The 71654-nt window shown below is 43.5% G+C and overlaps 5 protein-coding genes across 5 annotated transcripts; 3 read left to right on the top strand and 2 right to left on the bottom strand.

Moving 5' to 3' along the window:
- The first annotated feature begins 8113 nt into the window (after window positions 1–8113).
- On the top strand, window positions 8114–9058 carry LOC131488876 (olfactory receptor 10W1). Its single transcript, XM_058690723.1, has one exon. The coding sequence runs from the start codon at window positions 8114–8116 to the stop codon at window positions 9056–9058; it is 945 nt and encodes a 314-aa protein (XP_058546706.1).
- Window positions 9059–25880: 16822 nt separating this feature from the next.
- On the top strand, window positions 25881–26874 carry LOC131488875 (olfactory receptor 10Q1). Its single transcript, XM_058690722.1, has one exon. The coding sequence runs from the start codon at window positions 25915–25917 to the stop codon at window positions 26872–26874; it is 960 nt and encodes a 319-aa protein (XP_058546705.1). The 5' UTR covers window positions 25881–25914.
- Window positions 26875–39075: 12201 nt separating this feature from the next.
- LOC131486682 (olfactory receptor 1S1-like) lies at window positions 39076–40195 on the top strand. The gene has a single exon (XM_058686572.1). The coding sequence runs from the start codon at window positions 39158–39160 to the stop codon at window positions 40193–40195; it is 1038 nt and encodes a 345-aa protein (XP_058542555.1). The 5' UTR covers window positions 39076–39157.
- An 8354-nt stretch (window positions 40196–48549) lies between these two features.
- LOC131488874 (olfactory receptor 9Q2-like) lies at window positions 48550–49843 on the bottom strand. Its single transcript, XM_058690721.1, has one exon. It carries the CDS (start codon window positions 49841–49843, stop codon window positions 48899–48901), a length of 945 nt encoding a protein of 314 aa, XP_058546704.1. The 3' UTR covers window positions 48550–48898.
- Window positions 49844–60532: 10689 nt separating this feature from the next.
- LOC131488873 (olfactory receptor 9Q1-like) lies at window positions 60533–61483 on the bottom strand. The gene has a single exon (XM_058690719.1). It carries the CDS (start codon window positions 61451–61453, stop codon window positions 60533–60535), a length of 921 nt encoding a protein of 306 aa, XP_058546702.1. The 5' UTR covers window positions 61454–61483.
- Between the last annotated feature and the right edge of the window lie 10171 nt (window positions 61484–71654).

The raw sequence follows: 71654 nt of genomic DNA, 5'->3' as shown, positions 1-71654 counted from the left end.
CAAAGCAGGACTCGTATTTCAACTTATTTTGGTGTAGCCCCCCTACTGGCCCAAGTTTCAACCAAACAATCAAATCTTTTAAGAGCCCTAACACCCCAAGCTGCAAAGTCAATTGAGAATCTATGCTTTGCAGACCCATGTTGATAAATCCAGCCTGATCCAACTTTGTGCTCCTCCCATCATTAACCCATACATTTAATATCCATTTCTACACACATTCCCCAGATTTTTGTTTGTTATAAATTAGAAAAAATCATGTATTTCTTTTACAGTGTAATGCACCTCTTCATATGACAGACTTTGTAGGGGCGCCTGGGTGGCTCAGTCGGTTAAGTGTCCAACTTCGGCTCAGGTCATGATCTTGTGGTTTGTGAGATCAAGCCCTGCGTCGGGCTCTGTGCTGATAGCTCAGAGCCCAGAGCCTGATTCAGTTCTGTGTCTCCTTCTCTCTCTGCCCCTCCCCCACTTGTGCTCTGTTTCTCTCTGTCTATCAAAAATAAATAAGTGTAAAAAAAATTTTTTTAAATGATAGACTTTGTACCCCATCTTTCAGGGCCTGCTGGGACTTGGGCCTAGTTATAGGTCAAGAAGCAAAGAGGGGTGATGGGAGTCCATCCTATGGAGAACGAGCAGTGTCTCACAAGGCAAATCCCTCAGGGGAGGCCATTATAGGTAAGGCAGGATTAATCTCCTCAGTGGGAGTGGTATGCCTTGTTCTACTGCCAAAGAAGACTCATCAGAATTTAGGGGTTCTATGCCCCCAGAATCATCAGAAATTATCCTGTATATCCTCATTCCAATTTTCAGGATCCCATTCCTTCCCAGCTAATGTCTTCAAACGTCAGGAGGAAACCCTGAGAGGCTAAGAATCCAATTTACATTGTAAATCAGCCACTCACAGAATGAGATTCTGGGTTTGTTTTTCAGCAACCTCAGCTCACAACTACAGAATACACTGGTGTCTTTCAGGCAGGCATGGAAGTTTTCAGGTCATTTATGAAATAGTAGAGCTGAGACTTTGAGTCACCGGGCTCAACCTTTTCTTTCCCACTTACTCTAGTGCATTTAGAAGCAAACAGCCAATCTCATTATAGTCATCACGTGGACAAAAATATCTGAAGGTATCATATGCATGGTCACCCAAAACCTGGCTTCCATAAGTACTGACTTAGCTGTATCCAGTGGTGATATTTTGCGTATCTCTGTCGCTGTGTCACACTGTAGACTCAGTGTTCCCTTTACAACTTGAAGTGGAGTCTTTAGTGCCTTCAACTCTTATCAGATCAGTGAGCCAATTCCACAAACCCCAGAACCAATTCTGAAAACTCATCCTTAATATTCTGTTCCTCTAGAACCACTCTTGGGATAAAAAACTGTATTAATCAGGGTTCTCCAGGAAGCAGAACCAATAGGTTGCGTGGAGGGGTGGGAGGGAGGAAAAGCTTGTTTTATGGAATTGGCTCATGCACTTGTGGGTCTAGTGAGTTCAAACTCTGCAGGGTAGGCCAGCAGGCTGAAGACCAAGGGAAGAGTTGATGTCTCAGCTTGAATGTGAAGGCAGTCTAGAGGCAGAATTCCCTCTTATTCAGGGCACCTCAGTCTTCTTTCCTCTTAAGGCTTTCAACTGATTAGATGTGGCTCATCCACATAACAGATAATAGTCTGCTTTACTCAAATCCTACTCATTAAATTGTTAATCTCACCTAAAAATATCTTCACAAGCAACATCTAGACTGGTGATTGACCAAATATTTAGGGACTTTAGCCTAGCCAAGATAATACATTAAAATGACCACAACAGCCTAGGAAATGACGAAGAAAGGCTCTGATGCAACTTCTAATCTCAGTGGTATTATTTACATTTCTATATTAGAAAAATGTGAGGAAATCCTTTGAACAACATTTTATTCACTAGAAACTCATCATACAAAGTGTTACTTCAAAATATGCAGTCATTTAGCTCTTAGAAATATATTCAATCTCAAAAAATTCTCACTCTGATTAGTTTTCATCTTTAGAAAAAGATTAAATCCTTGGCCTAAGGAGTTATTGAAAGCAGTGTGCTGATCGTTAAAAATAGATACTTATTCTCTACTCACTTCTCTTGGGATCCTGAAGAGCCACCTGGTTTTAATGTTCAATAGTCAGCGGACATTATTAGATGAAATCAGAAGAACCAAGTTAGTCCCGTTTTTGCCACTGACTTTTTGGACGCTATACAAATCAGGCCACTTCTCCACGTCTCATTTTCCCAATGAAGGTCTCTGAATGATAGGATTTCCAATATGCATATGCCTGGATATGCTTAAATTTCAATATTTTTTTAATTTTAGGCATGTTGCGTTTTTTTTTCTTCCAGCTTTGAGTTCTTTACTACCTTCAACTGTATTTCCCTGTGTTTGAATTTTTTTTTAATCCCATATTTCATGGATTGCTTCTTCGCATCATTCATGTTTCAGGTCAAACATCACCTCCTTAAAGAAGAGGCTTCTGATCATCCTCATCCAGTCACTCTCTAGCTCTTCAACCTGTTAGATTTGCGTCATGGGACTCATCACTATCTGATATCTAACTGACCTATTTACCATGTGTATTGTCTGTTTCACTAGCGACAGCATAAGCCCATGACAGCAGGAAGCTTGTTTGTCTTATCCATCTTGGTGCCCAGACTTAGACCAGTGATGGGCAGATCATATTACATAAATATTTGTTTAATTAGTCAACCAATGATGAACCAAACTTTAAATGAGTGAACCCTAAGTCTGTGTTATTATTGGGTATCAAAAAGAACATATCAAAAGTATGTTCCACTGTGAAAGAACTAGGAGATCAATGGAGATGAGGGAGAGAAAGGCAATAAGGGGAAAGATATTAAAAATTAGCAAGTTTAATATGGCAAAGTAATATCTGAGCAGGGACATGATCAAACCTACAAGCCTGTATGGTACACTGAGTGAAAACGTATGGTTTCTTCAAATTCTGGAAGACCACAGTAAGGGAATCATTTAAGAAGTGACAGAGGAGGGGTGCCTAGGTGGCTCAGTTAGTTAAGTGTCCGACTTCGGCTCAGGTCATGATCTCGCTGTCTGTGAGTTCGAGCCCCGCATCAAGCTCTGTGCCGACAGCTCAGAGCCTGGAGCCTACCTCAGACTCTGTGTCTCCCTCTCTCTCTGTCCCTCCCTTGTTCATGCTCTGTCTCTCTCTCTCACAAAAATAAACAAACATTTAAAAAAGATATAATTAATAAGTGACAGAGGAAAGTTAAATGTCTGTCTAGCATTTCCCCTCAATTCATTCCTTTATATATAACCAAGGTTACCAGGTCCCCCTTTTTCATAGAAAATATAATTTTTTTAACGTTTATTCATTTTTGAGAGAGACAGAGAGACAGAGTGTGAGTGGGGGTTGGAAAGAGAGAGGGAGGCATAGAATCTGAAGCAGGCTCCAGGAGCTGAGCTGTCAGCACAGAGCCCCATGTGGGGCTCGAACCCTTGAACCATGAGGTCATGACCTGAGCTGAAGTCAGATGCTTAACCGACTGAGCCACCCAGACACCCCTAAAATACAAAATATGGTCTCAGTTCCCCAGGGCAATAATAACTTGGGACTTGGGCTGACCCAGCTATGACAATCTGGTGGCAGTCAACTACTTGAAACAGGAAGCACAAATGACCTTGATTAGGGACTGTCTTATCTCTCAGGAAATTATATGGGACGCTGAGAGTGTTGATAAAGGATTTAATATTGGTCTTCACTTTGACAAGCTCACTGCAGATCTTCCATTGATGGGAGCTCCCAAGTACAGGGACAGTTTTGGCTTTGGCTCATTATCTGGTCACAGGAGAGATCAATAGTCATCAAACCACCTGCTGGGAGAGACAGAATTTATGGACTAAGGCCCTAGAGAGCAGAGCAATTTATTCCTTCCGCAAATTTCCTTGGGAAGGTTACTAAAGCTTCCATCCCACGGGGCCAACTTTCTGGCCTCATGGTCCTCTCTGTCTCCACCAGAGCAAACAGCCCTCACCTGCTCTCTTCCATCTCTTACGACTAGACCTGAGGAGACCGGCTTGGTACACCCCTCCTCCTTCTCATGATAAAGGTAAGAAGTCTTTTTCTGTCTCCTTCTAGATTTACAACATACCAGGTACCCACTGACACCAGGCTAGAAAAGCAAGTAATGGCTCTACAAGTAGAGACTCCAGGATTTTAGAGCTCATTCAGCCCACGGCTTATCGTGTTCCTCTAAATTCACTTGGAAGGCCTATTCTTCTGATTAAAATGGTAATAACTAATCTTAGCCTAAAAAATATTGAAGGGATGGCTAATGTAAGTTTGGAGAAGGTTTAAAGAATTAATAAAAGTCCTTTTCTTGTAAGGTACTTCATTTAATCCTCTGCTATGAAGCAGGTATTATTAATATCCTTTTAACAGATCCAAAGAAAGGAGAGAAGAATTAACATTTATTATGCAACTTAATAGGTTTCACACATCAAACCAAGGGTTCTAAATACTTTATCCCATTTAATTCCATCACAACTCCATTAGGTGAGTATTGTTATTTATGTTTTCGGAACATGAGGAGACAGACATTAATGTGAGTTGATCTGCCCCAGTGACATCGCTATTAATAATAGCTTGAGATTCTGCCTGGGGTATGGTATCACCAAATCTGCTAACCCCCTTGTTTTGCACAATGCTAACTCCACAATTTGAGAGCCACTGCCGTCTGGACATCTTGTATTTCCAGAATGCACATGGGCAAGGTTTCTCAGACACTCTTGCCACATGGGGCTGGCCTGGCTGGAGAGGTAAGAAAGAAGATGTAGATATGATGTGGGCTGTGACTTGCAGCCACCGAGATAGGTGTGGATTCACGAACAGATGCCAGCCTGGGCAGATTTCTGGGCATGATGCTGGAGTGCTGTCTCTACTCTTGCCTCTGTCCCATGCCACATGTTTAGTAACAACTTGGAAAAACAAGTTGATGACATGTGGTTACAATAAGTTTCACTCTCTTTGAACATTAAATCTACTTTTTCATCTGTCCGGAATATGGACCCCATTACTCTGCCTGTCATTCTTCTCCTGATTAATTCTATTTTTCAGATTTAAGCTTGAATATTACTCCTCTAGGAAGCCTTTCTGAATCCCCTAATCACAAACTATGTCAGAGACACATGTTGTTTAATCTTATGACACACTTCTTTACAGCATTGAATCAGACTTTTATGTACATAAATTTTTATGGCATACATATAAAATATATTTAATATATTTATATTATATTATTATATATTATATTAATTATATTAATATAACATATATTTATAGTTATATAATTATAATATAATATAATTAATTAATTACATTAATTAATATCTATTAAATACATAATATATTTAATATAAATATAAGTATAAACATGATGAACATGTTTTGCTTCTCTGAAAATGAAAAAATAATGTTTAGGGTTTTAGCATCCATGGAGCTACCTCAGTCCATGTCTGAGAAGACTATCAAAATAATGAAACACAAACAACTTGATGAATCTAATTTTGGTTAGTCTGAAGCAATAGACTGCCAATGGACAGATACTGATACCCAGATCTCTTTATACTTGACCATCCTTGTGATCTGTCCCATGCAGTATACTTCTAAGTAAGTTATTTAAAATTATAACATTTCCAGGGAGCCTGGGTGGCTCCATCGGTTGAGCGTCTGACTCTTGATTTCGGCTCAGGTCATGATCCCAGGGTCATGGGATTGAGCCCTGTGTCAGGCTCCAGGCTGAGTGTGAAGACTGCTTAAGATTCTCTCTCTCTCTCTCTCTCTCTCTCTCTCTCTCTCTCTCTCTCTCCCTCTGCCCCTCCTCCGCTCATGCTTTCTCTCTCTCAAACACAAAACAGAACGCAACAACAACAAAAATGAAAGCATTTCCAGAGCTGAAACTGAGACATAACAAAACTATGTCGTTGAAGGAATACCAAAAGGAAAATGGGAGAAAATTTAGGGCTGCATGATAAAAGCTCTTAGTTCCAGAAGTGTTTCATGAAACAATGGCCCCATGCCATAGAACAGAATGGAATGTAGAGGTTACTGAGGCAGGTTTCAGCCATTACAAGAAAAGAATTTTAGGGAATTATGCTATCCAACAACAAAGCAACCAAGTTAGGAAGTAATGACATTCCCCAGGCTTTGAAGTGGACCCGATGTTCAGGTATTGTATGGAAAATTCAAGCATCTGACAGAGGACTGAACTAGGTAATTTCTGAAGTCCTCTCCAGCACTAAAAATTAATGACCTATAGATAACTCTTTTATAAATATTTTATTATAGATCTTGGAGAGCACTATTAAAATGACAGAAGTGTGGCTATCATAAAATTCTCTAAAGTCATCATTATCACACAGGTTCCAAAGCCCTCTATCAAATATAAGTGGGAAACTAGCCCTAGATGTGTTTGTTATAGCCTTCTACTTGTTATGTTCCCTAGTGACAGGGTATTTTCCACAGTGCAGCCCTAATGTTGGTTACCAAGTTGTTTTCCGTGTGGGCTCTTAAATGGATGATTTGATCATGAAATCACCTTAAAAGTGAAAGAGAAAGTTAAAACAAAAGTATAAATGACATACTTTTCATAGTATATTTATCCGTACAACACGTATTTATCAAGTGCCTATAATTTGTACATTAGGCTTGGGGATATGGGAGATGAAAATGTAAATAAGGGCAGATGTCTGCCCTTGAACTTGTGGATAATAATGATGGTTATCTGTTATCGAGCTGCTCTTGTGATGAACTATGCATTGTGGTAGATACTTTACATAATGAACTCTTTTAATCCAAACAAAAACCCTCAGAACTAAGTATAATTATTATCCCAATTTGTCAAGTAAAGAAACTAAGACTCAGAGAAATTTTATATCGCCCAGCATCACAGAGCCAGGACGTGAGATTTTTCAAACCACATCATTTAATTCAAAACTGATTTCACACAGATGCACTGCCCCTACTACTCATATTTTAATAAAATATTGAATAGGACAGGTAATATTAGAAATCATTCAGAGCATGACTGAAGTTCAGAAGAAGAAAAGAGAATTGATAGGAACTGGACACTACTCATCAGCTGTTGGAAAAACAACAGAGTCATTCGTGCCCCAGGTGCTCTGAACATCTGTGACAGTCTAGTCACATTTCTCCCTATGCTTGTGACACAGAGCTGGGTCTATGTGGACAATTTGTACTAGTGTGGTGCTTCTGGCTTATGATTTTTCTTCAAAGCTCATCATAAATAATTAATGTTGAAAATGGGAAGGTTGAGGAGCACCTGGGTGGCTTAGTCTGTTGAGCATCCGACTCTTGATTTCGACTCAGGTCAAGATCTCACGGTTCGTGGAATGGAGCCCCATATTGGTCTTTGTGCTGATGGCACGGAGTCTGCTTGGGAGGAGCCCTATGACAAATTTCCATTTCCTTCAATTCCTGCACTTCTCTTGATTGGGTATGAATTGAGAAACCAGGAGCGGGAGGCTCATCCCTGACCCTGTCCATCTCAGACCTGTGTGAGCTCTCCATGAGCATTGTTTACTTTCTTCAATTTCCATCTTATGATTGGATTTTCAGTGTTACATCCATATATTCCCGAGTCAATCCCTCAGGAGGCACTGGGTGTAAATAAATATGTGAATGAATGAGTGAATGAATGAATAGCTTCCCGCCCTCATCTTAATGACTGAACCCTGCTTTCAAGAATTCCTTGACACTTTCTTATGAATTTACTGAAAGAATTAATTTGCATTCCCCTTCTCCTATAAATTGTTGAGAATGCCACAAACTTCCTCTGCCTCTTTTTCTTAAAAAAAAAAAAAAATCTTATACAATTCAAGCCAACTCTTGGCACTTAGAAATTAAGTTATAGAGCTGTAGATATTTATGTGAAAAGACTTGGTAAAAGAAGAGGGAAAGAGAGAATTAGTCTCAATTCGAAGTTTCTAACATCAGACCTGATCAGATTAGAACATGGCTCAGAGTGTGGACTAAATATATCACTGGTCTTATTTTCCCTCCTGCTTTGTAACTCTCGGCAGAGATCCTCTCCCTTAGCTCAATGACCTGGGGAAATCACTCAATGTTGATGGAATTTGTATTCCTGGCCTATCCGTCTCCCCCAGAGCTCCAGGTCTTGTTCTTCCTTGGAGTCAGCCTGGTTTATATCTTGATCATCGGTGGGAATGTCTTCATTGTGGTGGCCATCCATACGGAAGCACGCCTGCACACAGCCATGTACTACTTCCTGGGCAGCCTCTCGGGAATAGAACTATGCTACACTGCTGTGGTGGTGCCCCACATCCTGACCAACGTCCTCCAGTCAGAGAAGACCATCACCCTCCTGGGCTGTGCCACTCAGATGATCTTCTTCATTGGGCTTGGTAGCGCTGACTGCTTCCTCTTGGCTGCCATGGCCTATGACCGGTATGTTGCTATTTGCTCCCCCTTGCAGTATCCCCTCACTGTGACTTTAACTCTCTGTGTCCATTTGGTCGTGGCCTCTGTGGTCATTGGCTTGTTCCTGTCCATACAACTGGTGGCCTTCATCTTCCCACTGCCATTCTGCCAGGCGCGGACTATCGAGCACTTCTTTTGTGATGTGCCACCGGTGATGCGTCTTGTTTGCACCAACAGCCACATCCATGAGCGGGCAGTGCTGGTGGCGGCCACATTGGCCATTGCCATGCCTTTCTTCTTCATCGCCACCTCCTACGCCTTCATTGTGGCTGCTGTGCTCAAGATCCACTCGGCAGCTGGCCGCCGCCGGGCCTTCTCCACCTGCTCCTCCCACCTCTCCGTGGTCCTGCTGCAGTATGGCTGTTGTGCCTTCATGTACCTGCGCCCCAACTCCAGCTACTACCCCAAGCAAGACCAGTTCATTTCACTGGTGTACACATTGGGAACCCCACTGCTCAACCCACTTATCTACACCCTGAGGAACCGTGAAATGAAGGGGACCCTAGGGAGAGTTCTTGCCAGGAATTGCCTCTCCCAGAGCAACTAGGGGAGGGTACAACCTTCAGGCAAGGATTTGGTTCCAGCTCATGCCAATCTCCGTGCAACTGGAATTTATCCTAGTTAATAAGTCATCTTTAAAAAATGATATAAATTATCTAATCTATTAAGCTATGTGTGCCAGAGACCTCTAAAATTTGTCTACTATTTTACTCACTAATTCTCTTCTAGAAAGGAAATTAACAAATGTGCATAACAACAGAAAGTGACAAGTATAATACTGCCTCTCGGTTATCGGCTGGAAAGAGAGGGCTCATTCAATAGATTTTCACTGAAAAAATAATAATAATAAAAAGATTACATATCGAAGTAAAGGAACCAATAAGAGTGGCAACACACACCAGTCTAGCAATAGAAGGAAGCCACGATCGCCCCTGGACCTCACAGACATAAGGTGGTACGGTATTATCAGAGACCAGTAAGAGCTAGGTTCATTGAGAGAAAACACTTGGTAGAAACTGTACCTTCAGGGCTTTAGCAGGGGAAAGGCAACAACTGACAGGACTCCAGCCATGCAAGGAGAGAGCAGGGAGATAAATAGCCCCGCCTCTCTCTGCTTGCACCTCCCAACCCAACCCTTGCCCTGTCTCCCATTGGCCAAACCCAACTGGAAGCAAGAGGGCAGTGTAGACTGAATGATTCGGTTCTCAGAAACTAGACTTGTAGAGCACGACAGGGCAGAAAAGGATCCTGAGAGTTAGGGACAAACAGAGAACAATCAGAAAAGGATTGTTTATTATATAGTATTTTATGGAGAAATGAAAATATGTTAATGACCCAATTTCCCCTTAATAAAGTATTGGCTAGACAATTATTGTATGAAAGAATATTGTTTATACCCTCTACCTCACAATGCACGTCCTCCAAATAAGCTTTATTTTCTGGGAAAAGTAACAGTAGCTTCCATGCTCATTTGCCTTAGTGAATTCCTGTTTTCCTTCCAGTTATATTCTGATAATACTTTGTTATCTTTTCACCTGTCTGGAGCTTTTAAGAAGACGATTTTTGTGTCTTTTTAAATATTCTCGATATCCCCTAGAATTTTAGGTAGTAATTAACTTCTTAGTAACACGTTCATTTATCAGTGGCATTCTACAGTCAATAATCCCTAATTTGTTATATAATTAAAGAAGTGGTTATCTGAAAGTTTACCGAGAGGCAATGAAGAAGATTTGTGGCACAGCACAGGCCCCGGAGCCACGATACCTGGGTTTGCCTCTTTCTACATGTGTGACAAGGAAAGAATCACTTAAGCCCTCTGTGCTTTGATGTTATTTTTAATCGAATGGAGACTACAATAAACGTAGCCGAAAGAATCATTTAAGGATTAAATGAATTCCGGCAGGTTTTACAATAAGCCCTATAAGCATGATATCAACCATTGTTGTATTATTATTGCTCCTATCATTATCTTCGTTATTTGGGGGCCCCAGAAGGAAAATAAAGGAAGAGAATTGGAGGGGCTACTTTCCCAAGTGATGTTATGAGAGTTTCTTCCAGCATCTTCTCCACACTTCCTTGGGGTGTTCTGCTAACTCATTAAATAGATTCAAGCTTGAGGGGATCAGCAGCAACAATGAAAGGGTAAATTTACCTGAGAGAATTCCTTCTTTTTGATATTCAGCCATTTAAGATATGTAGAGGTGAAAGAAGTGTGTTTAGTTTATAATATTTGTTAGTAGTAATGAGTGTAATGATTTTAAAGGAAACCTTTCCCATTCTACCTAAACCTACCGAAATGATTAACAGAACATATATGTTTTAGTTGGCGTGGGCTGCTGTAACAAAACACCACAGGCTGAGTGGCTTAAACAGCCGAAATTTATCCCTCAAAGTTCTGGAAGCTGTAAGTCCAAGATCAATCAATGTCTCAGCGTTTAGTGAGGACACCCTTCCTGGTTTCCTGTCTTCTCCTTGTCACCTCATATTGTGGAAAGAGAGAGAATTCTAGTGTCTTTCTCTCTATTTTTAAATGTTCTATTTACTTTTGAGAAAGAGAGACAGAGAGAGGCAGAGAGTGAGTGGGGGGGAGGGCAGAGAGAGAGGGAGACAGAATCCGAAGCAGACTCCACCTCTGAGCTGTCAGCACAGAGCCCGACGCGGGGCTCGAACCCGCAAGCTGTGAGATCATGACCAGAGCTGAAGTCGGATGCTTAACCGACTGAGCCACCCACACGCCCCTAAGTAAATAAACTTAAAAAAAAAGAAAGAAGAAAGAAACTTAAAGCTATAAACTTCTTGTGGATATGCTGTCAAGTCCTAGTCCTTTTCTGCTTCATGGATGATGATGGTGATGATGATGAGGACGATGATGATGATAGCTGACCCCTTCATGATCACTTACATGGTTTTATGCATTTATCCTTTCCAAAACTTTAGAAGAGGCATATCATTATTATCCCCAATTCATAGATAAGGAAACGGATGCACAGAAAGGTTAAATTACTATACAAGGTTTTAAAAAAAAAATGGTGAGAAGCATAACCAGAGATCAAACCCAGGAAACAGAGCATCTGAGTCCACCCACTTAATCAATATGCTCTATTACTCTTTCCAGAACGAAGTGCCCAATGCCTGGTGAGCCAAACAGCAAGGAGGCTGTTTTACTTTAGACACAGGGTGAAGCAGAAAGCAACAGATGGTGGTATGGTAGGAGATAAGATATGAAAGGAGATAAGAAATTACACAAAGTCAGAATTGTGAAGCAATGTATAGACCATAGTAAGAGCTTCGATTTCACCCTAAGTAAGGTACAAGGCCACAGGAGAGATTTGAGTGGAGTGGGAGCATTATCAGGCTTACATTTTAAGTAAATCACTCTGCTTGTGGAGTAGAAAATACGCTATTTGAGAGAAAACGGGGGACCAGAGTCTTGTTAGGCATCTGTTGTAACAATCTAGGCAAGGAATCACATTTCTGATGTCTTTGGAAGGTAAAGCCAATAGAATTTTGTACAGATGGGTTGTGGGGTGTGAGTGAAAGAGGGGAGTCAAGGAAGACTTCAATTTTTTTTTTTTTTTTGACTTCTAAAAGTGGAATGAGATGCCATCTACTAAAACTGAGACTCCTAGGAGAAAGTAAAATTTAGTGAGGAAAATCAAGAATTGTGTTTTGGGTATGTGGCACTTAAAATATATTTTGGATGTTGAAAAGGTTCTATTCAAAGCCTGCTCCCCAGTCAAACTTCCAGACAAAGCTCACAGGCATCTGTACTTGGCCCCAACTCTTTGTTTTTCTGCGTTATGGTGCTCCCGGTCTCAGAAAATAGACCACAACTACAAAACATATTCTTTTCTAGCTGGACCACAACCCACATCGCAGACGAGCCCCATACGGAGTTCCCCCAAGGAACGGGTCACCTCTTGCTCTACCTGGCCAATAGTGGATCCCTCCACTCACTTTGCCACATGGGCACAGCTGCAACCCTCTTACATCCTTAAAACCCCTTAAAAGGCCTAGCCTAGGGGTGCCTGGGTGGCTCAGTCGGTTGACATCCAACGCTTAATTTTGGCTCTGGTCATGATCCAGAGTTGTGGGATCAAGCCCCATGTCAGCCACCACACTGAGCAGGGATTCTCTCTCTCTCTCTCTCTCTCTCTCTTACCCTCTGCCCCTTTCCCCTGCTCATGCTCTCTCTCTCTCTCTCCCAAATTAAGAAAATTAAAAAAAAAACGTTTAGGGGCTCCTGGGTGGCTCAGTCAGTTAAGCGTCCGACTTCAGCTCAGGTCATGATCTCACCGCTTGTGAGTTCGAGCCCCACGTCGGGCTCTGTGCTGATAGCTCGGAGCCTGGAGCCTGCTTTGGATTCTCTGTCTCCCTCTCTCTCTGCCCCTCCCCTGCTCACATTCTGTCTCTCTCTCTCTCTCTCTCAAAAAATAAATAAACATTAAAAAAATTTTTTAGAAAACATTTAAAGGCCCAGCCTAACAGAAACTCGGGGTCGACATTCCTCTTGATGTCTGGCCCCTCTCCTCCCTTGCAGAGTGAATAAACTCTCTTCTGCTCATTGCTCTACTCTTGGTGCAATTCTTCACCACCTGCATCGCCAGCCACCCCCTCAGATACCCAGATCAGAAGAAATGTGGTTGTTGCAATCATAAATTCACAATGATGGACATGTGGATGGTACTTCATTAAAGCCTCCCTGTCCTTATATTCATCCTCCTCATTGTCCTTGGCTGGACTCTCTTTATTGTCCTGACATTCAAATGTTGGTGCTCAGTCCTTGGCCTTCTTTCTGATTTCCCTCCCCTCCTAAAGTAATCTCAATTGGTACCATGGTTTTTAACGTATTCATGTATTTACATATATTTAAAATTAGTACAGTTGCCTGGCATAGAGAAAACATTCAGAAAATATTAGCAGTGTTATGAGCCATTACCCCTGCATCGGAACCACGGACGCTGCAAGGTTCCTGCTGCTAAGCTTGGACCAGTTTGTCGTTGCAGTTACTGTGGAGTGTGCTTGAGTATGTAGTATTGAACTTGCGGCGGATTCTACCAAACTCCGGGAGCTGGGAGTTTATCAAGGAGTGCCCATAAAAGGAAAATCAGTCTATCAAGATCATGTATATTTTATTTATCATAATTGAGTTAATTAGATGCCATCGTTGGCAAATGTAAAGCATGAACTTTTCAAAGTTGATTTCTGTAAAGCTTTTCCTGATGTTTTCAAAATACTCTTGCTGCCCTTTAAAAAAATGTCTTGTGATTCTAAAAACTAAAAACAAAAAAAAAATTATTGTGGTAAGAACACAACATGAGATTTATCCTCTTAACAAATGTGAAGTGTATCATACATCATAATTACCTTCTAAATCATATAAAAATATCCGTGTAAATTAACCGTAGGGGCAATCAGAAAGTTTATAGGATGACTAAAGGAATCAAATGGTCTATATTAGCTATACATTTATGTGAAGTAGTAAAAAATAAAAATTAAAACACCCTAAATGTCCAGTATTAGGGAATAGTTTAATAAATTGTGGAACATCAATACTATTAAGTAGTCACAAAAAGTATAAGTATGAACATGACCTTTAAAAGGAAAAATGTTGGGACGCCTGGGTGGCTTAGTCAGTTCAGTGTCCGACTTCGGCTCAGGTCATGATCTCACAGTTCATGGGTTGGAGCCCCGCCTCCGGCTCTGTGCTGACAGCTCAGGGCCTGGCACCTGCTTCGGAGTCTGTGTCTCCCTCTCTCTGTGCCCCTCCCCAGCTCGCGCTCGGTTTCTTTCTCTCAAAAATAAAAGGAAATGTTACAAAAAATTTCTAAAAAGAGAAACGTTTATAACCTACAGTTATGTGGAAACTATGGCAAGGATGTAAAAGATGTTTCTAGGAATGAGGTCATCTGAACAAATAAATGTATCTGTGTGGGACAGAAAGGAAAATGGGTCTGAGTACAGCCCCCATATGCACTTACCCACCCATTCAGTCATAAGAACCAGCACAGATTTACTTGGCCATTGCCACGAATATAAAAGGCAAGCTGTCTTCACTCACATAGATTTTAGATATCTTGGACCTTTATGGAAAAATCTGATTTGCTTATTTTGGCTTCAGAGAAGACCTTTCCACGTGAAGTTGCCTCTGCCCTAAGCTTTTTTTTCCCTCCCTGTGGCTGGCACATCATTTCATAGATCTGTTCATTGCCTCGCAGAAGCCTTCCTGGAACGCAGAACAGCCCTCTGCACCCGTCTTGCCTAGAACATCACTCTCTTCTGTTCTCTTTCCCATTACCCTTATCCCATTCTCCTTCTTCTCTATAGCACCCACCCTTCTGGCATGTTATTAAATGTGAGTATTCTTGGGGCGCCTGGGTGGCTCAGTCTGCTAAGCCTCCGACATCAGCTCAGGTCATAATCTCACGGTTCGTGGGTTTGAGCCTCGTGTCAAGCTCTGTGCTGACAGCTCAGAGCCTGGAGCCTGTTTCAGATTCTGTGTCTCCCACCCTCTCTGCCTCTCCCCTGCTCACGCTCTGTTTCTCTCTAAAATAAACATTAAGAAAAATTTAGCGTGCGTATTTTTTTAATGTTTATTTATTTTTGAGAGAGAGACAGAGCATCAGCAGGGGAGGGCAGAGAGAGAGGGAGACACAGAATCCAAAGCAGGCTCCATCCAGGCTCTGAGCTGCCAGCACAGAGCCCGACATGGAGCTGGAACCCACCAACCATGAGATCGTGACCTGAGCCGAAGTCGGACGCTCAAGCAACTGAGCCACCTGGGCGCCCCAAATGTGCATATTCTTATTTATTGCTTGTGATCTGTTTTCCCCTCTCCAAGAACACAATCTCTGTGAGGACAAAATAGTTGTCTATTTTGTACACTGAAGTATCCCGAGAGTTGGAAGAAGGGCCTACCTCAGAGCAGGAGTTCAATAAATATTTGTTACATATTGACTAAAAATGTATTGTTTTTTTTCAGAATTCCACATCATTTATGTAATTTTTTTTCAATATATGAAGTTTATTGTCAAATTGGTTTCCATACAACACCCAGTGCTCATCCTGACAGGAGCCCTCCTCAATGCCCATCACCCACTTTCCCCTCCCTCCCAACCCCCCCATCAACCCTCAGTTTGTTCTCAGTTTTTAAGAGTCTCTTATGCTTTGGCTTTCTCCCACTCTAACCTCTTTTTTTTTTCCTTCCCCTCCCCCATGGGTATCTATTAATTTTCTCAGGATCCACCTAAGAGTTAAACCATATGGTATCTGTCTTTCTCTGTATGGCTTATTTCACTTAGCATCACACTCTCCAGTTCCATCCACGTTGCTACAAAGGGCCGTATTTCATTCTTTCTCATTGCCACGTAGTATTCCATTGTATCTATAAACCACAACTTCTTTATCAATTCATCAGTTGATGGACATTTAGGCTCTTTCCATAATTTGGCTATTGTTGAGAGTGCTGCTATAAACATTGGGGTACAAGTGCCCCTATGCATCAGTACTCCTGTATCCCTTGGGTAAATTCCTAGCAGTGCTATTGCTGGGTCATAGGGTAGGTCTATTTTTAATTTTTTGAGGAACCTCCACACTGTTTTCCAGAGCGGCTGCACCAATTTGCATTCCCACCAACAGTGCAAGAGGGTTCCCGTTTCTCCACATCCTCTCCAGCATCTATAGTCTCCTGATTTGTTCATTTTGGCCACTCTGACTGGCATGAGGTGATATCTGAGTGTGGTTTTGATAATGGACATGAGACAAGGAGGCCCAACGTGGCTAAAAATAAATGGCAGGAATGATGAGAAGGTATGTGATTTTAAGTCCATGAAGTCTGGAGGGAGGTGGGAAGGGAGAAACAAATAAGAAAAACATGGCAAGGCAGAGTTGGAAACGTAACTATAATTACAAAACAAAACAAAACACCACCTTTTAATGACTAAGAAAGTATCAGCAGAGAAAAAAGTTAATCAAGAAACAAAAACAAGTAAGATAAGAGGAAATGAGGCCATAGACCAGAAGGAATGATTATGGAAAAATCCTTCATAAATTTTCTACTTCTCAAGAAAAAGGCACCCACCATTCATAGAAGTTTAGAGCCGAAAGGATCCATGATGTCTATTAATCAATGACCTTGCACCCCAGATGAGGAGCCCATGTTAGAGCTTCAGTATTTGCCAAAGATGAAGGAGCCCCGTGGCAGAGCTGTAACTATACTCTAGATCCCCAGATGCCTAGGCTAGTGCTGAATTAGTGCATCGCACATACGCCATGAGTTCAGGCTGAAATGAACGTGGGCATTCAACAATGCTCATTGGGAAACTGTCTGGAACACAATGTCAGAAAGTTCCCTGGCGGGTACAGGAAAGGAATGAGGAGACCCTCATGGAATTCTCGGATAGTAAATGTCTACAGTGGCCACACAGAAGAGTTGCCCATTGGCAACTGGCTGAATTCGTCAACTCAGAAAATAATTTTCCTCAAATACTTTTCTCTAGCTGGGTTCAGCTTGAGGGGAAACCATTGGGGAAATTCCTCCTCTTTGGGGACTCATTAATTTTAAAGACCTTTTACAAAGGACACTAAATGATCTGACTAGATCAGACAAGACTGGACTCTGAGTGGCTGTACCAGAATTTATTTTCTATGGTTAAGGAAGAGACTAGCCTTCTAATTCCAAACTTGAATTAGGATTATTCGACAGGATCATCCTTCCAAAGGATATCTCTCTTACCCTACTTCACCTTGACCATAAATTTCTAAGAGGTGTCTCTTCTTCTGAATATTAGCATGTAGAGGAAACTTCTCTGTTTTTATCTGGATATTATAGGTATCACATACCATCTACTTCTCCTCTCCAGGATATATTGCACAATGCAAAGTTCATGGATCCCCATTGCATTTTATCCTGTAAGAGTCAGTGAACTCTGAGAGACAGCATCTCAGAAAAAAAAAAAAAGGAAAAGGGAAAAAAAAGGTAACCTTCTCTTTAGTGAATTACCTTAGAAGGCTGATGGAATGAAGCAAATTTCAAAATGGTAAGAGAGCATCTCAAGAGACTTAATTCCTTTGATTGATTTGACTTAGATTTTATTTTTAAAAATAATAATAGAGACACAAATTCCTATAATGTTTACTATTGGGGAAAAATACTCATGTATATCAATATTAAATTGTGGAAAACCAATGAATTATCAGAGTGTGTGTTACTATCCACTTTCACAGATACAGAAAAGGAAACTCTGATAAATGATTGAATTGCTCAGTTTCATATACCTGATAAGTATAAAGCCAGAATGAAACACGTCTTTTGCCTTTTCTTTCACTATTTCCTCCTTGGGACCATCCTAAAGAGTATAGCATGAAACTCACTTTTTTCCAGTAACGTTATTAAATCATAAACAATTTAATGGTGCTATGTGAAAACCAAAGTATTCCGTGGTGAAAAATAGTTGGAAAATTTTCAGGTAAAATTAAGCTATTTGCTTTACAATAGGACCTCAGAGAACTTTATTGTACTACTATGCATCGTGAACCTTGAGGAAGAGTGTGAATGTTTTCAATGTCATCAAACTCATTCCTGAAGCACCGCCAACAGCTCATGTTCTAAGGAACACAGTCTCAAAACTGGTTCCTCAGAAGATGTTTAAAATCTCTTCTCAGGTGCTTTGTTTCCTTATAAGGCTGGATTTGTCAATTAAGTAGTAATTTTCTTAGATCCCTCTACATAGCTGAGCCCAAGACTTGAGTCCAGAACAGACAATAAATGTTCGCGTGATTTATTTATGGGTAAGGTACCATGCATGACCTTAGAGTTGAGATGAAGAGGTTTTCTGGGAGTTCACAGAGGGAATACCTACCTCTGGAGTTGGGGGAAAATGAGAATCAGGGAAAGTTTTCTGGGGAAGAACTGAACTGAGCTCTGAAAGAGGAGTAGGATGTATCGAAGGGAAATAGTTTGGGGGGCAGGAGATGTATTAAAGAGTTCTCAAAGTATTTGGCAAAAGATGTGGCCTCCCTTACCTGTGTCCACAGTAGGAGTCTGAGTCTGGGCATGTTTTTTAGCAACACTACCAGAGTCATACCAAGTATCCTGTTTTGCCTAGATGTTTGCAATCTCTAGGTGAGTTAAGCAGCCTTTGATAAAGGTGAAAAGTGAGATATTGATATACATAGACTCTACTCTCTGCTAACTAATACATCCAATGTGGCTTCTGGCCTCAGGTTTGCCCGTAACCAGCCACATGCCTTTGGACAAGGCTTCATCTTGGTGGACCTCAGTTTTTGCATGTAGGATACGAGAGGATAGAACTGATGTCTCTTGAGTCCCCTTACAGTTCCCAGATATAAGGATTCAACTTTCTGGTTTTTTTTTTAATGTTTATTTATTTTTGAGAGAGAGAGAGAGAGATTGTGTGAGCAGGGGAGGGACAGAGAGAGAGGGAGACACAGAATCCAAAGCAGGCTCCAGGTTCTGAACTCTCAGCACAGAGCCCGACGTGGGGCTCGAACTCACAAACCGTGAGATCATGACCTGAGCCAAAGTCGGACGCTTAACTGACTGAACCAACCAGGTGCCCCTGCATATTTTCTAAAAGAGCACACGTTTGACCGATGGCAGGACCTGGCCGTGGTTTCATGGTTCCCTGACATTTTCAAAAGTGTTTCTGTGTTACATGCATACTGTTTATGCATTGCCAGGATGCAATACAGTACAAACTCCAATACTGCTTTGTTGGCTATTGAGGAATAATCATCACCTGAGTTTCCCAACATTCTCAAACTTACTGGCTCAACACGTACATCAGTGCTTCCCACTACTCATCCACTGAATCTATCTCACCCGATCCCTGCTTTATGCCCTGTAGCAGACAAACAAACTAAATAACCACTGGATTGAAGAAGTCCCAGCCAAGGTGGGGCTGGAGGAGGAATTGCAGGCTAACTGGGCTGTAGAAGGAGCCACCGGACATTGGCTTTTAAAGGAAGTTTAAAGGGCACGAGATTTAACCACAAAATAATCTGATTTACTTCGAATCAAATCAATGGCCATAGGGATACACTGATGAATAAGAGAGACATTCTTGCCCTTAAATATCACTTAAATGTAGCCCTGACTGAAATGTTTATCAGACGGGCACTACCAGAGTTGAGTGTTTTAAGCATGAACTCCCCAGGGAAGGAATACAAGTCGCTGGAAATCAAGTGAATTCACAGGTAGTGATGATAACAGGGTTGGGAGGTTCTTTGAGAACAGCAGAGTGAAAAACCTTTGAAAATGAACCCTGAAGAGGAAAGCCCTATTTTGTAAACACATACTCTGTTGCGTCTGGTTTTTCAATAGGCTATGTAGACCCACCTTGGATATGTGTGCGAGTTGCTCCTTGAAATCACCTTGTAGTGACTTGTCCTGGCAGACATCAGGTTCCAATACTACATGTCTTACTTTATCCCCAGATTATGTCTTGTACCAAATCTTGCATTTTCTCATGAGGTACAGCGCTGCACATTCAATGCCCATGTCTTAATCCGATAGAATCATTTTGAAATGTTTTCTTGAATCCAGATCTCTTATGTGGTTTTCACCACACATAATTATAATTATTTTACTGAAATCTCACTTCCACTTTGTTTTACTCTTCCTGATTTTCTGTTACTATTATTATTCAAGGTTTATGAGACCAACTGTACAACCTGGAAGGATTCGGCTGTAGAGGAAGCTCTTCCATTCTGAAAGAGACAAGAATGAAGGGTAAATATCCAAAGGAAACTCACCACCGTGAGAAAAGAGAGGGGAGGGCAGTTGGACGCTTGTTATGCCCCAGACACATTATTTTTTGAAATATTTAATCTTCATAAATTCCCTATTAGGCACCAGATTCACTTCCTCCATCATACATTAGAGAACCAAGGCTTACCAAGTAACATAATTAATGTGAAAATTAAATTAGCAAATATAAGGGGACTAGATTTCAAAACCAGATCTCATTGACTACAAAAATCCATGTGACTGACACTCTACCAGCCCTCCTTCCCAACACCATGTTGAAACACCAATGCACAGAGGAAAAATTTTAATTTGCTATATGATTGCCAAATTGTGTATGTTCATTATAAAATTTGTAAAGACAGAGAAGCGTAAGTCATAAAGAAAATGATTCTCAATCCCACTCACCCATCAATATCTATTATTAACATTTTTAAAAATGTTCTTTCAATTTATGAGCAGATATAATTGTTTTTTAAATGGAATCATGATGTAATGCCTTTTTATAATCTGCTTCTTCATGAGCCTTCTAGATCTTATTAAACATTTTTCTGCAACATCGCTTTTTTTTCAGGAATAGAATTTAGTGATTCATCACTTACATATAACACCCAGTGCTCATCCCAACGAATGCCCTCCTTAATGCCCATACCCGTTTAACCCATCCCCCCACCAACCTCCCCTGCAGCAGCCCTCCGTTTGTTCTCTGTATTTAAGAGTCTCTTATGGTTTGTCTCCCTCTCTGTTTTTATATTATTTTTGATTCCCTTCCTTTATGTTCATGTGTTTTGTATCTTAATTCTCACATATGAGTGAAATCATATATTGCAAATGGCAAGATTTCATTGTTTTTTATTGCTGAGTAATATTCCATTATATATATATATATATATATATATATATATATATATATACACCTCATCTTCTTTATCCATTTATCCGTCGATGGACATTTGGGCTCTTTCCATACTTTGGCTCTTGTCAATAGTCTGCAATATCATTTTTAAATGATTACATGTTCTCTCATATGGATTAACCATTTTCTTATTACTGATATTTTGGTTGACACAGTTTTTCATCGTTATATTAAAAACTGTAATAATTTTATGCACAGACTCATAAATAGTCTATAAGAATAAATTTTTAAAAAGAATATCACTGAAGCAAAATGTATGCATTTACTCAAGTCTCCTATTACGTATCTCCAGATTATACTTCAGAAATTTTTCTAGCGCTTTCTACTTCCACTAACAATGGTCAGGGATGTGTCTCTCCTTGAAACTTTAACAACAGCAGGGATTATCTTTTTTTCCACTACTGTCAGTTTATAAGCAGAAAATAGTATCTGATCTTGTTTCATTGTATATTTATTTGAGTATTAATGACCTTGGATTTGCATATATTTGTTTGCGTTTGCATATTTCTTTTTTGAATTGCCTGTTCAGATCCTCTATTTGTTTTTCTATTGATGGGTTTATTTTTGGTGAATTATATAAAATTTCACCTTCTATTTAGTTTGCTTATTTTATTTTTGACCCACAGATCTTTTAAATTTTTATTCTGTCAAAATATCAATCTTTTTATGCGTGCAGCACATTTGCTTGCAAATCATCTGTACTCTTTGGACTGAAAAACGTTCATCTTCACTATCTTGTAGTTTTCTTCCTCTTTTTAAAATATTTGAATCTTAAGTCCATCAGAAATAAATGTTGATACATAATGTGTTAGGGAGTTCTTTTTTTTAAATGATTAGCCCATTGTCCTGAGTCCATATCAGGAAACTGTTGGTCCTCTCGAATTGATTTGAAATAGTGACAATAGTTCGTATCCATTGAATGTATACTCTGTGCCTGGACTGTTCGAAGTACTTTTATAAAATAATTCCTTTGACAAAGTCTGACAACAACCTATGAAGTAGATACATGTATTTTCAGATCCATTTTACAGATAATAAAACTGATGCACATAATAGACAGAAGCAATATAACACAGTGATTAAGACAAGAGACTCTGGAGCCAACTTACGTTTAAATTCCCATTCTGGCACGTGCTAGCTGTGGTGACAGCTTTGGGCAAGTTACTTAACCTCTCTGGGCCCCAGTTTTCTCATCCATACAACAGGTACAAGAGCCCCTTTTTAGAGGACCATTGTGAAATAAGCCAAGGAATGTAAACTGCATAAATCAATGCCTGACCAAATGAATGCTATCGAACGGTCGGCTACTGTTAATGATTCTTTCTGTTCTAACGTGCTGGATCTCTGGTGCTCTACGAACGCCATTTTGATTTATGACATAACATAGGATCTATTTTATAACATATGATCATTTGTGATATATTTTAACGTCTTGTGATGCAAATTTTGTTCTGTGATGGCACTCATTTTTTTTTAACTCTCTTGTCTTTCCACCTGTTTATTCTTCTAGGGATTTTGGTAGGAATTTCATAGAAATTACACATTCCTTCAGAGCCAGTTAACACTAAAATATTGGGTTTTCCATCCAGCCATGTAACAATTTTCTTCAAATAGTTCCTACTTGTTACTCCTTGGGTTTATTCCCTGGTGTCTTATTTATTATTCACTCATTCCTTTTGGTGGTTGTTTGAGGGAAGGGCACTTTCTTTTTAAAATTTTTTAAGTTTATTAATTTATTTTTGAGAGAGAGAGAAGGAGAGAGAGGGAGCAGGGGAGGAGCAGAGAGAGAGAGAGAGAGAGAGAGAGAATTCCAAGCAGGCTCTGTGCTGGAATTCAGCACAGAGCCCGACACAGGACTCAAACTCATGAAACATGAGATCGTGACCTGAGCCGAAACCAAGAGTCCAATGCTTAACCGACTGAGCCACCCAGGCGCCCTGGGAAAGGCGCTTTCTAACTAACATTTATTAAAAAACAAAACAAACAAACAAAACCCAGAGAGCCCTAAGATCCAAAGCGTGAAGTACGTACTTACCATAATCATTTACTTTAACTTAAAATATTCAAAGGGGAACTTATTCATCAACCTTTGGATCTAAAGCCGAGGGCTTTGAGTTTGTATCACCTGAAATCAAAGCCTTGATTCTCAGGATATGTTAATTCCAGTTTTAACTTTTGTAACGATGGAGTGAACATTTAGACCTACGGCAGATATGAATATGAACTTACTGAAAATTGTATCATTTTCACTCCCAGTCTTTCATTGTTCTGGCACACACCTTATCCCACAAAAATTTTTAGCAACCTGTAATTATCAGGTGTTTCTTAAGCAGTCAATTGTTAATTTTCATAATTTATAGCCACGTAACATCTTATCAGGTTTTGTCATACGTAATAAAATCACATAATTACAAAATGACTAGCCAGTGGACTATTGGGTTGGTCCTAATTTTTCGATTGGTTCTGGTGTGTTTTCAGTTCGTGAAATCCTCTATCTCCTTTTTTCTGTTCCCTTGCATTGGCTCGGTCACAAAATGTCATGCTAAACCAAAGCAATGCCCGCCTTTCTAGGTCTCTGTGTGTACACTGGGTGGATGTGCCTATCATGTAAATATGAGACTCTGTCTTTAATGGAACATCAACTTCATTTAAACTTATTTGCAGAAATTAAACATTTACTTTTCTTATTTAAGCCATTTCATCTTATATGCTTGTTCACATTTTCCTTTGTTTCAGCCTTTTGTTCTCTGCACTATATGTACTCTTTTAATCGGGTCATTTGGGATGGATATGTTGTGACTTATTCTACATATGATCATTATAGAAATATACGTTTGAATAGGTATTTCTGTGATTAGTCACATCCAAATGAAATATCTTTTGAATCCTTCCTTATACAGATTGAGGATATTATTTCATTGTTATTTTATTTCTCCCATCACTCCCTATCAGTTTCCCAATGAATATAATTCATGGTTTTAAATGTGAGGAATTATTGGGACACCTAGGTGGCTCAGTTGGTTAAGCGTCCAACTTCGACTCAGCTCATGATCTTGCGGTGAGTTCGAGCCCCACATCGGGCTCTGTGCTGACAGCTTGGAGCTTGAAGCCTGCTTTGCGTTGTGTCTCCCTCTCTCTCTGCCCCTTCCCTGCTTGCACTCTCTCTCTTTCTCAAAAATAAATAAACATAAAATTTGTTTAATGTGAGGAACTATTTTAATGTTTGCATTTTATATTATGTATGTTTTCAAGCCCTATTCAGGGAATGTTTTTTCTTTGAATAATATTTGTATTAGCCATTTAGTGTTAAATATATATATTTACTATTTGATTTTTCAAATCGAGTTTTTCCATTACAACTTCCCCAGTCCTGGATTATGTATCCTGATTAATCACCCAGCAGCACAGAGTTTTTGTTGAGAAATTATTTCAATGGTATTTAGAACGACATACTTCCTAAGCCCTTGTAAATCTGAGAGAGTCTGTCTGTTGCTTTTGAACATAAATCACTAAAGCCTGGGTACAGAATTCTTTGACACCAGTTGGTTTTTCTTAAACCTGTAGATATGACTTTATTGTCTCTTGGGTTTTTATATTAAAAATAAAGTTGTAGTAGCCGAAGGTGCTTAATTTATATGTACTTTTCCCTTCCTAGATGCTTTTAACGTTCTTTTCTTACTCGCCTGCGTGTTCTAATGTCTATTTCAATTCTGCTATTGCATCTTTAGTTTCCTTATTGCCTTTTCTTATCTCTATCAGTTGTACCTTCATTTTTCCTTACTCCCTACGGTCCCCTTCTAGGTGAATCTGTCCTAGCCCTAAAGTTTAGGTTCATGCCTGGAAATTTAGAAAAAATATTTAAACGAGAGGAAATATATAAAAAGTGTATCTCAAAAAGGACTGGAATAAAAGGTGTTTGCCCAGTTTTATCTGAGCCAAAATAATTGGATGAAAAGTGAACTCAAGAATAAATTACAGTACAGCCGTAAAATGGAATACTCTAAAACAACAGAAATGATAACAAATGTTACATGGAACAGCAGAAATAACTTTGCAGACACAATGTTGAAGCCCGTCACAAGACAGTACACGCTTTATCATCACACGTAGGCATTGAAACGTAAACTGATCTGTAGTGACCAAAGTTGAAAGGGCGGTTTACCTTCGTAAGGTAGAAAGTCAGGAGACAGGAGAGATGGGTGTAAGTTTCTGAAATTGTTCAATTTGTCCATCTTGATAGTGGCTATACTAGTGTATTTACAATGCAAAAAATTCAAGCCCTACACTTAGGATTTGTGAATGCCTCTGGATGTTACATTTCACTAAGAATGTTTACCAAAAAAACCACATCCGTTTGTCTAGTTGAAAAAACATCTACAACCGCACAACTGTTCGATGAAATGCAAGCAAAGATTTAGCCCTTGTCAAATTAGATGTAAAATACCAGCATAAAAAAAAAAAAAAGACATTTCACCAAAGAATATCTGTAAGTCTTTGGCACAAGGAACTCTACAGATTACTATCTATCCCATTTTTGAAGATTCCTTGGGAAAACATATACCGTAGCCTCTAGTGTGAATTCATCCCAAGCACTGAAATTGGAAACTGGATACTAAGTGCCAAATCAGAAATCAAATTTAAAATGCCTGCTTTTCTTCCCGCAATAAAACAACTCAGCAAAGGAAGATCCGGCCCTTTCTGTCGCTCTCTTGCAGGGGACATGTTCGCCAGGAGCCCCGTCCTCAACCAATCCGGCCCCACCGAGTTCGTGTTCCGCGCCTTCACCACCGTCCCCGAATTGCAGGCCCTCCTCTTCCTCCTCTTCCTCCTGCTCTACTCGATGATCCTTTGTGGCAACGCGGCCATCGTCTGGGCGGTGCGCACACACAGCTCGCTGCACACCCCCATGTACTTCTTCCTGTGCAACCTGTCTTTCCTGGAAATCTGCTACACCTCTGTTGTGGTGCCTCTGATGCTTGCCAACCTTTGGGGCGCCCGGAAACCCATTCCGCTGGCTGGCTGTGGGGCCCAAATGTTCTTTTTCGTCGCCCTTGGCAGCGCTGACTGCTTCCTCTTGGCAATCATGGCATACGATCGCTACGTGGCCATCTGCCACCCGCTGCGCTACACCCTCATCGTGACCCAGAAGCTGTGCGTCCGGATGGTGCTGTGCGCCCTGGGCCTGGCCCTCCTCCTCTCCCTGCAGCTCACCTGCTTGATCTTCACCTTGCCCTTCTGCGGGCACCGCCGGGAAATCAACCACTTCCTGTGCGACGTGCCTCCCGTCCTGCGGCTGGCCTGCGCCGACATCCGCGTGCACCAGGCCGTGCTCTACGTGGTGGGCATCCTCGTGCTGACCGTCCCCTTCCTGCTTATCTGTGTGTCCTATGTGTTCATCGCCTCCGCCATCCTGCGCATCCGCTCCGCCGAGGGCCGCCGCCGGGCCTTCTCCACCTGCTCGTCGCACCTCACCGTGGTCCTGCTGCAGTATGGCTGTTGCAGCCTGGTCTACCTGCGTCCCCGCTCCAGCACCTCAGAGGACGAGGACCGCCAAATCGCCTTGGTCTACACCTTCGTCACCCCCTTACTCAACCCGCTGATTTACACCCTTAGGAACAAGGATGTCAAAGGTGCCCTGAGGAATGCCATCGCCAGTAAAGCAGCCTCGGACACCCGTTGAGGCTTAAGGGGCCTGGGGGTGGGTGTCTGTCAGTGGCCGTGATAATGGACTCTGAACAACGAATATGAAATTCTCATACTTACCTCCCCCACACTTTGCAGTTGACGTTTCTTTTTGCCATGTTGGCCCCATGTCCACAGTCTGTACTCATTTTCTTGAAGTGCTTGAATAAGATGAAAAATGTGGACAAAAACCTCAATGCAGGAGCGCTAGTCTGCGGGCCCTACTTTAAAGGTTCAGAGCTCAGTCGGGGCAAATGCTTCGTCAGGACCTCCCCCCCCCCCCCCGCCGCCCCCCCCCCCCATGCATGCTGGGACTAAAGCATCACAGACGCCCTGCCTCCTGAGAAGGCGATGATACTGAGGTATCCTGTGAACGACGCCTTCAGTTAGATGTGTTCCTACAGACATAGATCTTACTAAGAGAAATACACTGTACTGTTGTTTTAGATACGAACGTGTGGCAAACAGAAGCTTATCTAATGCATCAATTTCCTTCCTTCCATACATCCCAATGGGTTGCCTTCATCGTCCTTCATTGTGCCAGGAAGCGGGCAGGAATTGGCATCCATCGACTCAGCAGGACGCCAGCGCTGCGGGTACAAGCCCTCCGTGCCCTTGTTGGCTTTCCTGCAGCTTTACTCTCCTTCCTCGCCTCTTCCGGTGCCTTCTTAACGGCTACTGGTCGAAGACCCGCTCAGCAGGTGGCGCCACTGGTCCTCCCACCGCGGCACGTCCTGCAGCCCCATGGTGGTTCCATCCTCCTGCACCTGCTCCCTGACCACAGGCAAACCCTGTAGAATTCGCTCCTCCGTGCTTTGCACAGCTGGCTTCATGCTGCCCAGGCTTCCTGAGGAACAATGAAGTAAAGAGGGATCCAAGGACAGTTCTTAACAGAAATTACCTACTCCAGAACAGTTGGGGGTGGACACGACCTGTCAGGGAAGGGACTGGATGTTGCCCATTAGGCTGACTTCAGCTAGTGACCCCAAGAAGTAAGTGTCAGCCAGGGGATACTAAAACTCACCTAAGGACTTGGTACAATGTTTCTAAATGCCATAGGGCTAAGTTTACCGAAGGCCTGAAAATGCTTCTTTTTACTAATTCAGTAATTCTCGTTCTAAAATCATAATGTCAAATAATTAAGGCTAACATAACTGGAACTAGAAGCCTGTTCCTTTCCTTTATAAAACGAAAAGGCATTAAAATCTCACTTCCAGTGTTGGACACATGAATATAACATACTTACAATGCATTTCAACCAATATTAAACAACAAGGGGCAATGTTTCTCATCAGAACACTAAGTGGTAAGAGCTAGAAACAAACCTGTATGTATAACGGGAGCCCAGTTTGGTAAACACACATGTGCAGAATAACAAATACACGCACACCAAAAAGTTAGTCGTTCTTATCTGGGCTTTGTAGAATTATGGGTAATCGTTTCTTCTTTATTCATTCATGCATGTTTCCAACTTTTGTAAAGTGAGACTGTGTTACTCTTGTAAGCAGATAAATGACAGTTTCTGTAAACTCCTATCACAGCACAATCCACCTTTCTTATTCTTCCTAAACTGGCGTATTTTTTTGTCTCAGTTACTTCTTCTCTTCAAAATGACTGCTTTCCACGCTTTTAATTGTTTTCACGCTGATGTCACATGGGGGTAAGGAGAAGGACTACAAAGTGTTAATTATTCTGGAAACAGTCATGGATTTCACAATGTATGAGAAATGCCTTTGCTTCCAGCTAAATGCTGGAGGGAAGGAACAGAACTCTGGTTGGCAAGCTGCTTATCAACCTATGCAGGCCAAGCCACATCAGGACAGAATGAATCAATTACATGTGCACACTGTGCGAGACATTGTCGAGAATGCAAACATCAGGAAAGTTTCCAACTGTGTTTCCATGCCTCCTCTTGTTTTTATTTAAGGTCACAAATCATATAGAAAATTAACTTGGGGGGTGGCGCCTGGGTGGCTCAGTCGGTTAAGCATCCGACTTCCGCTCATTTCACGATCTCACAGTTTGGGAGTTTCAGTCCCCCGTCGGGCTCTGTGCTGACAGCTGGGAGCCTGGAGCCTGCTTCGGATTCTATTTCTCCTTCTCTCTCTGCCCCTCCTCGACTTGTGCTCTGTCTCTGTGTCTGTCTCTCAAAAATAAATAAATGAAAAAAAAAATTGTTTTAGAGAAAAAAAAAGAAAATTAACTTGGGACCCAAAAAGAAGGTGAACTGTTACTCTATCCAGATGAAGCTTCCACAGCAATGATCAATCCTTTCAGCTGGATTACTGGGCTCCCCTAGTTACCTTCCTGGGCATATTTTAGCTGAATGGAAGCTCCTCCTTTTTGTCTTTTTTTCTTTTTTAAAAATTAAACATGACACTACATGCAGTACAAAATGGAAATCACTTCCATTCACTGAAATGACACTGCCTGCAAGTAACTTTGTCAGAAACATCGTTATGTCTTCTTAAACACTTTATCACTGATATGTTTGTCACACTGCATTTCTCCAAGTCCTTTCTCCTGGTTCAACTGGTGCATGAAAGGAAGGGTTAGCCACAGTGGTGAGGGTATCGTTTCCATGTGCAAATTCCTTCCCAGCACTTCTCAAAAATAATTATTTATTTTTAAACCCAAATTCTGAGAAAAGGTATTTTGAGAAATTAGGGAAATTGGAAAAGGCATCGTAACTCTCCCGCAAGAATTAAAGCATAATAAGCAACACAGAGAGGCTACTGGTTTAGAGAATCCACGAATGCCCAGGGGAAAAGAAAGAGCAGGAAACATGACACACAGGGTCAGAGGTTAAGTTTACATGTTTGGGACCAGGAAAAGACCAGAACAAGAAGCACTGGGCGAGAAACCGTCACGATGGGTCAGTCAATCTTGCCGGTAGCTGTTTCCGTGTGTGAGTTCGTGGCCCTGTCTGCTGCTAACTTTGAGTCATCCTTGCAAATAAAATAGTCATAAGTTTATATGCCTGGGGAATTTTATACAAATCCTATGAGTGATGTTCTAAGAAATAACACGGTTTGGAAGCAAATAAGTCCTCAGATTGGCAGTTTTGACATGCGATCCTGCACAGAACTGTTGATACTAGTGGGAGATTGGAATGTGTCTTTCCTCAAATGCCACCTGGTAAGGCTCACGGGCTTTTTCCAGCATTTGCGTATTTGCTGGTATTCACTTGGTATATAGTAATATACCTACTGTTTCTAACCATTGAACAAATTTTAGATGCCTACCATAATGAGTAAAGAGGATAAAGAATGGTGAGAAAGGTTTTTACATGGCTTAATTTTGTAAGTTCCTGAAAATTCCCAAGAATTCCATTTTCTCCTTTCCACAGGTTGAAGACCAAGGAAACCATATAAGGAGTGTGTACTTGTGCCCGTCTGTTTTATCCAATCACGACTAACGAGTGTAGACGGAGAGATGGCTAGATAAGAGAAGGCCGGAGTAAGAGAGATTATGTACCAACACATCCTGGGCAGACGGTTCACTTTGTGGATATTAGATGGGTCAGAAACAACCGGCAACAGCACATCATCAAACGTCACAACAGGTATTTTCACAATGACGACCACATTCCCTTTCCTCCCTCCCTCTCCCTCTCCCAGTACCTACTTCGAAAACCACATTGTAAAATTATGGATTCTAGGGAAAATAATAAGAAGCTTGAAATAGGATAGTGATTATTGCTTGAACCTCTCTTTGCCCAACAGCTCTGACTTAAGACTTGTCTTAGTTGCTCCTTTTTGGTTTCTACCCAGCTCTCATGAGAAGGAAACAAGTATGACGCTCATACATGGGGGGAAAGAGGTTACTCAACAGAGATGGGCCACAGTGTTTTGTAACCATCCCCTGAGATCACAGCCCACATACTTGGTGATCTTTGTAAAATTGTTTTAGAAAGGCACCTCGATGCCATAATACAACAACCCTTTCAACAAATATTAATCATGGGTGTTCATTTACTCATTTTTAAACAAATGTGTAGAAAGAATCTACTATTTGCCAAAGTCTCTGACTCTATGGGTCTAATGTTCCCGAGAGGGAAAGAGATAATATATCCATATGCCGGTGCTATGAAAATAAGGAGGAGAGTGGTGATGGGGGCCAAGGATTTGGGATACACAAGAATGTTGAGGGATGGTGACTTGGGGGATGAAAAGAGGACTGTATTATGTACCTGACACTGTGCTATATGCTGGAATTCATAGACAAAACACAAGATACCTGCTTTCAAGGAGTCTACAGACTATTGGGAACATAACCACACAATTATTAGTGTCTTACACATGGTGTAAGATGTGCCTGTGTCCTCCTCAACATAAGTTTTGGTGCTTCTTATGTGTATTCTCACAGAAGGGTTTATATTTTTTCCATGGCCAAGTTGCTCTTAGAAACTCTGGCTCCAAAATGTCTAAGACTCCCTCCCACCCATACATACGAGTCCAGAAGCCTTCAGCAAATCCCTGTGGCTGTACATAAGTGCCCACTGGCTTGTTCTATCCTGGGTCTTCTTATTTCTAAGATACCGCCACATATCTGGTCTCATCTCTCTTGTCGAGTGTGGACCAACTTCCTGTTAGACCAAGACATCTTAGAGGTCGATATCTTCCCTTTCGATGTTACCATATGTAGAAACATCCTTGGCTTCACGCTGCCTCCCAGCTTCTGCTTCCAGAATCCCCGCAAAGCTTTAACATCTCCACCTCTGCTTCTCTGGCAGAAATGACAAGGCAAGAAAAGATTTTTCCAGGAACTCCGATGCCGTCATATATTCAAATTCCCCTTGAAGCACAAAAAGGAAAATGTAGTGGCCTTATTTTGGTTTTATTATATTTTAATTGAAGTGTAAGCAGCATACAATAAAATGCATAGATTTCCAATGGCTTGGTTTCATGTATTTGGGCAACTGTACTCAATAATAAGATATTTTCATCACCCCAGAAATGTCTCTTGTGCCACCTTTCCAGTCAATTCCCCTCCCTGCCGAGTCAACCACTGTTCTGACTTCTATCACTGCAGATTAGCTGTGCCCATTCAGAAATTCCATATGAATGGAACCCACACAGTTTGTATTCTTTTTGTGTCTGGCTTCCCTCGCTTAACATGATGTTTCTGAGATTCAAACAGGTGGTTATGAATTTCAGCAATTTGTTCTTTTTTACATCTGAGTAGTATCCCAGTGTATGAATATACCACAATTTGTTAATCCAATTTCTTTATCCATTGTGAGCTTGATTCTAACGTCTCATTTTTGTTTCTGGGTGTCTTATGCTTGACATGTGAAATGGGCACTTGTCATCAGATGGTTTCTCTGGCCCCCATGCTCCAGTTCTCTGAACTCCCATGCCCCACTAGCCAGAGCTTAACACACCTATGTCTCAACCAGGCTTTTCTGGAGATATTTTGTTATCTGAGCCCTTGGTGATTTTATCAGTGTTTATCTCAAACCAGCTAAGAAAAAAAGGCTGGGATTATGGAGCTTTTAAATTATACTGGACTGGAAACCACTTCATGCAGTTCTCTTTTTGGTTCTGCCCAAACTAATCAACTGATGTCAACAAGGCACCCATCCTCCTAGGGATCAATTTACTCATTTGTACAATGAGCGATGTTTTAGTTGACCTTCGTGGTGCCCTCCAGCTCCAGATTCCATGACTTTGTTCGTGGAATGACTCCACACCATGTAATTTATGAGCGACTAGAAATGATTGATAAGGAATTGGTAAATGCAAAAGCAGCACCTTTCCCTGACATTAGAAGCGCTCCAAGATCAGGCCCCAAGGTACAACTTTTCAACTTTATTTCTTACTTCTTCTTAGGAACCTCAACCTTAACGACACCGGTCTCTTTACTGAACCCAGAACATGCCATGCATGGTCCCACCATGTGGCCTCTGCTCAGACCATTGCCCTGCTCCACAATCCCTCCCTGTGTCTCCCCACCCATGTACACCCTACCCATGTTAAAAGAATGACTCTGGTTCACGTCTTCCATGAGATATTTACTTACTAGCCCAGTGCACAGATAAGTCTCCGTCTCCTGGATTCCTGCAGCATTTTCTCTACCATGCTTGATGGCTGACGGCAATCACTGTACTTGTCTCCACCTGCCATTGGAAACTTCAAGTTCTTGCTTCTTTGTTCACATCTTGTATCTGCAAGTTAACCGTGAACGTCTAAGAGGGTAGAGCCTGAGTGTTAACCCGCATGACTTCCCCCTAATACCTAAGCCAGAACAGGATATGGAGTAAAGTCTAAGTAATGTTTTGTTAATAAACTTTGAACAGATAAAACGTAGTCAGAAGCTTAGGAGATTTTCCCAAGTCCTTCTCTTTCGATAGGGCTAACCCTCAGGTTCTACCTCCAAAATTTCACAACATGGGAGAGAAAGGGGGTTTCCATTTCCTGAAACCTTGCCCCAGGATAATTTCGAACACTGGAGGGAAGATTATAATGAGCAATCACGACAACCAGAACCCAAAAGGTTAGGACAACTGTGTATCCTTACCCCTCGGGGAAGCAGAAAACAATCCAGATCAGCCAAAGTGCTATCCCAGAGTCAGAGAGTCTGATGACAAATGAAGGAGGGGGATGAGGAACTTAGTCAGAGCCTCAGGGCCAGCTAGAAATGGGGGGACTAGGACTTGTTTTGCTAATACTCTTGCTGTAGTTTTCCAAGAGACCGAGACTGGCCATCCCCTTGATGACATCTCCACAGGGACAACATCGCCCCCACGTGGGCAAAAACCAGGACTTGGAGGTAAAAAAAATCTTAGATATTCTAATGGTTTTCTCTTCAAAGCTCACCTTTATCTGACAAAATCTTATTCCATAGTATTTAATGTCATGGGAGCTGGAGAGAATTGAAGATAAAAGATATAAAGGGTCCTTAAGAGGAGAGGGTACCTGGGCAATAATGAATACAAGGTTGAGAAATACTGCGCTGGGCTAAAGGGGCTTATCCTTCCCTTCTCAGAGCGTTTTCATTCCCTTGGAAAAACGGAAGCCCCACAGTGTGGTATGAAGTGTACAGATGAAAGAGGCCTGAGTACATCTGAGTGGCACCGAGGTGGGTTGGATTGGACGCTAACCCTTCAAAGGACACTGCTCGCCTCCCAAACTCTGCCCTTTTTCCTAGGTCTCTCAGCCAGCAGACATCCACGTGAACCTGATTGCCAAACCTGCCCACACAAAGTCCCCCTCCTCTTCCAGACTCAGATTGATAGCCATGTTTCTGAACGTGGTTCCTGACTTCCTGTGTGGCCACGGTTAAAAAAAAAAACCAACTACAGACCAAGGTGGAGTCACTTCCTCCGGTATAGTAAACCAAGACTTAACTGCGGTTTCAGCCTCTGCAAGAGTGGGCTTTTAAGCCAATCCATCTGGGATGTTCTGGTCAGCACCAGTAAGGTAATCTGTCAGATGGGCTCTCTCTCCCCCATAGGAAGATAAGGTCATTTGCATGATGAGCCCCCCCCCCCCCCGGCCCAGCCCTTCCTCCTAAAGGAAGATGACCTTGCCTGAAACAATCCTTTTCTTTCATTAATAACGTCCTTGTGGGGCGCCTGGGTGGCTCAGTCGGTCAGGTGGCCGACTTCGGCTCAGGTCACGATCTCGCGGTCCGTGGGTTCGAGCCCCGCGTCGGGCTCTGGGCTGATGGCTCAGAGCCTGGAGCCTGCTTCCGATTCTGTGTCTCCCTCTCTCTCTGCCCCTCCCCTGTTCATGCTGTGTCTCTCTCTGTCTCAAGAATAAATAAAACGTTAAAAAAAATAATAATAACGTCCTTGTCCTACCCTCCTTCTTATAAAAACCTTTCATTTTGTAAAGCTCCTTAGAACCCCATTCTGCTTGCTAGTGGTATGGTGCCTGATTCATGAATCATTTAACAAAGCCAATTAGTTCTTCATATTTACTTGGTTAAATTTTTAAAGTTTATTTATTTATTTTTAGAGAGAGAGAGAGAGAGAGCACAAGCAGGAGAGGGGCAGAGAGAGAGAGGGAGAGAGAGAATCCCGAGCTGACTCAGAGCTGTCATTGGAGAGCCTGAAGCGGGGCTCAAACCCACGAACTGCAAGATCATGGCCTGAACTGAAGTCAAGAGCCGGTCGCTTAACCAACTGAGCCAGCTACGTGCCCCAAATTTTGCCTTCTCGCACTGCGAAGGAGCCAGATGGTGCAACTGGAAGTTCAGAAGAGTCAAGTCCCCAAGGTTGACGGGAAACAAGAGATGAGAAGGGACGAGGTACAAGAGCATCCTTTCCTTTTCTCTTCTCTGAACTCCTGGCTGCAGTGGCTCCTTCCCACATGCTGAGTGAACATGGCTGATGAGTAATCTCGGCCCCTCCACGCATGGGTGCAATTCCCTTTGCGGTAAAGCGTCTCACCACTTTGTTTGCATCTAGCCTCGCCTCCTTCCCTCAGTTGTCCTCACCTCCCCGGGGAAATCTTCCAAATAGAATGTCAAGATCGAAATTCCTGCTTCGGAGTCTGCTTTCTAGAAGACTCATGCTAAGTTGGCAGTTGTCTTAAGCATTTCAGGCTGTGTAACAAGACATCATAAACTGGGAGTCTTACAGACAACAGAGTTTTACTGCTCACACTTCTGGAGGCTGGAAGTCCGAGACGAAGGTGTGGGCAGTTTCCCCGTCTGGTGAGAGTCCACTTCCTGGTTCATAGATGGCTGTCTTCTCCCTGTGTCCTCGAATGGTGGAAGGGGATGGGGGGGGGGCTCTCTCTGAGTCTCAGTTCTGAGGGCACTAATCTCATTCATGAGGGCTCCACCCTCATGATTTAATCACCTCCCAAAGGACCCCCCCCCCTCCCGCCACCTGCTAATACCATCACCTGAGAGTTAGGTCTGAACATATGAATCTGAGGGGGACACAAACATTCAGACCATAACTGTAGTAGAAGGAGCTCATAAACATATCAGGATTATGGTTCCACCCACATTTCCTTCCTACCTATAACTAGATAGATTGATATAACAGAACAGCTTGCCTTCTCTTTCTTCTTCATGATGTAGTTCTTTTAAATATTAGTCCTGAGTAACTATATGGTTAGTCTATAGGTTGAATTGTTTCCTGGTGAGGAGGGCGTGAGTGTTCCTGGTTTGGGTCGGAAATACCCGCATGACATAATGAGGCACATGTAAGCATTAGAAGGGAGGTACTGATTTAGGTTGTGTCTCTGGCTATAGACCATCGCTTGATCCTGCCCTCTTCAGGGTCTCTTTCTCCTGCCTTCCCAGCAAATCTGTGAACCACCCCAAATCATTTCAGTATGTTTCTTTTGTGTATCAAAAACCCAGGGTTTATTTCATTCTTTGGCAGCTAAGAGCCCTGAGTGCTGAACCACTGGACCCCGAGATTCCCTTCCAATGCTGACATGCATTCACATGGCACAAAGACCATAGCCTCTCCCCTTCTGCTAGAGACAGAATCTCTTTGGAGTCCTAACCCCCTAATGCAGGAATTTCACTTATTTCTTGAGGTATTTCCTAAGTGCTCCCCCTCTACTAGGCACTAGAGAGGAAACAGAAGGAATCCAAAGTATTTACCATCTCACTGAAAACCTAAGACACACAGCAAACAATTCACTTGCGGGATGAAGAGCCTCAACCAACAAGTGGGAAGGGGCACCTGAGGGCAAACAAAGAAACAAAACAACAGAGCTGCCTGGCTCTTTCCCGTTTTCCTCACCGAAGCTGGGATGTGAAAACAACCGTCTGTTTTGAGGAAAGCACTTCAGGGACACCATCCCAAATGACACTGAAAGAGCCAAATGTCCCACGAGAGCCCAGCACCATGACTTGTGCTTGGGGAAAAGAGTCTGGTTCTGAAAAATATGTAAGAGCTGCTCCCAGGCTCCCCGCTGCTACCCTGCCAACAATCAGTTAAGCTGCTGGGTTCAGATTCCAGTAACTTCCTGAGCTCTTATCATCCTTCAGAGGTGAGCCTGTTTAGACTTTAGCGCTGCTCTTAACCAGCGAGGCAGGTGCCTCAGGGACTCCATTTGTGTAGGACTGCTGGCAGGTGGGAGAGACAGGAGATTGTCACTCAAAACTACACGTCGCCATTCTAGTCAAGCCCGAACCAGCCCAGGGCTTAGTGATCACAGGGCCTTAGAAGGCAGGTCTGTGTCTTGACCCGAGGTTTCAATATCGATGCCTGCCAGTTCTTTATCTCGTCATGGCTTTGGGTGGGAATCTCCCTTCTATAGGTAGGCTTCCCCTCTCTGATTTGTTTTATATATATATTTAAGTTTATTTATTTATTTTGAGAGAGAGAGAGAGAGTGGGGGAGGGGCCGAGAGAGAGGGGAAGAAGGAGAATCCCAAGCACTCTCAGCACAGAGTCTGAGGCGCGGCCACGAGGTCATGACCTGAGCCAAAATCAAGAATCGGATGCTTAACCGACTGAGCCACGCAGTCACCCCCTCTGCCCTCTGACTTGTAAGCCAGCCTTCTCATGAGCAAGGAGACCTCAGATCTACTGCTCAGTCTCCACTGCCCTTCAGTTTGCCAGAATCCCAGAGGGGGAAGACTCCTGGGGTTTGGCCTCTTCATGGAAAGAAAAGTTATTTGGGGACACAATTATCTCGGATCTTTGGGAGATGAGTGAAGGGAGAGAAAGAGGAGGCAATACAAGCAGAGCAGAAAGACTGGGAGGAACCACATACCTCAGCCCTCGGCCCAGTGTTCTTCCCAGGCGGGTGCAAGGAAACCCAGACTTGGTTCAGTCTCCCTTCCCTGACTCTGGGCCGCACCTTGGGGGTTCTCTCTTGCTTTTCAGTCACTGTTAGTTTTAAAAGTAACTTCTACTTTGGGACTCAAGACCACTTCTAGGTTTGCAAAAGCCTGGACCAATTCAACACTTTAACTTCACACCCTTCAAAGTACTCGTCCTCCCCCATGAGCTCAGGCAGCTTGGGGAGATGCAGTGGGAAGGAAGAAGAAAGGGAGGGGGTAAGAGAACCAAAGTCCTCAAGTCTGCTGGCGTGGAATACGAACAGTTGGTGAGTTTCGCGTGGCAGGCGTGCTCTGTCATGAGACCGGTTGGGGTTCTTCAGAGGCCTCCTTTTTGGGACTGCTTGCATCAAGGGCAATGCATTTTTTACCTGATCTTTTTATGATCCCTCTTTTGTAAGAGAGCCCGTCCACGACCTCACTGCTACGGCCTCCTCTGCCCCAGCAAGATCTTTTGGGTGGAGTCCCAACACAGTGGTCTGAGTCCAACAAGATCCAGCAGCACTCACTTGGCCTCTCGATAGGAAACTCACCTACTCATGCTATGCCATGGTGAGGGTGCAGAATTGCCCCCCACCATGCTTTCTCCCCTCCCCCAGCCACAGGTGGCTAATCCAGGGAGCCTCCCATCTTTATTTATTTTTAATATATGAAATTTATTGTCACATTGGTTTCCATACAACACCCAGTGCTCATCCCAAAAGATGCCCTCTTCGATACCCATCACCCACCCTCCCCGCCCTCCCACCCTCCATCAACCCTCAGTTTGTTCTCAGTTTTTAAGAGTCTCTTATGCTTTGGCTCTCTCTCCCACTCTAACCTCTTTTTTTTTTTTTTTTCCTTCCCCTCCCCCATGGGTTTCTGTTAAGTTTCTCAGGATCCACATAAGAGTGAAAACATATGGTATCTGTCTTTCTCTGTATGGGGAGCCTCCCATCTTTAGAAGTGGCACACAAACACAAGTCTTCAGGTTCTTACAAGTCCCCTAAACTTTCTCCGTTCACCTAACATCCAGCCACGAATGAAGTGAACTTCTGGTCTCCCTTCTTGTACACATTCCCCAAGAGTAGCTTTTCTGCATCCTCCCCCTAACGTGAGTGGGCAGGAGCACCCACACTGCAGTGTATTTCAGTAAGCTCGCTTGGTTCTCCTTCCCAATCTCTTCCCTCAGTGACTCTTCCCAGTTCTGTCTTCTTCAATTTCAAAATGAAAGCGAACACTAGGAAAGGTGTTAGGGCCATTTTCTTCATTTTTAAGTAATTCCTTCAGGGGTATCCAGCATCTTTAGAATATGGAGTACACCTCACCTGTCGTCCTTAGTTTCAGGCTTTTCACTACATTTGGAACCCACTCTAACCATCACTGTCAGAGTCGTGTTCGAGTTTCAAATGTGTTCATTGAGAAATGTCTATCGTGGTGGCTCTGACTTTCCTTTGGAAGGCATTTCCTGAGTCTCTGAACCGCTAACGTAGTTCCTCATTAAGTAATCTTTCTCCACCCCCCTCCAGCGGCTGCAGCCAAATGTTACCACACTGGCTTTTCTTTGGGTCTGTGAAGACCTTGTGTTCCTTTCTCCAGATCAGCAGAAATATGCATCAAGGAAATCGAACCACCGTCTCTGGGTTCCTCCTTCTGGGACTCTCCAACCAGGCTGAGCAGCAGAAGGTCCTCTTTGTGCTTTTCCTGGGTATGTACCTGGTCACTGTGGTTGGGAATGGACTCATCATCCTGGCCATCGGCTTGGATTCTTACCTTCACACTCCCATGTATTTCTTCCTTGCCAATCTGTCCTTTGCTGATATTTCCTCCGTATCCACCTCAGTCCCCAAGATGCTGATGAATATTCAGACCAAGACTCAATCCATCTCCTATGAGAACTGCATCACGCAAATGTACTTTTCTATTGTGTTTGTCGTTATTGACAATTTCCTCTTGGGCGTCATGGCCTATGACCGCTTTGTGGCTATCTGCCACCCTCTGAACTACATGACCATCATGCAACCCAGGCTCTGCGTTTCACTCGCGGTCATTCCGTGGGTCCTCAGTAATGCTGTTGCCCTAATACACACTCTTCTGCTCCTTCCGTTGCTTTTCTGTGACAGCAACACTCTCCCACACTTCTTCTGTGACTTGGCTCCTCTGCTCAAGCTGTCCTGCTCAGACACAAGGATCAATGAACTCGTATTATTTATCGCGGGCTTATCGGTTGTCACCTTCCCCTTTGCCCTCATCCTCTTCTCCTACATCTGCATTGTCAGGGCTGTCCTGAGAATCTCATCCACAGAGGGAAAGTGGAAAGCCTTCTCCACCTGTGGCTCTCACCTGACAGTTGTATTGCTCTTCTATGGGACCATTGTAGGGGTTTACTTCTTCCCCTCAACCACTCACCCTGATGGCGGAGATAAGATTGGTGCAGTGCTATTCACTGTGGTGACGCCCATGATGAACCCCTTCATCTATAGCCTGAGGAACAAGGACATGAAAGGTGCCCTAAGAAAGCTCCTCAGTAGGAAAATCTTCCTCCCTTTGATGCCGTGGGCATCTGATTTATCCCCATAACCAGATGGATGATTCTGCCCAGAGTTTATGGCATAGATGTGATGGTTCAGTTTTAGATCCGCCTCCGAGGGGCCGGGGCTTTCCCACATAGCTCTGGTCTTGGAAACGAGGCCCTAACCCCGTTGGTAAGTCACAAGGAAAGCGCATTATTCTGATTCTCATCTATGTTCCTGCAAACTTGGGCACAAATCATTTATAACTTAGACAATAACAAGTGCATGTAGTACCTTTTACAGCTTTGGAGACAGTTATTTTATTTATTTATTTATTTGTTTGTTTGTTTGTTTGTTTATTTATTTATTTGAAGACAGTTATTACTAATTCCTTTATTCAATCTTGATTTCTCTAGGTCAGCTTTTCTCAAAGTCTGTTTTGCCAAAACTACTATTCAGTGAGATGTTCACAGAAGGGTCCCACATCCAAATAATGTGAGGCAACTCTGAGCTGCATGAAGTAAATGTCTTCACTAGACAACTTCTTAGAGCCTTTGGTATAGCATAAATCTCCAAGAAGGCAGTATGGTACGCAGCAATTCTCACATGTATTCAATCATATATGAGCTTATTCAGTCGGATATAACCTGACTCATCACCAAGTAGTTCGTGGGACTAGTGTGCAAAACATAATTGGAGAAGTGCATTCAATGACAAATCAGAGAGCATTTCTATAAAAGACATCAGTTCTAGTCCTGACTCTGCCCCAAAGTAGTTATGAGACTTATGGCATGTCAATTCACTTTCTTGAGTCTACTTTCTCGTCTATAAAACAAGGTTATTAGTTCTAGTTGGTGAGAGCCACAGGTGGAGAAGGCTTTCCACTTTCCCTCTGTGGGTGAGATTCGCAGGACAGACCTGACAATGAAGATGTAGGAGAAGAGGATGAGGGCAAAGGGGAAGGTGACAACTGATAAGCCCGAGATCAATAATACAAGTTCATTGATCCTTGTGTCTGAGCAGGACAGTTTGAGGTGACTTCTCTCCTCAACCAGCTGCAATGGTCTTGGGTTCAGCTTGGCAATAAAGCTCACAAAATACACCAAGAATCAAGCTTTAAGAAAACTTTAAGGATACGGGACAGCCACAAAACACACACACGATGGCGTCATACAGGCCTCATTTAAAACAATTTTTTAACATTTATTAATTTTTGAGAGAGAGAGAGAGCACGAGTGAGGGAGGAGGGTAGAGGTCTCATTTAGAAGGCACACCTTCTAAAATATCCCAGTCATTCCATACTTGGAATGTGCATGGTCATGAGAGAGAGCACTCGTTGGGTGTGGACGACCTCAGTTCAGGAAGGCTTCAGCTCTGGGGTTCCTTAGCCATTACGCCTTGCTTCTTGATGATCCCCGTAGAGATATGTGACTAGTACCCCTTTTCAGGTACAGCTGCATCTATGCAAATATAAGCTGCTCATCAATTACAAATTCCTCCATAACCAATTTTAACAGTTAAAAGTGACCAAGAAGCTTCAGAGCCACTTTGGCAGGGCTGTCTTGCATCTTGGATCCAGGATCCACCTAGAAAATTCTGGAATTCATTGCAAGAGGGATTAGACCAAGGGTCAAACCTCGGATTTCCTTGAGGCTGAGAAAGGCTACAAACCAGGTTTTACTGCTTTTCTCCCAAATCCCACCTGTATCTACTAACCAAGACTCAGTGAAGGAATCAGGCACTCGTAGCCTGGAAACACCCTTCAGGTGACCCTTGTGCTAAAGAATCACTGAACCCCATGAACTCTGAGTTCCACTCCAGCTCTGGGATTTTTGCAAACCTGGGTGCCCACTGGTTGATGGAAATGTCTTTCAGACATCTACCTTAAGTAGCTCCCCAGAAAAACATGTTCTTTTTCTGTGTCCAAATCCTTTTTAAAAAATATTTGCAGCTCTGGAGCAAACTTTTATTCGCTATTTAATCTGATTCCTCTAACAACTGCACTGTAGCGTGAAGAGATTTGGTTCTAAATCCTGGCTTTTCAGGAAGTTGAGATTCACCTGCGTGATCCATAGAAATTATTTAAGCATTGAAACTTGCTTTCTTCATCTGTCAAACTGGAGTAATCATCTGAACATCCCAAAGCTGTTTGTGAGTAAATGGACATGTATGCGAGACAACAACCATAGATCCTCGTATATCGTAGACACTATTAAAAAAATTCCTTGTTTTGGGAACTGTCCCAGGCTCCCAACCCCAATCTACCTTCCCGGCCAAACGAAGTTTATTCAGTGCCCAATCTAAGACTTCTCTTCTTCTCTAAACTCATAAAAGCCCAACCTCCATAAGAGGAGATACATAATCAGCCACCCGCCTTTCTCTCTGGTGTCTCTCAAACTTTTACGCTTCATTTGATTTTTGCATTATAAATTTAAAATCCACTTGCTTTTATATGACTTACCAAACTGGCCTCCAAGTCCTTGTTCCTCAAATACCTCAAAGTCCACCCTGTTCCACCCACAACTCCAACATGAACCATAGAACCCTGCTTTCACTATTCCACCGGGACAAGTAGAGAGTCCTAGATTTATAATCAAGAGACTTGGGCTCTGCAGTGAACTCACTTGTGACAAACCATGTTACCAACCTCAGTTTCTTTTTCTGTAACATAACAATTGGTCTGATATACGCAAAGAAGGTTTTACGACAGCATTATCATTACGCCCATTTATGTACAACGGCATGTGCACAAAGAGATGCCTAGGAAGAGAGTCAGCAAAATATTGAGAGTGGTTGTCTCAGATCGCGTTTTCCAAAAACAGCCAGCCACAACAATATTTCCATCTCACATGCTCTTGAAGAAGTTTGCCACTTCTTCATCAAGAGATGGAGTCGGTGCCCCTCTCCTTGAACCTGGAGGGCTTTAGGGCTGCTCTGATTAATAGAGTGCCCCACAAGTGGTGCTGCACGATTTCCAAGACTCTTAGAAAAGCCAGTACGGCCTCCACCTGGCACTTTCTCCAGATGTGTACCTCTGGAGCCCTGAATTTCCCTGTAAGAAGTCCCTCTGCTCTGAAGCCACCATGCCGGAGAGTCCATGTGGCGAGGCCACAGAGAATCAGAGGCAGATGCCCAAAGAGCTCCAGCTTTTCCAGCCTTCGAATCTCGGAGTCTGCAGAAAGTGAGTGAGTGAACATTCAGCTGATCCAGTGTCAGCTCGGGCTGTCGGCACATGAGACCCCAAGTGAAAACTGCCCATTGTGTCCCGTCAACTCCTAGAACTGTGAGAGACAACAATAAAATGACGGTCCTTGTTTTAAGTCCCTATATTTTGGGGTGGTTTGTTATACAACACTCCGTAACCAAAATAGTGATTTTGTTTCATAAAATGGAGGGATTTATATAATACTCTCTTATTGCTTTATCATTTTGCAGTGACTATTGCTTTAGGAAGAAAGATACTTTTTTATTTTAAGTAAGATAAAATGTCTTGTCCTATTACACCACCATGCTTAACCTGGTTCCAGAATCTTCTGTTCCAGAATGTTCTGTTAAACATCGATTGGGCAGATCTGTGATTTTATCTCTTTATTCTGGTTTCATCCAGCCTATATGTGATTTGGTTTGAATTGGTGGTCATCCATGTGGGCCAGTCCTCCATTACCTCCAGCTCGGACGCTCCCCAGGAGCCTGGATCCTTTCTAAGGTGCTTCATCCTCAGTGAGTAATGGGGGAAGCTGATTTGGCTAGGGATGGACTTGGATGCAAGTTGGGAGTTTACCCAACGAAGTGAATTAGGATTTAGTTTAAGACACAAAAGACAATCGATTCAGGAAATAGAGAACCGCAAACTTTTATAAAAACCTTGACAGGTTTTCATGGAGGAGAGGCATACATCTGGACCCAGATGCTTGAATTCCCTTAAAGGATCCTTGTACCTGTCATTTCAACAAACATCTATGGCAAGCCATCAATAAGCCATCAATTTACCAGGCTCTGACTCTGACCCTGGGACTAAAGGGATGAATAATTCATAGGCCATGCCTTCGGCGCCCTCGCAGACCAAAGAGAGAAACTGACACGAAAATAATATTAAGAGATTTGTAAGACCGGATAAGAAAAGACAATATTTAGTCAGTAACTGATGTCGTTAGATTTAGAATACATGAAGATTTTGTGGAAAGCACTGTCAAGTGAATGTTATGCTATTTTAGTGCTTTTGTGTTAGCCATACCTGAGGAAAACCAACTTGTGGCCTGATGAATAAATTAGCAGAATTCCCTATCACCTAAGTGTGAGTAACACAAATGCAAGGGAAATGCCTAGAAAAACAAACTGGAAAAAAACATTCATACATTGGGTAAACATGGCTTGTAAAACCCAATGCAAATCATGCCAGCAATGGTGCATTATTTTATTTACTAAACAAATATATTTTTTTAAATACCTAGTGAGAGCAAAAAGAAAATGAGATAGCACCGTTGCTTGTCTGGCTTTTCCTTCATAGAGAGGGAGACAGGCAATGAAGGTGTGAATAAATAAATGATGGCTGTAATATGAGCTAGCAAGAAGGCCTGGGATAAAAAGTGCACTAGGAGCAGAGAATAGACAACGACCCAGCATGGGATGGCTATTTGGGATGGAGAGGTGCAGGAGTTGGGGAAAGCCTTTCTTGGGTATTTGAGTAGAGAACTGAATAAAATAAGAGAGTGAGCCATGAGAAGTTCTGAGTAAACACATTCTAAGAAAAGGGGAGAGCAAGTGGAAGGATCTTGCTGCAAGAGCAGGGTGGTGCCCTCACAGAACAGGGTGGACGAGGGAGAAGGAGATGAGAAGTAAATATAGTCATGGTGGTAGTTTGGGACGCAACCTGGCTAAATCTGTCCAGCCATGGTGAAGACTTTGAATTTTATTTAAATACTTTAAGGAAGCAGTGCCTGGGTGACTCAGTCAGCTGAGCATCCAGCTCTTGATTTTGGATCAGGTCGTGATTCCAGGGTTGTGGGATCGAGCCCCACATCGGCTCCGCACCGGGCTTGGAGACTGCTTGGGATTCTCTCTCCCTCTCTTTCTGCCCCTTTCCCCCACTCACCCTCTCTGTCTCAAATTAAAAAAAAAATAATAAGGGGCGCCTGGGTGGCGCAGTCGGTTAAGCGTCCGACTTCAGCCAGGTCACGATCTCGCGGTCCGTGAGTTCGAGCCCCGCGTCAGGCTCTGGGCTGATGGCTCGGAGCCTGGAGCCTGTTTCCGATTCTGTGTCTCCCTCTCTCTGCCCCTCCCCCGTTCATGCTCTGTCTCTCTCTGTCCCAAAAATAAATTTAAAATATTGAAAAAAAAATAAGTATAAATAAATACTCTAAGTAAGAACTAAATCCTTGGAACTGGATGAAATTACCTAAGGGGTAACTACAGAAAGAGAGAAAGACCTATGACCAAACCCTGTGTGGACTCTAACATTTAGAAATAAGGACCCAGCAAAGAAGTCAGAGGAGCAAGAACCAGGGAGGTAGGAAACCGGAATAAAGTAGTGTCAGGACTCCTGAGGAAGAGAGTGAAAATTCTTCCGGGAGAAAAGAGGGATCGACTGTTTCAAATACCACAGGAGGCCAGCTGTCAGCTCTTTGATCTTCCCTTGTGATCTGCTCGTGTCAACCCAGGCAGACATCATCCCCAGCGACCTCTTCACCGGTCCCGTATCCTCAGAGTTCAGCCCACATGGAAACTGTCTCCTGCAGAACATGTTTCCCAGAAGATGAAAACATCTCAAATTTCTTCTTTGCTCCCATTTTCCTTCCATTGCTTATGCTACTCTCTATTCTCCTTTTAATAGAGGTATTTAGATGACTCAGAACTACAGTCTCCTTTTAAAACTGGCATCTGGCTTTAGGCAATACCATCTATGATCTTCTTAACCAAGCAAGAATACTGAGGAGCGTCTTCTACTTTTTTTGATAATACAAGCAATACTTTACTGTAATCGAGAACAGTTTATCCGAAAAATACAAGAATTATCTAACAGTCCAAAAGCAATCAATGTAATCCACCATATTAATAAGCACAAAATAGGGGCGCCTGGGTGGCGCAGTCGGTTAAGCGTCCGACTTCAGCCAGGTCACGATCTCGCGGTCCGTGAGTTCGAGCCCCGCGTCGGGCTCTGGGCTGATGGCTCGGAGCCTGGAGCCTGTTTCCGATTCTGTGTCTCCCTCTCTCTCTGCCCCTCTCCCGTTCATGCTCTGTCTCTCTCTGTCCCAAAAATAAATAAAAAACGTTGAAAAAAAAAATTAAAAAAAAAAATAAGCACAAAATAAAACTATATGATCATCCTAGTGGATACAGAAAAATCTTCTCACAAAATCCAAAATCCATTCCTGATTTAAAAAAACAAACAAAAAATGAAACAAAACAAAAAAAAAAACTCTTAGGGCACCCGGGTGGCTCAGTTAGTTGAGCATCTGACTTTGGCTCAGGTCACGATCTCTCGGTTCGGAAGTTCGAGCTCCACATCGGGCTTGCTGCTGTCAGTCTGTCAGCGCAGAGCCTGCTTCTCTCCACCCCTCCCTGGCTTGCACCCCCTCAAAAGTAAATAAACATTTAAAAAAATTTTTTAACTTAAAAATTAAAAAAAAAAAAAAACAACCTCTCAACAAACTAGGAATCAAAGGGAACTCCCATCAAGCTAATAAAGGGCATCTATGAAAAACCCACACAGTGACTGATGAAAGAATAAATTTCTTTTGATCAAGAACAGGACAGGAATGTACACTGTCATTACTTCTATTAAACGTTGCATTGGAAAGGAAATAAGGCAGACAGAGAAAGACAAATACTGTATGATCTCACTTGTATGTGGAATCTAAAAAAACAAACTCTTAGAAACAGAGATCATATTTGATAGATGATAATAGATAGATAATGGATAGATCGATGATACATGGATGGATAGATAGATATGTAGATAGATTATAGATACACAGATACTTAGATAATAGATGGATAGATAGATAGGTAGATAGATAGATTAAATAGATATAGATGATAGAACAAAACAATTAAATATATATTAAATGCTATTAAATGGTAAGAAATAACAATGATCGGTGTTTGGAAAGGAACCTTGAATTCTTAGGCAATCGCTGAAATTGAATAGGAAAATACGAAGGCAAGGTTGGTGACTGCCTAGAGGCACCGTACTGAGGAACTGCCTATTGGAGGAAGTAACTAAAACCCAGATGCTTCTGAAATGATTTGCATCTGAGACTTGGGGCCTGGGAAGGAGACAGGGGGAAATACACGGGGGGTGGGGGGGGGGGGTGGCATTTGTGAGCAGACCTTTTCGAGTGAGAGAGGCTTGGGATCAGGTGCTCCCTGTTCTGCAACTTGCTGCAGAACTTGGACAAGTCATATCACTTCTGTGGGTCTAATATCTTCCTTTTGCAAAATGAGGTCAACCAGATTTACTTTCCACTCAAGTTGCTGGGACTAAAGTAAATCATTCATGTAAAGCCTTTAGCCTGGTGCCTAGAATTAATTTAAGTGTGTATTTAAGCATATATTACTTCAAGAGTTAAGTTAAAAAAATTTTAGTGAACTCCACGTCTGCAGGTGTCTGGACCCAAGGCTAATGTCAGCCCAGAAGACACTGTTCCAGACAGTTCTAAAATGAAAAGGCCCACCGATCAGCTATGGGTCTTTCTGCCCACTGGTGCTCATTGGGCTGCAGACCCTGGGACAATCACCATAATCAAATTAATTAACGTTTATAGAACTTCACCCAGCACCTTCTGTTTCTCCACATGTACGGAGTTGTCGTGAGAATAAATGTGATACACACAAAACCTGGCCGAGGGCAAATGCTCAATAAGTTTTATTTCATAGTTGAGAAAGCAGACTGACAAACCCTAACTAATCTGAAGCCATACAGCTAAGAAGTGACCGCCTGGATGCTTTGATGCCAAATCCGAAGCTCCTTCTACAACACGCTTGCCTCTGTTCCTGCCACAGAAGCTGATCTGTCAGGGGAACATTTGCCCGGCAGTTAATATTGGAAAAACAGGCCCCAATATGCACTCTGTGCAGTTGCTTTACCCCACCCTGCAATATGTAAGTGACTTGTGAAAAAAAAAAAAAAAAAAAAAAAAAAAAAAAAAAAAACGAACAAAGACTGATAAGTCTTTGGATTTTCCAAAGATATTTACTGCACTCATCAAGTGTGTGTTGTGCCTGGGATGTACAGAATTCAACAGATGCTAGCAAATAAGACAGACATGGTCCCTGCTCTTTTTTGCCCTGGATCCTCGAAAATCGAGTCCTATAAAGTAGGTCAACCCACTTGGCAGATACAAAAAAACCAAAAAACAAAAAACAAACAAAAAAAAACCAACTGAGGACGAGGAAGTTGGAACCGAAAGGCAGACACTGGAACCAGAGACGAATGTGTTTCTTCGACAGATACTTGTTGGGTGTTTTTTATTTGCTAGGTGCTTTTGGCGAGACGCTGACTGCACAGAAGTGGATTTCACAGATAAAAACGCCTCCTCTCCTGTAGTTTACCTTTCAGTTTGTGAGAATTAGACAATATCACATATGTAGCACATCGTGCATCGGATGGTGACAAGTATGACATAGAATGATAGATCTGAAAGTGGAGGTGGGAAGTTCGGGTGCAATTGGAAGTAGGGTTGTCTGGGAAAGTCTCCCCCAATTGGTGGAAGTTGACGATACACAGAAAGGACAGGGAAACGAAGGAATGACGTACTTGGCAAGAGTCCCTCTAGGACCTTCCACGAGACTTCGACCTGCTCAGGGCTTTCACAACCGCCTCCTTCACCTCCTTATTCCTCAGGCTATAGATGAAGGGGTTCAGCGTGGGGGTCACCACTGTGTAGAGCACTGACACCGCTCGGTCCTCCTCCGAGGACTGGCCCGAGTTGCCTCGGAGGTACATGAAGATGAGAGTGCCGAAGAAGAGTGACACGGCCGTGAGGTGGGAGGCACACGTGGAGAAGGTCTTGGCCCGGCCTCCCGCGGAGGGGATCCTCATGATGGCCACGATGATGAACACGTAGGACACCAAGATCACCAATACACAAAGAGGCATGACAAAAATGGCAAACACAATAATGACCACCTCCTGGGTGTAGCTGTCCCCACAGGTCAGCTTTAACAGGGGAGGGAGATCACAGAAAATAAAGTCGATCTCATTGGTTCCACAGAAGGAGAGGGTGAAGGCTGTGACCGTCCGAACAAAGGCACTGGAGAAACCAGCCGCATAAGCTGCAGCCAGTAAGCCCCAGCGGGCCTTCTCGGTCATGACGGTGACATAAAGCAGGGGCCGGCACACGGCCACGTAGCGGTCATAGGCCATGATTGCCAGGAGGTAGCAGTCGATGGAAGCAAAGAAGGTGAAGAGGAAGAACTGAGCGGCACAGCGTGTGTAGGACAGAACTGCCCCGCGCTCCAGCAGCATGGCCAGCATCTGGGGGACCGTGACGGACGAGTAGCAGATGTCCACGAAGGAAAGGTGGCCAAGGAAGAAGTACATCGGGGTGTGAAGCCGGCCATCCACACGGATCAGGATGACCATTCCCGTGTTCCCCAGCAGAGTGAGGAGATAGAAACTCAAAAACACCAGGAAGAGAGGGAGCCCCCACTCGGGATGCTCTGGGAACGCAGTGAGGAAGAACTCGGTCACTACAGTGTCATTCCTCCCAGCCATCCATCCGGCGGTTTACCTGCGAGGATGGACAAGAGCCAGGTGAGGGGACCCTGAAGACACGCGCAAGTCATTTCCAGCAAGAAGGCTTTAAATTGGGTGTCTGGGGGGAGGCACTGGACTTGAACAAACCTTGCAGTTTAAGTGGAAATGGACAAATACAGAGCTCACTAGAAGAGAAAACTGATGAACGCCTCTCTTACACTAAGAACGGACAGCAAGTGCTTATCTGACTTCCAAGTCAGCCCTTGTATTTGCAACTCTGTCTCCAATTAGCTGTTTGATCTTATACAAGGCACTTAACCTCTCTGAACCTCAATTTCCTCCTCTGCCAGAAGGGGATCATAATATCTGCCCTACTTAAGAGATAAAGTTAATGCATAGATTAAAACAGATGCAAAAGTGTACAGGAAAGCTAAAAGCACTCGACGTATATATAGTAGCTATTTAAAATCGTAAATGAATGTTTTAAGGAAGGAAAATTTATATTCTATTGAACAAAGGAGCATGAAAAAAAAAAAGCACATTAGCAATCAGCAATGGACTCTGACTGTAGGAAGGAAGATTTCTATTCTCAGTCTAAAAGCAGGCATGTTTAACAAATAGCTGTTACCCTAATTAGGGTTGGCTGCCTGGCTTATTAAGGGGTTTTCATTTGTTGCTTTTTGTAAGTACTAGCAATAACCTTGGAATCAAAACAACAAACATAAGCTCTTTTCAGCACCTAACAAAACTCCATAAGCATTGTTTGGTTGTTCACACAGTCCTGGAAAACGCAGTAGTTTGCTCATAGACAAGCATCCAAATTAGAAAGCAGAAATACTTCTGTAGTCTGGTATCTAAGCGCTGTTGGTGGGATCTCAGCTAAGGGATTTGGAATCTTTAGGGTTCTAACGCAGGGCTGTAAAGGAGGACTTCAATCCTGTTTCATTCCCCGATGCACCAGCAGCCAGGCCAATACTGAGCTGATCCATTAGGGAAAATAACAAAGAACAGAAATTAGATCTGGCAGCCATGGGACCTGCCAATGCAGAAGAGACCTGTGTTCTGATTCATCCACACAAGATGCATGACCCTAAGCAAGTCATTTTTCCCCTCTGGACTTCAATTACCCTGTCTTCGTTCCCTTTCACTAAACAACAATACAGCATGAGTCCATAATCATAGCAACTCAGGGGTGGTGAGGTGGCTTCCAGACCTCTATGTCTGCTCTCACTTCATGGAGTCCCTCTCTTTCTTCTCACCTTTGACAAAACAATAAATCCCTGACTCTGGAGCTTCCTGGGACTGTCTTCAGACTCGGACGGCATAGCAGGGCTAGGGCACCAGCCTCTCTCCCTGAGCTTCTGATCCACCAGTAGACCTTGGCTGACAGTGCTCCCTATATTCACTGTCCCAGCATCATGCCTGAATTGGTCCCCAAGGGGAGTCTCCAGGGAGGGGCAATTTATCTACATGTGACTTCTAACGAGGTGTCTAATATCTTTGAGAATTTCTCTGTGATTTCAAACTCCAAAAGCCCCATCTCCTGTCCTGCCATCACTCAGCAGCATCTGACAAGGCTCATTCCTGGTCTTGCCTCATTTCTGCCTTGTACCAAAAGGAATGTACTTTTTTGAAGTTTTCCTGTATCCCTATTGGGAATTTTGTCAAGGGCTTTGCCCACTGCCACTCTAGGCAGCTCTGACCGTTTTTGGAAGCACAAGCCTTTGTTCCCCGATGCCAAGACATGCTGAAATTGGCGATTCTGAAATTTCACCATTTGGCAGAAAGAGAATTGTGCAAATGGCGAGTCATGAGGTGTGTGTGAGTCGTGAACAGAATTCTACCAGGCAAACCGAACAAATTCTTAGTGGTGATCGATCTCTCCTCCAGAGTGCTGGTTCTCAAACTGGTTCTCCTGGTGCATAAGAATGGCCCAGGGAATTTATTTAAAACATGAATACTATCATCCTGCCTCCAGAGATTCTGATACAGTTCTTTTGTCATGGGGTGCAGACATCTACCTTAGTTTTTTTTTTTTTTTCTTCAAGTTTATTTATTTATTTATTTTGAGAGAGAGAGAGAGAGTACATGAGCAGAGGAGGGGCAGCAAGAGGGAAAGAGACAGAATCCCAAGCAGGCTCCATCCCCTCAGGGCAGAGCCTGATGCGGGGCTCGAACCCACGAACCGTGAGATCATGACCTGAGCAGAAATCAAGAGCCGGACGCTTAATGGACTGAGCCCCCCAGGCGCCCCAACAGCTTCCTTGTTAACAGGCTTCCCAGGTGGGCCCAGGGAGGAAAAGAGGTATACTGTTCTCACAAGTTTGGAAATCACTGCATACTGTATTTTCCGTGTGGAAACTCATATCGCCTAGCAGTGTGTTAAACGATCTATGAGGTCCTGTAATTAAGAGGCCTTGTCACCTTTCGTAGCCCACCATTTCCCCCAAATATTTGACCACAAAACCTCTTTTTCAGTGAAAGCAGATTAGCATCCTGCAGAGTCAGAGCTCCCAGGGATGGGTGTGCCTGAGGCAGTACAGCTCTGAAAAAGCTCAGCAATTGACCAAATGCCAAACAGCCAAGCCATAATCATTCCAAGAAAAGGCATCTCCTGATGACTCACCATCTCGAAATCTGGCTCCTTTAAGTCTGTGCAGACTGGCTTGCCCAAAAGCAATTGCTCCTACTGTGAAAGGGATTGGTAGGGGGTCAGGCAGGGAGTAAAATCCCTCCAGATCGGTCCCTCAGGAGCTTTTTAAAAAAAGACTTTTCCTTCAGTCCCGAAGAGGGTCCAGTGGCTGAGCATCTGTAGTTCTGCTTCAGAAACAATAGTGATTCCACCTCACTCCATTCCCACTGTGATGGCTGCTGAGACCATCAGAAGCCCACTTTCAGGAAGCTCTGGTAGAATTTTAAACCATTATCAGGTAATTATTCAGACAATTCAGTCATCATGAGGCCAGCCCCAGAAAGAAAGCAGAATGAAGCTCAAAAGTTATGGACCAAAATTTCACATTTGTGAGTAGTGGAGCCTATACGGCTATAGTGAAGGGAGGTTAGAGGTTTGTTTCTAGAACTACTGATTTGACCGACATTTGTTTCCCGATCTAGAGATTCAGGGCATGGCGGTGGCTAAGCCAACATGTGATAGGGATATCCAATAGAATAATAGCAAAGGCCACGTAAACTGTTTCCTATATGCCTATATTCTAAGATGATAGAGGATGACAGATGATGCTGCTGATGCTGATAGATGATAGATAGATAGATAGATAGAGAGATGTATTAGCTGATTGAATCCACAAAACAACCTTATGAGTTAGGTACTATTATTGGCCCCATTTTAAGGGGATGAGAACATGTAGGCACAGACAGTTGGAGTGGATTACCAATGGTGCCAAAATGAGGGGCAGAGCTAGGATTTGAGCCTGAGCAGCCTGGCTCCAGAATGCACACGCTGAACTCCTGTACTCTATTGCAAACCCTCATGCAGATGTCTCTGGACCCCTATATTTGGGAATAGTTGGCGAGTTCTGCCTTCTACATCTCTACTTTCTTTCTAACCTTTTAAAAAGAAGGGACAGGGCTTGGAGATGGGACCTACATGGCAGAGTGAGGAGACTGTGGTAGAAAATTCTTGGGGTACTTGTCCAGGCCGTTGCTCCTTCTAAAAGGTATTACTCACAGCCACGGAGGAAGGATGGACTCAGCATCGCCCTCAGCCCCCTCTGGCCTCACCCTTCTAAGCACAGATAATTGGAGGAGGAGAAAGCTCAACCTGAGTTGATTGCCAGGGTTAATCCTCTCTTCTTTCAAAAGGCTCTTTTCTTGAACTAAAGTGGATATCTGTTCCTTGTAGCCAAGGAATCCTGCCTCGTAGTCTGGAGGAAGCATTAGGAAGGACAGTAGGTTTTGGTGTAAGGAGGATATATCCTCAGCTCTCACCCTGGGATCCATCTCTGTTATCATCCCCCATCCATACGTGGATGGATCTCATGCCAGTTCAAGGTTGAGGACTGTCTAGGGCCCTTAAATTGGCTTTGGAAGCATTTATCCTGATGTTACAGTTCATCATTGGTGTCCCAATCCTCCCTTTACATATTACAGAACTGCCGGATTTTTAGAGGCTCCCATAAGATGCTAGAACTACAGGGAACATTAGAAGCCAAATGACTTCTTTCCAATTCGCAGGCAAACAGGCCGTAGTCCCCAAATAGGAAGACAGTCAGTGGTTGGATCAGTTCACTTGATTCCCAATCCATAATTTAAGGCCAAACAGGTTAACTGGCACCTTACCCAGTGGCCCCTTACTTCCCCCAAATACAGAGGAGGCCCCAAACCGAAGATGACCAGATAATCAAGTGAATGCTTCTTGATTCAGTTCTAATTCTTAAAAATGCGTATCTGCCCTTTCTCCCCGCCAAATTCTGTCAGGGGTTTGCAGCCTGAGACAAGCTTCTTCCACTGTTTCCTTTAGAAGTTGTCTTGAAGTTTTCTTAGAGCTTCTATATCTGAACTTCCCCAAATGATGGAGCCAGAGGACTTTAGGGATCCAGTCCAGCTCCTCACAAGTGTGGAGAATGAAATCCTAAAACGGGAATACTTCCAGTCTCTGGGGCTTCTTGATGAGGTCTTCTTAGTCATGAGTGACAAAAGCCCAGCACCCAACATGACTGGAACACACAGATGAATTCACCCCAAGACTCTCAAAACCTCAGGAAATGCAGGGAAGGGTGCAGCCAGAACTTAGGGACAACTGGACCTGGTAACGCTCATGACATCAGGAATTTTTCTATTGTCCATGACTGTCTGTGAATATCAGCTTTGGTCTTTCCACAAAGTAGAAAAACAAAGGGCCTCTGGTTGTGTCCCCACCTCACATGCCCCAGCCTTCCCACCACAAAAAAGATGAAAATCACCTTTTCTCATACCAAGTTAAAAGAAAAATTCCAAGAAAGGTCTCGGAGGTCATATGGCCAAGGGACAAGGCGCCTACCTCAGGGCCAGTCGGTGGAGCCCAAAAAGATGTGGAAATGCCCATGTGAACTCAGGGTCAGATTCCCAGACGAGAAGGGATGCTAGTTTGGGAACACGAAAGAAGAGATTTTTACCACACTAAGATCAGGAGACTCCGAGAAATTCCTGCGACCCCTGGGCTTCGGGGGATCTCTCAGAGGTGGTGACTAAGCAGTGACTCGGGGAAGCAAGAGGCGGCACAGCTGGAAGCAGATGTGTCCAGCGCTGGTGTATAAGCCTTCAGGTTTCCATCCTGCCTGCAGATCTAACTGCCATCAACAAGGCATTGGAAAGACAAGTTTTGTTTGGGAATGTCTTTAAGCTTTATGGCCGACCACCTATGAGAAGCAAGGGAGATGGTTCACTTTCAGAAATACCAAATGAAAGCTGTGCTGTCTAGTTAACAGCAAGTTTGCAACCTACTGGAAATATGGATGAACTACCCTCCCCCCAACAATGGAGTCCCGGGGCGCCTGGGTGGCTCAGTCGGTTGAGCGACCGACTTCAGCTCAGGCCATGATCTCACGGTTCATGAGTTCGAGCCCCGTGTCAGGCTCTGTGCTGACAGCTCAGAGCCTGGAACCTGCTTCGGATTCTTTGCCTCCCTCTTTCTCTGCTCCTCCCCCACCCCTTCTCTGTCTCTCAAAAATAAATAAGTGTTAAAAAAAAAACTTTTTTTAAAACCAAAAAACAAACAAACAAAAAAAACAATGGAGTACCAAACCCTTAGACACTTCACTTCCTGGTTCTTCTTCCCCTCTCCGTTTCTCCGGCTTATTTTCATGGGCTTTGCAATGAGCATGAGCCAAAGAGCAAAGGGAAGAAGGACTGAAAGTCTCTACGTCACCTCAGGGAATGTACATTTGTTCCAGTCAGACTACTCCTTGCCTTGTATGGGCATAGGCGACGTCCAGGTAAGGCTGTAACTTCTGTAGTACTCAGCCAATGAGGAAACGGGGGCGGGACTTCATGCTAGGAGATAAATTGTCTGCTGTAACTGCCCCAGGTGTGCCTGTCCATCAGACACCTGCTCTCACAGGAACGTTGATTAAAGCCTCACTCCACTGTACTCTGAGTTTCCGCATCCCTCCTTCGATTGGGTCGGTGGACTCATTTCTCACGCCATGTAAGCTTTATGCCGGACCACCTATGAGAAGGGAAATGATTCACTTTCAGAAATACCAAATGAAAAAGTGTTCAGAGTTCATCTCAGGCCACTCCAGCTTCCTTGACCTGAGCACTCATTCCCGTACTTCTCCGTCACCTAGACTTGGGCGCTCATTTGTCCTAACCCAGGCTTGTCAAAGCGGCTGACAACGCATAATGGGGTCCTCTTCTCAAACAATTTACACTTTCACAGAGTTAAAGCCCAGTCATATAGAATGCCAGACCACAAAGGGACTCTTAGAATTCTCTTCTTCTAGCCTTTCCCCAGTTTTTTCAGGTGGAGAAACTTGAGGTACAGAATTGGGAACTCCCTTAAGGAAGGACATGCCCCTGGTTAGTGTCAGTCACCACCCAGCCTTCTTTCCATCACCCGAAGGTCCCCAGAAAAGAAAGCCACACAAGGTGATTTCCAGCAAAGGAACTGAAAACAAAGAAAGGGGTTTTGAGAGGGAATCGGGCCCCTTTTTGACACCTCACAAGTCATGCCTTATTGCTCCTGTCCTACCTGCCTCTGGAAGAGCTGTGGCCTTTCTTCCCCCACCTCCTGGACTGGGAAGTGTGGTCCCCAGGACTCCCCTTTCGGGGCTGGGGCAAAAAATGTGAGGAGTGTGTCCAGAACCCAGCAGAGAGGCCATGATACCAATAAGTCCATTCTTTGATAGCTCCTGGAGGACCTGGCTTACGGTATTAGAGTTCTCCTTGGAGGAAACTACCTAAGAAAGGTGAGGGGGAGCATCCAGCTGAGTGCCAGGCATGAGACCAGGAGCATTTGGGTAGGGTGTTATACTCACTACCCACTTCTTGAGTTGGATATCCAAGGTTATCTGCCCAGAAGACCTTTTCTTTTATTCTCCTTTTAGGTATTACAGCCACATTCAAGACTGTCCCACAGATGGTATTTTCTGGTCTAAATAGCCTAGTGTTCCCTATGCATATTTTAACGATTAATCCTCAACTATGTATTTTCTATTAAAATGGGACTTTTAAAATTAAAATAACTAGGAGCGCTTGGGTGGCTCCGTTGGTTGGGGGGCCGACTTCGGCTCAGGTCATGGTCTCACGGTTCATGAGTTCGAGCCCCGCGTCGGGATCTCTGCTGACAGCTCAGAACCTGGAGCCTGCTTCAGATTCTGTGTCTCCCTCTCTCTGGCTCTCCCCGCTCCTGCTTTCTCTCTTTCTCACAAAGAATAAACAAACATTAAAAATATTAAATAATAAAAAGAATCACAGTTTGCTTTATTTTAATGACTTCCACACAAGATATAGCAAGATGTAAGGAAATACTAATACCTATTTATAACCAGGTAACCTTCATATTATCAACATTCTTTAAAAATACTTAACTTGAGGTGCCTGGGTGGCTCAGTCAGTTAAGCGTCCAACTCTTGGTTTCGATTCAGGTCATAATCTCAAGGTTTCATGAGTTCGAGCCCTGCATTGGGCTCTGCGCAGTCAGCACAGAGCCTGCTTGGGATTCTCTCTCTCACCCTCTCTGTCTTCTCTTCCCCCACTTGTGCTGTCTCTGTATCTCTCAAAATAAATAAATAAAACTTAAAAAGATTTTTTTTTAATATGTAATTTGGGATACCAGGTGGCTCAGCTGGTTAAGCATCTGACTCTTGATTTCAGCTCAGGTCATGATCTCACGGTTCATGAGATCGAGCCCCACATTGGGCTCTGTACTGACAGTGTGGAGCCTGCTTGGGATTCTCTCTTTCCCTCTGTCTCTACCCCTCCCTTGCACACACATGCGCTCTCTCTCTCTCTTTCTCTCTCTCAAAATAAATAAATGAACTTAAAAAAAACTAATATAACCATGTCTGCCCTTCCGTACATAAGTGGATACCTTAGGACATTTTTCTTAACTTTCCCTGAACTCTCTCTATAGAGGACAAGTCCCATATACAACACTGGGGCTCTGTGGCCACTAGTCCTTAGAGACAGCTCAGTTGGCCCCTTCTTCTTAAACAGCAACCTTAACTGCCTGCTTAGAATCTCATCAGAAAGAGCATAAGTTGTCTCCTTAGACCTAGCAGCTCATTCTCTTAGCAGTTCCTTTCAATTCATGGTGTACTCCCTGCCTTCTGGAAGATTCCAAGAGAGCAAACAGCTCTTTGGTGCACTGCTCTCACTCACACAGACCCAATGGTGTCTCTTCAATCAGGAGGTAACTTCACATGACCAATCGGAGATTTCTAGCTCCTTTCTTAGCTTTTGCCTTTTGCCACTACCTGTAACACAGTCAACATGGGAGCTATTTATTAACTGTCCGTCTTTTGGAGCTATGCATTTTCAACCTGGGTTTTAAGAACCAGACAAGCCACTATTGAATGGATCTAGTATTTCTTATGATGATTATAATATGCATTTTAAATCATCCTGTCTTCTAGAAATACACATAATGTCTTTGGAGATTTTAATGTGTTTTATTTTACTGTAGGTGAGCTTAAATTTAGTATCCTTTGTACTCGTTCTCCCTGAATCTTTGACCGGTCCTCCAGCTGCTTCTTCCAATTTAAAATCCCATTACTGGTATTCTTCACCTTTCAAAATTTCGCGTTGCCCCACTTTACTTTTACGAAAGACCTGTATTCGCACCTGCTTTTGCTACCTGAAAGACATCCAAAGCGGATCTTCACGTTTACAAAAAAAAAAATGACAAAAGGTGACAATAGCGTTCAGCATGCACCTCGAACATGGAGAGTGGCCCTGCCACGATCCCTCTCCAGGAACCACACTCAGCCTCTCAGCATCAAGCCGCCACAGCTCCGAACAATGTCTGTGAGCATCTCTGTGCTTTGTCTCGATTTATTTTGTGCATCTGTTAGCAAGATGTGTCCTAAGGTATCAGAAAAGCCCAAGAGAGGTTATTTTGGGCTTGCTGAGAATGCTGAAAATTTTTTTCCCTATAAATTAATGGTAATTTTTTTCTTTGCTTTATGCTGTTTTGGCTTAAGAAAGATTTCATAGGAAGCCTCTGCTCTCAGATAGCAGGGCAAAGCTGTACTGCAATTCCGGGGGTGACACAGCATTCTGGAATCATGCCCTGTTTGTAAGATACTGTCAGCCTCCCTCTTCTCTCCCACGATGGTTTACATCATTCGTACACCTGGGATCTTGGTTTTTATTTAATCCAAGGGACAGGGAGAAAATAATTTTAATTCCAGGAATAAAGATCACATAAAAACAGAAAATGAAGGGCTGGGTGGCCTGTTCCCTTCTAGTGCCTTGCATTTGACTGAGACACCTGTAAGTTAGAGAAGTGAGGATCAAGAACCAACAGACTCTGGAAGTCTTCGGACCCAGGCTGAGCTGCTGCAGACACAGCGACCCGGTACGGGAGAACCTTCTTGCCCACGTGTGTATGGAATACAGCAAGGCTCTGCCTCCCTGAAGTCAAAAACTGTAAGAACATAGGGGGTGCCTGGGTGGCTCAGTGGGCTGAGCGTCCAATCATGTTCATGTATGGAATAGAGCAAGGCTTTGCCTCCCTGAAGTCAAAAACTGTAAGAACATAGGGGGTACCTGGGTGGCTCAGTGGGTTGAGCGTCCAATCTCGCGGTCTGTGAGTTCGAACCCCACGTCGGGCTCTGTGCTGACGGCTCAGAGCCTGGAGCCTGCTGCGGATTCTGCGTCTCCCTCTCTCTCTCTACCCCTTCCCCACTCATGCTCTGTCTCTCTCTCTCTCTGTCAAAAACAAACAAACATTAAAAAAAAATTTTTTTTTAACTGTAAGAACATAGAGTCGACATCAATGATAACAGACACAGCAGATACCATTACGGGAAGTGGGAAGGATATCAATTCACAAGTGGGTTCTCAGCACACGTTGTGATGTGTGAGGGCTGGAACAGGCGGGGAGGAAGGGAGAATGGGGTATGTTTCCAGGCAAGAGGAATGGGACAGGCATGTTATGGTGGGCATTTTCCAGTGATTCCTGCGAGGCACCTCTGTGAACTTTTAGAGTGTGAAGAATACTTTGAGGGGGTCGACTTTATTAATTAGACCACTGAACTATGACCTTCATGTAATCATTAGCAATAAATGTAATCTCAATGTTGAATCCTAACTGAGGACGTAATTCTAAAGTGTTACGGGAGTGACGAGTTCTGATACTGACGGCGGCATCTCACTTCCAAATGCATCAGAAAATAAGGTGGGTCGAAGGATGACTTGATCGATGGGTAAATGAACAGATTATACATATATATGTGTATATATTATACATATACACATATATATGATAAAGCAAAAATAACAAAATATTAGCGATAGCAGAATCTAAGTATTGGACATAAGGAGTTCACTGTACATTATTTTCAACATCTCTGCGCGATAGAAACCTTTCGTAGAAACGTTTGCAAAAACTCATTTTGTTTCATAGTCACAGACCTGTGACATGGGTCACGTGTGGATGATACACAGTGAGCGTGCTGGGAATAACGAGCGTCTAGAATGCTGGGGCTGCTGAAGAGGTAATTCTCAGGACTTCCAAGTGGGAAATGCTCAGGACCACTCAGCTCATTTGAGAACTTTCCTCAGGGCTTCCTTCACTTCCTGGTTCCTCAGGCTATAGATGAGGGGGTTCAGCATGGGGATCACTGTTGTGTAGAACACAGCCACCACCCGATCTTCCTGCAAGGAGTGGCCAGAGTTGTCTCTCAGGTACATGAAGATGAGAGTGCCGAAGAAGAGTGACACGGCTGTGAGGTGGGAGGCACACGTGGAGAAGGTCTTGGCCCGGCCTCCCGCGGAGGGGATCCTCATGATGGCCACGATGATGAACACGTAGGACACCAAGATGGCCGCCATGCAGGCAGGGATGACAAATATCGCAAACACAATAATGACCACCTCCTGGGTGTAGCTGTCCCCACAGGTCAGCTTTAACAGGGGAGGGAGATCACAGAAAATAAAGTCCATCTCATTGGTTCCACAGAAGGAGAGGGTGAAAGCCGAGACTGTCCTCACCGAGGCACTGAAGAGACCAGCACTGTAAGCCCCAGCCACAAATCCCAGACGGGCCTTCTGTGTCATGACGGTGACATAAAGCAGGGGCCGGCACACGGCCACGTAGCGGTCATAGGCCATGATTGCCAGGAGGTAGCAGTCGATGGAGCCAAAGAAGGTGAAGAGGAAGAACTGAGCGGCACAGCGTGTGTAGGACAGAGCCGCCCCGTGCTCCAGCAGCATGGCCAGCATCTGGGGGACTGTGACGGATGAGTAGCAGATGTCCATGAAAGAGAGGTGACTCAGGAGGAAGTACATCGGGGTGTGGAGCCGGCCATCCACGCGGATCAGGACGACCATTCCTGCGTTCCCCAGCAAGGTGATGAGATAGATCAACAGAAAGAGGAGGAAGAGAGGGAGAGCCTGTTCAGGACAGTCAGTGAATGCAGTAAGGAGGAACTGGGTCGTGGAGGTGAGGTTCTTCTCTGCCATGACACCAGAGGTGCCTGAGAGCGCTAGGATGAGAAGCCAGGTAGGAAGCTGTAAACAGGACTGAACCGTATTTCTAGCTTAAGTCCACGTACTATGGACAAAACACAGCAGGTGCTGTGTGAGCTTCAGAGGTGACTATTCTCAGCCCCTCCCTTCAAGGGAGCGCAGAGAAACAAGAACCATCTTCTATGTCCAGGAAGCCAGTGCAGGCGAACATCGCGGAATAGGATTACACATTCCCCCACCTTTCTCACACGTTAGCTGCGTGAGCCCCCTCGAGTCAAATAACCCTTCTGAACCAAAATTCCCCTGTCACTCCAGGAGGGGTTGGTCCACAGGGCCCTGCCCACCACGGGAATGTCTGTCTCAGGACTCTGTCTATTTCTCTGCAAGATCACACACAGCTCCTCCCTTATCGCAAACACTTGTCATCACTCGCCTGCATCAAAACAACAGCTGTCACTGACAGTTCTCCCCGGCTTCAGAAGTACTTCTTGCCAATTCTTGCTCTTTGTTGTCGCCAGAGTAATATGTCTAAGGCTTTAATCTGATCGTGCCTAACTCTGCTGTTAGAATCCAGCCATGGCGTCCCGTCTAGGATAGGATATTTTGCAGACACCTCAACATGTCGGGGAAAGCCTGCCATGGGGTCCCCCCCTCCCTACTTCTCCGTGTCACTTGCTTTCTTCTCGCTCTTCACACCCTCAGCCACCCTCCCCCATCACACGTCTCTCCAGCCACACAGGATCATTTGCACACCTTCTCTAATCCCCATGCTTTCTCTCATTTCTGTGCCTTCCACAGGCCACCCCTTCTGACAAAGCACCTTGTCTTTCCATCCCCATAGGGCAGATTGTACTTCTCATGGAAAAGTCTCTCTTGAGTCTGTCTTCCCTGGCAGGGATATGTGCCCTTGGAGCTCAGCACGTAGGAAGGGTTTAATATGTCTTCATGGAATGAAGACGGTTACCAAATAAGATACGAAGCACTTTGCAGAGGGAAAGGTGCTGTGCAAATGTTCCAGGGATTATTTTTATTTTCTGTGAGTGTTTAAAAGCAAAAAAAAAAAAAAAAAAGTCTGAAGTCTTAGAAGTCATTAAAATCAATCAACATTCACCAAGATTGGAAGCCATGCGTAGGTTTCCCCTTCCGTTCTCAACCCAACAAGGTGCTTCCTTAACAGAAAGCCGCTGCCTTAATTAGAGCCTCTTAGTTTACCAACAAGAGATTTCATTAAGAACAGATATTGTCTTTAATCATAGAAACGCATAGTTAGAAACTATTCTCAGTGATTTAGGTGTTAATTTATCTAATCCCCACAACCACTTTAGAAGGCAGGAACTTTTATTATCCTCGTTTTACAGATGAGGAAACGGAGACAGAAAGAGCTGATGTCACACACCGAAGACTGAACTGCCAGTAAAAGGGACTGTCATTAGGAATAAAACTGCATGGGGCACCTGGGTGGCTCAGTCGGGTAAGCATCTGACACCTGATTTTGGCTCAGGTCATGATCTCACAGTTTGTGAGATCGCGCCCCGCGTCAGGCTTTGTGCTGGCAGCACGGAGCCCGCTTGGGATTCTCCCTCTCTCTCTGCCCCTCCCCTGCTTGCATTCTCTCACTCTTTAAAGAAATAAATAAACTTAAAAAAAAAAAAAAAAAAGGAACAAAACTGCACACAGAAGCTATTACCGGAGTTTGCATGAATTGTGTGTCTACTCCTACAGCCCAACAGAACATGCATGGACACCTGCCTTGTAGTCGACTCCTCTCTGAAGGCTGATGAGGACTTTTGTGCGAAGGGACAGAAAGTCTCTGGCAGAGTTGCGGTGTAGCAGGATCAAGTAGATATTTGATCATCTTTATTTTTTTTTAAACGTTTATTTTATTTTTGAGACAGAGAGACACAGAGCATGAACGGGGCAGGGGCAGAGAGAGAGGGAGACACAGAATCGGAAGCAGGCTCCAGGCTCCGAGCCGTCAGCCCAGAGCCCGATGCGGGGCTCGAACTCACGGACCGCGAGATCGTGACCCGAGCTGAAGTCGGGTGCTTAACCGACTGAGCCACCCAGGCGCCCCTGATCATCTTTAAAGCATTAGACCTTGGCAGCTAGTTGGACTGATGTATCGGGGGAAAATTATAAATTAAAGAAATTGGATCTGGGGATCTGAATTGACCATGCACTGGATCCATTTTTCTCCCCTGAATCCCACTCCACCTTCACCTGGCCAGCCCACCTCTCTCTGTGTCCTACAAGGTCATTTGTCTTCCACGGCTTGAAGTGTCCTAAGGGTGCAAGGGAAAGACCACCGCTCTGGGAGCAGGAGGTCTGGGTGGGTGGTTCCTGCCCTCCTACATCTGCTCAGCTATGATGATACAGTTACTTACCCTCTTAGGGCCTCAGTGTCCTTCCCCCTCCCCCTACACTCCCCTCACACACGAAAAATAGTGAATCAACATGGAAACAATAACGTCAGAGCTGCCTGAATGTCAGTGCCCTCACGTATCATCTCCAAGCACCTCTCAAGCTCTGGTCTGTCAAGCACTCTCTTCTCTCTGCCCTCAACCTTTCTGTTTCCTTGATCTGGGAAATGTGGCTAAAATGCACACCTCACCCTGGTTTTTGTTCAGTTGCGGGCTGGGATAGCCGAGGCTGGAGCTCAGCCTCTTCTTGTGGGTTCCTGGCTCCAACTCACCCGCCTTTAGGAGAAGACACTAAGTATAAAAGCTCCAAGTCCCCAGTCGGTGGCTAAAGTGATCTCTAAGGAAAGGCAATTATTGTTCGTGTGGATTTGTAACAGGGCACCTGGTCCCAGTCCCAGCTCCCAGAGCCCTGTGACACGCCCACTGGGTGTGGGCTAAAAGCCCTGAACCCCAGTTCTGCAAAGTCCCCTGCAGAGTGAGATGTCTCTGGCTTTAACTTCTTCAGTCAGAATGATGTCAGAAGTTGTGGCCATTGCCTCCCTCATCAGGGTGGCCATATCCTGGAAGAAGGGTGCTTTATAAACACAAGGCTTTGATCTGCATAATCCAGGAGGATAAACCTGGCAAGACCACAGCAAGACACATTGTGTCTCCTAATTTGCCCTCCCTGGGGTTCAAACATTTCATTAAATGTCAGTGTCCCTGTGTGTGTGTGTGTGTGTGTGTGTGTGTGTGTGTGTCTCAAAAGCAAATGAGACCGTAGGGAAAACAAAAGCCTAGTATGTCACCCAGAGGAGAAATTGGCAAGTTCTTCTTGCTGGCACGGCCAGCTCTTTGCATCTTTGACACTGTAATATTTTTTAAGCCCCAAATTCATAAGCATTTTGTTAAGTCACTGAATTTCAACATGCCTCAAATCAGAAAAGGAAATGAGAGAAGCAGGGAAGAACAAAATAATTGCTCTCTTTGACAATTAGGGAAGCCAAAAGAAAATGAAAGCACATAGTTCATTAATTCATTAAGGTGCTAAAAATTCTAAACTAAGAGCAATAGCTACAAAAGGAAACAAACCTTGCCACAGGAGAAAACGCATGCCTGTCTACAAGGCATGTGCGATCTAATAGGTAAGATAATTATCCATCAGATAAGGTAACAAGTACTAAACTCTTGAGCGAGGTGGTGTATGGGGATTCAGTGTAGGTCAAGATTACCTTTAGGTGGGTTAGATCAGGGAGGACTTCCCAGAGGAGGTGACGGTTTGGACAGAAGTAGGGGGGGCAGGGTTGATAGGCAAAACTCTTTAGGAAAGGGGACCAACGTGAGCAAATTTAGAGGCAGGACAGCCCAGAGACTACTCCCGGGACAACGGATGGGCCTTTGGCAGGAGCACAGGACAGTGCTGGACAGGTCCAGGACTCGGGTAAGGTGAGTGAGGTACTCTACCTCAGGTGCAAAACTTGAGGTGGTGCGAAAAGCGGTAAACAAGGTAAATAATAATGTGATATTAGGACAAAAGCAAAATCAATGCAAAAAAAATCTATGCTGAACAAAATATCAAGCTTACACACACATGCACATACACACCAGAGCTCACTGGGTGAAGAGGCGAGTCCTCCAGGCTATGCTGTATTAACAAATTACCTTAAGGGACGCCTGGGTGGCTCAGTGAGTTAAGTGGTCGACTCTTGCTCTCAGCTCAGGTCATGATCTCATGGTTTCGGGGATCGAGCCTCGCATCAGGCTCTGTGCTGATTGCACGGGACCTGCTGGGGATTCTCTTTCCCGTTGTCTCTCTCTGCCCCTTCCCAGCTCGCATGCTCTCTCTCTCTTTCAAAATAAATAAATAAACTTAACAAAAATAAATTACCTTAAAATCACGGCGGCTTTACACCGTTAGTTTATTTCTGTCCATAGAAAATCCACTGTGGGTCAGATAGTTCTCCATCTCGTAGCCATGGCGTTTGAAACAGGTGGCCTTCAAGAATGCTAGTGCATGCTAGGAATTTTCCCGAGGGATACAGGAGTGCTGATACATAGGGGCACTCGTACCCCAATGTTTATAGCAGCACTTTCAACAATAGCTAAATTATGGAAAGAGCCTAAATGTCCATCAACTGATGAATGGATAAAGAAATTGTGGTTTATATACACAATGGAGTACTACGTGGCAATGAGAAAGAATGAAATATGGCCTTTTGTTGCAACGTGGATGGAACTGGAGAGTGTGATGCTAAGTGAAATAAGTCATACAGAGAAAGACAGGTACCATATGTTTTCACTCTTATGTGGATCCTGAGAAACTTAACAGAAGACCATGGGGGAGGGGAAGGGGGGAAAAAAAGTTAGAGAGGGAGAGAGCCAAACCATAAGAGACCCTTAAAAACTGAGAACAAACTGAGGGTTGGTGGGGGGTGGGAGGGAGGGGAGGGGAGCTGAGGGGCATTGAGGAGGGCACCTGTTGGGATGAGCACTGGGTGTTGTATGGAAACCAATTTGACAATAAATTTCATATTTAAAAAATAAATAAATAAAAATGTATTTAATATTTAAAAAAAAGAATGCTAGTTCAGGGGAAAGGCATGGCCTTTTCCCTTATTCCTTCATTCTCTAAAGCAAAGTTAGCATGGTGTTTATTTGAGTAACTGGGTTTATTTATATTTCTCTTCTCCTGTTCCCCAGTCTTCCGAATTCCAGGGCAATCCACTGGGAGAAGACTCAAACTTCTTTATATATCGTTATACATCATAATCAAATTTTTAATAGCAAAATGCCTACCTAATTTTTTTTGTAGTCTCAAGTTTTTATTTAAATTCTAGTTAGTTAATATATAAGGCAATATTGGTTTCAGGAGTAGAATTTAGTGATTCAGCATTTACATATAACACCCCGTACTCATCACATGTGCCCTCCTTAATACCCATCATCATTTAGCCCATCACCCTCCCCTCCTCCCCTCCATCAACCCTCAGTTTATTCTTTATAGTTAAGAGTCTATTTTCTGGTTTTCATTTCTTTTTTTTCTCCTATATTTATCTGTTTTATTTCTTAAATTCCACATATGAATGAAGTCATATGGTATTCATCTTTACTCTGACTGACTTATTTTGCTTAGCATAATACACTCTAGCTCCATGAATGTCATTTTAAATGGCAAGATTTCATTCTTTCTGATGGCTGAGTAATATTCCACTGTGCATATATATTCCACATCTTCTTTATCCATTCAGCAGTCAATGGACACTTGGGCTCTTTCCATAATTTGGCTGTTGTTTATAATGCTGCTATGAACATGAGGGTACATATATCCCTTTGAATTAGTATTTTTGTATCCTTTGGATAAATACTTACTAGTGCAATTCCTGGGCTTCAATTTTTGGAGGGATCTCCATAACTGTTTTCCAGAGTGGCTGCACCAGTTTGCATTCCCATCAAAGTTGCAAGAGGGTTCCCTTTTCTCCGCATCCTCGCCAACATCTGTCATTTCCTGAGTTGTTAATTGTAGCCATTCTGACAGGTAAGAGGCGATATGTCATTGTAGTTTTGATTTGCAATAGCTTCCATTTAGATAATACATTAGAGGGGCGCCTGGCTCAGTTGGTTAGGCATTTAACTTCTGCTCAGGACATGATCTCACCATTTGTGGGTTCGAGCCCCGTGTCGGGCTCTGTGCTGACAGCTCAGAGCCTGGAGCCTGTTTCGGATTCTGTGTCTCCCTCACTTTCTGCCCCTCCCCTGCACATGCTCTGTCTCTCCGTCTCTCTCAAAAATACATAAACATTAGATAATACACTAGAGATTCTTAAATTTCCTAAATAAAATGCCCTTTAAGAGGTTTTCCTCAAAACAGGGGGAATTTTGTCTTTAATAAAAGAAAGTTCGATCAAACCCCAGCTAACATTTATTTATTTATTTATTCATTCATTTATTTATTTATTTATTTTACTTTTTTTTTTTTTTTTTCAACGTTTTTTATTTATTTTTGGGACAGAGAGAGACAGAGCATGAACGGGGCAGGGGCAGAGAAAGAGGGAGACACAGAATCGGAAACAGGCTCCAGGCTCCGAGCCATCAGCCCAGAGCCTGACGCGGGGCTCGAACTCACGGACCGCGAGATCGTGACCTGGCTGAAGTCGGACGCTTAACCGAATGCGCCACCCAGGCGCCCCTATTTATTTTACTTTTAACAGACCAGAGAAGGATTCAGTGTTCAAAGATGTCTAGAAAACTTGGTTATGTGGAGTCAAACAATTGTCTTTACTAAAAGATTTCTCAGAGATCTCAGTGTGATAACACACTTTATAAATCTCTGAAATGAAGTATATATTATGCAGAAATCCTCAAAAGTATTTGCCCATGGAACATTTATTTAGCTACTGTGGTGTGACAAACACCCACACACTCAGTGGCACACGATAGCAAGCATTTGTTTTCACACTTACCCGTCTATGGGTCAGCCCGGATTTGGCTTATCTAGGCTGGGCTTTGCTAGCATGACCAAGCTGGGGTTTGGTTCCTGATTTGTTTTTCGTGTCTCTCAGCATCTGTGGGCCAGCAAGCCCCAGGACGTGTTCTTCTAAGAACGGCAGAAGCACAGGTGGGGGTAAAGTTGTGTTGCCAAAGCACACTTCGGGTCTTTGCTTACATCAGGGGTGCTAATGCCCATCAGCCCAAAAGAAGTCACGTGTTCAAGCTCAGCATCCTAGAGCAGGGGAATATATTTTACTCCCAGCGGAAGAAGAGTAGAGCAAATATTTTCTCAGCAATAATCGAGTCTTCCCTATCGTCCATAAACACTCGTATTCCACCCCTCCAATCACATGCCAAGTCCACTCACCACCTCCCCAGAAGCTTCAAAAAATTACATTATTTGGATCAAAGTCTAGGTCTTGTGATGTCTACCGGTTCCAGATGCAGCTCCCCTTGGGGTAGAGAACTACGAATTAAAACACACACACACACACACACACACACACACACAACACAAGTTTTGTGCCCGCCCCACAAATACCCAACCTATATGGGTGAGCCAGGCAGGAGAGCCACAGTAAACACACCCACTAGAAAACACTAGAAAAGGGAAGAATGGCAGGCACATAGCAGGTGCTGGTCAGTAACAATTCTGAAATCCTACATGGCTTCACCATGTCTGCCCACCCGAAGGTAGGAAATAAGCCTCCTGAGACCATGAATCTGCTGCCTTGGGTGGGGTTGGGGGGAATATTTCTCATGGACTTTAGAAAATATCACGACCGGGGGCACCTGGGTGGCTCAGTTCGTTAAGCATCTGATTTCGGCTCAGGTCATGACCTCTGGTGTGTGAGTTTGAACCCTGTGCCAGGCTCTGTGCTGACAGCTCAGAGCCTGGAGCCTGCTTCAGATTCCGTGTCTCCCTCTCTCTTTCTCTGCCCCTTTCCCCCCTCTTTTCCTCTCTCTCTCTCTCAAAAATAAATAAACATTAAAAAGAAAAGAAAATATCATGACCATTAGAGCTTTTTCATGCCCCAAAGTACTTTAATCCCAAACGTAGACAGCTTCTATTTTAGTCTTTCCTCTTTGAATTAGGATTCGCTAACCACTTAGAGTTGACGAGAAAGAAGACAGTGTACGTTCTGGTCAAGAGTATGGATTCTGGTATTAGACTACCTGGGTTTGAATCTTGGCTTCATTACTTTCTAACTGTACGATCTTGAGGAATATTCATAATCTCACTGTATTTCCTGTACATTGGGAATTATAGCACCAACATCATAAAGCCATAGAAAAAATCAAACAAAAGAGAAATGGGTAAGAGAACGTAAAGCCAGTCTTCAGGAACATACCTCGCGCTTCACCATCAGCAGGTGTCTCCCAGACCCCTTCCCCAACCCCCCCTTTCTTCCTACTTTCTATATGAATCTTTACACATTCAATGACGTTGTAGAGTTCACACCAACTCATTATTTTAGGAGCACTGCAAAACTTTCTATCTGCATTTTAATAAATATAGAACCCACTCATAATACTTGTGATGACCACAGAAATAGCCACTAAGTACCCACTATGTGCCAGGCACCATGCTGAGCACGTTCCATGTAATTTCTCACTTGAAAAATTTAAAAATGGGGTTTTTTTTTTGAACTTTTTATTTAAATTCCGGTCAGTTACCATGGTATATAATGTTAGTTTCAGGGGTACAATATAGTGATTCAACACTTCTATACAACACCTGGTGCTCATCACAACAAGGGCCCTCCTTAATCCCCCCAAAATAAAAATTTAAATCACTTAAACAAAAGGTAACATTCTTACTCATGTAGGGAAATATTCTCATAGATGATAAGGCATTCTTTCTTCCCATGAGAGTTTTCACAAATCCATTATGCAATGGCCATCTCATCATCTCCCGATCCCATTTTGCTCTTCTCTCACTCAATATTAATGTGACTGCTGACGTCCACCTGCCCCGTTGCTGCCATGACATAATTTAATTTCCAATATTTATCAATATTTCTGCCCAGTAAAAGTTGGAATTCCTTCGCTGATACTCTGCCCTTGTCTTTCATCGCATCCGCTGGAGGCAGGCTTCATGAGAAACTCCTTACTGGAAGATTCTCTGCCTCTGAGGGCCTGGTTCCATGCTTTCTCGGTTCACACGTGCGGTGAACACTTGCAAATGATAATGAGGGCCCAGATGGTTAGCACAAGAGAAGAGGCTTTTGATGAGCATTTTGCGGAGCTGTGAAGATAATTAGTACAACTTGGCTTTATTAAGAGCTTTCCTCAGGGTCCCCTTCACTTCCTTGTTCCTCAGGCTATAAAATCAGAAAATTCAGCCGGGGGCTCACTACTCTGTAGAACGTGGTCACAGCCTTTTCCCCCTCCAGAGACTTGCCTAAATCATTGCATACGTGGACAAAAGCTTGAGTCCCAAAGATCAACCCAACTGCAGTTATATATGAGGCAAAGGCAGAGCAGGGCTTTGCCTGGTAACCTGATTTACACCGGTTAAGATATCCTGCCTGATGAGAAAGTAAACGAACAGGATCAAGCTAGTCAGGTCAGCATCGTAGAGAGCAAGTCCCATAGAGTAGCAGATATCAGATAATGAGAAATCATATAGAGCAGCTCCCCACCCCCGGGTCAGTGCCAGCAGCAGTGGGAGGTCACAGAAAAGGAAACCAGTTGATGAGGGCCACAGAAGGAGAGGGAAAAGGTGACACGCGTGGATAGGATTACATTTGTCAACTGCTCTCAAATACGCAGCCAGACCTCGGGAACTTCTGCTAGACGTCTTGGGAGTCGTGATGCTGGCATAAAGCAGGGGTGAGAACGGCCACAAAATAATCATAGACGCATCTGAAAACCTAATTCATACTTCCAACGATGAGACTCTAATTTCAATAAAGTAATATTTTGAGACTTTAAGCACTGGCTTTCCACCACTGCTGTCATTTCCCATCACCCAATACCCTCTGTTCATTATGGCTCTTGCTTCACCCCCATGATTCAGGAAGTACTCATTTCTTGTCATGCACTTTCCCTTCTGGAGCAGACCTGACACTTCCTGGACTAAAGGAAACACATGTTTAAATGGATTTTGTAATGCACTAAAAAAGAAAGAAAAAAAAAAAGTCTTGACACTTAAGCTTTTAATTTCAAAGAGAGACTATGTTGACTATGAGATTTTCCTTGATATTCCCCAAAATGGAGCTTTTAATTTAAAGAGCAATCCAGGAAGACAGGAAGCAGAGGGTTTATAACATGAGCCTAAAATTCATACTGTGATAAAAAGTCAT

Source organism: Neofelis nebulosa, chromosome 10 (assembly GCF_028018385.1).
Source record: "Neofelis nebulosa isolate mNeoNeb1 chromosome 10, mNeoNeb1.pri, whole genome shotgun sequence".
NCBI lineage: Eukaryota > Metazoa > Chordata > Mammalia > Carnivora > Felidae > Neofelis > Neofelis nebulosa.
Note: the sequence above shows the minus strand (reverse complement) of the source record. Positions and strands in the feature narration are given on the sequence as shown.

Excerpts from the sequence above, each read along its gene's own strand:
- LOC131486682 (XM_058686572.1), top strand. The coding sequence starts at position 39,158 with ATGTTACCACACTGGCTTTTCTTTGGGTCTGTGAAGACCTTGTGTTCC.
- LOC131488874 (XM_058690721.1), bottom strand. The coding sequence starts at position 49,843 with ATGGCTGGGAGGAATGACACTGTAGTGACCGAGTTCTTCCTCACTGCG.
- LOC131488876 (XM_058690723.1), top strand. The coding sequence starts at position 8,114 with ATGACCTGGGGAAATCACTCAATGTTGATGGAATTTGTATTCCTGGCC.
- LOC131488873 (XM_058690719.1), bottom strand. The coding sequence starts at position 61,453 with ATGGCAGAGAAGAACCTCACCTCCACGACCCAGTTCCTCCTTACTGCA.
- LOC131488875 (XM_058690722.1), top strand. The coding sequence starts at position 25,915 with ATGTTCGCCAGGAGCCCCGTCCTCAACCAATCCGGCCCCACCGAGTTC.